Source organism: Triticum aestivum, chromosome 5D (assembly GCF_018294505.1).
Source record: "Triticum aestivum cultivar Chinese Spring chromosome 5D, IWGSC CS RefSeq v2.1, whole genome shotgun sequence".
Classification (NCBI taxonomy): domain Eukaryota; kingdom Viridiplantae; phylum Streptophyta; class Magnoliopsida; order Poales; family Poaceae; genus Triticum; species Triticum aestivum.
In genome coordinates this window covers 561,260,710-561,332,798 of record NC_057808.1, presented here as the reverse complement: position 1 = coordinate 561,332,798, position 72,089 = coordinate 561,260,710, and the positions used below count along the sequence as shown (strand labels likewise).

The 72,089-nt window shown below is 43.8% G+C and overlaps 4 protein-coding genes, 2 long non-coding RNA genes and 1 pseudogene across 6 annotated transcripts; 3 read left to right on the top strand and 4 right to left on the bottom strand.

Annotated features, from left to right (window-relative positions):
- Positions 1-3,815: 3,815 nt before the first annotated feature.
- LOC123121236 (ADP,ATP carrier protein ER-ANT1-like) lies at positions 3,816-4,694 on the bottom strand (annotated as a pseudogene).
- An 11,170-nt stretch (positions 4,695-15,864) lies between these two features.
- LOC123126246 (MEIOTIC F-BOX protein MOF-like) lies at positions 15,865-17,540 on the top strand. The gene is made up of 3 exons (XM_044546617.1): positions 15,865-16,778; positions 16,900-17,061; positions 17,167-17,540. Exons 1-3 carry the CDS (start codon positions 15,969-15,971, stop codon positions 17,392-17,394), a joined length of 1,200 nt encoding a protein of 399 aa, XP_044402552.1. The 5' UTR covers positions 15,865-15,968; the 3' UTR covers positions 17,395-17,540.
- Positions 17,541-18,369: 829 nt separating this feature from the next.
- On the bottom strand, positions 18,370-22,353 carry LOC123126247 (ABC transporter G family member 3-like). Its single transcript, XM_044546619.1, has 6 exons — positions 22,140-22,353; positions 20,389-20,420; positions 19,879-20,007; positions 19,360-19,446; positions 18,920-19,192; positions 18,370-18,633 (listed from the first exon to the last, which is right to left on the bottom strand). Exons 1-6 carry the CDS (start codon positions 22,351-22,353, stop codon positions 18,370-18,372), a joined length of 999 nt encoding a protein of 332 aa, XP_044402554.1.
- Positions 22,354-37,482: 15,129 nt separating this feature from the next.
- On the top strand, positions 37,483-38,182 carry LOC123126245 (uncharacterized). Its single transcript, XR_006461615.1, has 2 exons — positions 37,483-37,572; positions 37,683-38,182. It is a non-coding gene; the product is annotated as an uncharacterized lncRNA (long non-coding RNA).
- Positions 38,183-38,915: 733 nt separating this feature from the next.
- Positions 38,916-42,903, bottom strand: LOC123126244 (ABC transporter G family member 3-like). Its single transcript, XM_044546616.1, has 6 exons — positions 42,690-42,903; positions 40,936-40,967; positions 40,425-40,553; positions 39,906-39,992; positions 39,466-39,738; positions 38,916-39,179 (listed from the first exon to the last, which is right to left on the bottom strand). The coding sequence occupies exons 1-6, from the start codon at positions 42,901-42,903 to the stop codon at positions 38,916-38,918; spliced, it is 999 nt and encodes a 332-aa protein (XP_044402551.1).
- Positions 42,904-57,978: 15,075 nt separating this feature from the next.
- Positions 57,979-59,397, top strand: LOC123126243 (uncharacterized). The gene is made up of 3 exons (XR_006461614.1): positions 57,979-58,291; positions 58,375-58,787; positions 58,898-59,397. It is a non-coding gene; the product is annotated as an uncharacterized lncRNA (long non-coding RNA).
- A 763-nt stretch (positions 59,398-60,160) lies between these two features.
- LOC123126242 (ABC transporter G family member 3-like) lies at positions 60,161-64,146 on the bottom strand. The gene is made up of 6 exons (XM_044546615.1): positions 63,933-64,146; positions 62,180-62,211; positions 61,670-61,798; positions 61,151-61,237; positions 60,711-60,983; positions 60,161-60,424 (listed from the first exon to the last, which is right to left on the bottom strand). The coding sequence occupies exons 1-6, from the start codon at positions 64,144-64,146 to the stop codon at positions 60,161-60,163; spliced, it is 999 nt and encodes a 332-aa protein (XP_044402550.1).
- Between the last annotated feature and the right edge of the window lie 7,943 nt (positions 64,147-72,089).

Genomic DNA, 72,089 nt, shown 5'->3' with positions numbered 1-72,089 from the left:
ATCTTTAAATTAACAAAGCCATCAACCGGCCAGGAATTACAACACAACACCACACCAAGCACATCGGCCGAACGATACAAGGGAGCTCCCTAGGAAGCTTACAACTCGACGCAGAAAACTAGCTCAGAACAAGGAAGCCCAAGCTAGTACACGCCGCCGACCGCAGCAAACAAGAGCCAAGAATTGCGAGCAGCGTGAGCACAACGAGGACCTGCCGAAACAGAGTGGAGTTGTGGACATGACCGAGTCCAAGGTTGGAGGAAACCAAGCATCTTCCATCGCTCTCGCCGTAGAGGGACCCTTCCCTCTCGCCTTGGATCGAAAGGCGCCCCCGACGGTCATGAGAGACGCTCACCCTAGAGCAAGGGAGATGCCGACCTCGAGTCCTGGGATAGTCACAGAGCACAACCTCCTAGGACATGAGCACACCTCATCTGACACACCGAAGCAACCTAGGACACCTGAAAGACAGCGGGAAAGCCACCGGGAGGAGCCACTGAAGAATGAGCAGCACGGACATCAGGAGAGGCCGCAGAACGACGAGGAGCAGGAGTCGTCGGCCGCTGAAGAGAAACACCGGGCGTCCATGGCCAGGGACGTGCTGCTACTGCCGGGAAGAGGAACCCTATCCCCTACCGCCGGATCGCAGACGCCGTACCGCCGGAGCTGAGCCAAACACGCCACCGCCGAGGAGCACCGCACTTGAGGGGAGCGGGGACAGACTTCCCTACGAGCCAGGCCAACCACAGCCACCTGATAACCATAGCCGCCCAAAACTCCACCTTTGCCGCCCCTCACCCGAACGCACACTCCCCAGGCGGCGCCTCCAAGGAGGGCACGACGCGCAGCGCGCCGTCACCGCCCAATCCAAGAAGGATTTTGGGCTTTCACCCGGGAGGGGAACGGGGGTGGATAGGGTTGGGATCTCAGTTGCACCTCCAAGGAGGAAGGGCGGCGCCCAGGGGCGTCGCTGCCGCCGGGCCGGACCAGCCGACCAATGGTTTCCCACGGTCCCAAAACCGCACCACCGGGCACCCATCCACACCTTTCCGGCGACCAAAGCTGCTGGATCCGGCGGGGATGAGAGAGCTGAAGGGGAGGGGAGTCGAACCTCAGATCTGACGAGGAGGGGGATCTCCACGCCGCAGCCACCACCCGCCGCCGTCCCACCACCCGCGTGGTCGGGAACGCCGGCTAGGACCACCCACGGACGCCGCCAGCCGGGAGGGCGCCGCCGCCGCGCCAAGGGCCGCCGCCCCAGATCCGGAGTCCTCCGCCAGAAACGGAGCGAGCAGGGCCTCGCCGCCACCGTCACCGGCGACCGCGCAGGCTTGCCTGCGGCCACCTCGGGTGGCGACGAGGGGGAAGGGGGTGAGGGGTGGCGGCGCTGGGCGGAAACCCTAGTCGCCGCCCGAGTCGCCCGAGCGGACCTTTACATTTTTTTTAAAACATTTGAAAATGTCCTAAGAAAGTTTGGTGCACGGGTAGCACCAAATGGCTCGGTGCACCAGATACGTTCTCATCGTGGATGGGGGGAGAGTTGAGATTGGAGGAGGAGGCGCTGATTTAACAGTTCACGTTGATTACAGGGCACCCAAGAACGACTCCATTTCCCAACTCCTCCCTCCCCTCCCCTCCGCCGCCATTGGAGAAGGTCGCCGGGCAAAGCCCCGGGCAGCTGACGGCGGCGGCGGAGGCCCCCTTCCCTCCCGCGTTCCTTTGGGTGAGGCGGGTCACCCGGGGCGTAGGGGCCCTCCTCCCATATCTGATCCGTCGCGGCGGCGCGGCCGATCTGATCCGCCGATGGCGCAGTAGCGGCATGGTGATGGGAGGAGGCGGCGGAGCTGCGGGCTTCGTGGAAGATCTGGTGGTGCCGGCTGCTCGGTGGGCATGCTTGGTTATGGCGGCGGAGGTCGCAGTGGCCGGCGGCTTGGCCGGTCGGCGGCGACGGAACTTGGCCGGTGGCCGCGGCGAGGTTCTGTCTGGATCCCAGGTTGGCGGCCCTAGAGGGTGGTGGCTGGTGAAGCTAGGGCTTCCCGCGGCGGCATGGCGTGGTGCAGTCCCTGTCCAAGGCGGATCTGTGACGGCGATCTGCTATGGATTGGTTCGGATCAGAGACGGTGACGAGCGCGCGGGATCCTTCTCGGCGGCTCTCGCGGCTTGGCGAGGCGGGGTGGGAGCCCTCCTCCTAGGCTCCAGTGGTGGCACACTCAGGCAGTGGCCGGTGCGCCAGGGATCCCACGGTGGCACTGTTGTTGCGGTTGGTCGCCGGATCTAGGCGGCTGGATCTGGGGCTTTGAAGGCTGTCGAGACTGTGCACAGGTTGTTGGGTGGATTTCTTGGGACGCATCCGGGTGAAAACCTGGTCTTCAGTCGATGGCCGGAGCCGGTGATGATGATGCCCTTATCATCGTTTCCTTCATGAAGGCATCATCGAGATGAAGCTCCCAACTCCACTCAATACCTCCGGGGGAAACCCTAGATCAGCTGATCGGATGTTGGCGGCAATCATGTGTCGTTACCCCGTTGGGGGCGGCATTCTTGGAGGTGCACTCGGCCTCGCGAGACCAGCGGACGGCATCTTTGGTGGAGCGGTGCTTCATCCTATACATTGATGGCGACGGATCTTGACGGCGTGGCGCAGTGCAGATTCGGAGTTCGATGTGGGAGGATGGACTCGCGCAGGAGGACGACGCTTTCTGGCGTCGTGGTGACGTCGATGGCAGAGAGACCTGGCACGGTAGATGCAACAGTACAGCTCTGAAGATGGATTTGTGGCAGGTGGCTGCGGCAGCCTCATACCCGGCAGGCGTCCTGGTTGAGGAGTGCGCCGGACTGGTAGGTGCCCCATACCAGGCAGACGTCCTGGTTGGGACCTCAGGTCTTAGGTGTTTAGGTTTGGCTGCGATGTCTGTTTGGTATTAGGCCCATGCTATCAGCGCCCCTTCATCAATTGGATAGGTGTAGCGACAGTTGTTGCTTAGACGGTGGCTTTAGTCTTGCTGTTGTATGACTTTGTAAGGTCTTGTAAGAATAATTAATAAAGTGGCCGCATGCATTGCTCAGATGCAGAGGCCGGAGGTCATCCTTCTTTTCTAAAAAAACAAAGTAGCTAAGGTCGTGCTTGTTTCAGCTTTGATTAGATTCAGATCATCTATGAATTCGCTTCAGTGGCAAAGCTCAACCCGTGACTCTGTTTGTTTCAGCTTTGATTCGATTAGAATCACATTTTTAGAGGAAATCGATTAGAATCACATGTGCATTCGCTTCACTGCTAACAAAGCTTATTATTATGTGAATGAGCTTCGCCACTGAAGTACACTTTGAGGTGCTTCAAGGAAATGCACTGAAAATGTCCTGAATCTTATTTCACTGGCAAAGTTGATTCAAAATAGTTGTTTGTTTCAGCTTCCCTGAAAAGTTGAATCTGGTCCTTGAATTTCAAATGAAATAGTTGTTTGTTCCAAATTCCAGAATCAGTTTCATTGCTAAAGCTGAATCTAGTCCCTGAATGTCAAAGAAATAGGGCTTAAGTGTGCCAACTTGATTCTTAGGGCAGGAACATCATCTGATAGTTATAGTCATGCCATGACTATAGTTACCCATGCCATGGCTATGTACTGATAGCTATAGTTCTACCATGATGTTCAATGACTCCATCTTCTGTCCTTGAAACACTCGTCTCCAGACTCCAGGAATTCTTCTTTCCATCATTCATCAATAGTAAGCTTTTCTCTGCCAGTTTCCTAAGTGTAGCTTTCATCATCATATTTGGCCAACCCAACCTACACGTTCACATATCCATCGTATACACATCATTTCAATGCCCCTTTCATCTTGCTCTTGATTTTGTAATCATGCCGGACTGCAAACCATTGGAGCTGGTTGTACCCAGCAAGAACACTAGCCTGCCATTCAAGAGAGAACATTTGCAATGACACCTATGAATAAAGCGAAATAACACTTGGGTCGCAAATATCTGTAGTTTACATCATGGAAGGCACTCTTGTATTTGAATGGATGCCCTGAAGTTACCATGATTCTGCCATGGAATTTATCAAATGGTAGGCACAGGCCCCTAAGAATTTGGTTATTGTCCATCCCAAGGCGAAACTCGCCAAGAAATTTCCCTGCAAAAGAATTAAACACAAAGCAATTAAGTGTGTCAACTTGATTCTTAGCGCAGTAACCTCATCTCTGATATGACAAGAATTGATGGTGACACCAACAACAACGGCTCTACGTACTAGGAGTAGGACAGGGAGGATTCATAGTGTGTCCTAGATATCAAAATAGAGACCCCGGTACAGAGTGATACCTATGATATACACACTGAAGCCTCAGTACAATGCAGGAATACCATCAGTTTCAGGTGTCTTCTTGTACACATCCAGCAACCCCCTACGCTTGTTTGCCCGGATTCAATCCAGATGGTATAGCAGGGTCCTGCATGCTACATTGCCAGCTGGCCATTACCATTTCCCGTCTCTCTCCTTGCCATAGCCGAAAAAGCTCTTGAAGTAGCCTTTGAGTGCAAAGTTACAGCAGAAAGGTGTGACTACTGTTTGGAATAAGCCGTGCCCGTCACGGGGGCGACCACATCGGGTGCGTGTGCGTGCGCGCACCGGACGCGTCGGGTGCAGTCTGAGCTGCGTCGAGTCCGTGGTGTGGTGTCCGTGTGAGTGTCTGGGCATAGTCCGGGTGTAGTACTCCGACTTGTGTATGGAGTGTGTGTGTGCGCGAGTTAGTAGTGCAGCGGTAGCGGGGTGGCCGTGGCGTTCGGTTGGAGCTCGCCCGCGTGGAGCGCGTACGTGCGCGTCTTGTGCGTGGGCCGGAGCATGCTGAGCATGGCGAATGCAGCGCGGGAGTGAGACGTGGAGACCGAGTCGCGTGGTGGAGTTGGTGGCTCCACGCGCGAGGGCGGAAGACTCGGCAGGAGAGCGCGTACGTGCGCGTAGAGCTAGCTGGAGTTCGTTTCGTGGGCGCTGCGTCGCCCAGTGGCTATAAGTCACGATGTACTGCTCATGTGTCTAGTGTGGAGCTTGAGTTCGTGCTTCAGTAACAAGAAGCGGCTGTTCGTGCGGCCGGCGGCGTTCGTGCGCCGGGCATATCTTGTTGTCCACTGCCTTGTTCCTCCTCCTTTCTTCTACGTTCTTGCGAGAGAGAGCGCTCCGGTGAGCGATCAAGGCGAGGCTACGACAACAACAACTACGTACTCTCAGTGTAGTACACTCGAGTTTGCTAAATTTGAAAAAACGAAATAAAACAATATCCAAAAAAATCTGAAATTTGGAGACAACAAACTTTATCAAATGTTTGAGCTTGTTGCAGGATTTCAACTCAAAATAACATCCAAGGAGCTCTCAGAAGAAAAAAAAACCACTGCTCAAACAGTGCACCAAACTTTGAACAAATTTAGGGAGGGACCCATTGACACTGATTGGAGGTGCACAGTGTGGAAAGCAAAGTACTCATATCACGCAAAGGTGAATAGACTACAGAGATTCTGAAATTGTCTTAACAAATAATTAGGAAACAGTTTGTCTAATTCACATCTAGATGTTTTTTAAGGATATCACATTTAAGCTCCTACAAGTATATAATGTAGCAACAAAAAAAAACTAGGATAAAAAAATAGATTACAAACAAAGTGGATATCAGCTTAGATGTGTCCTAGACAGACCCATTGGGAAAAGATAGAACGTCTGTTTGAAGGACTCAAGTAGTACCTGCAGACTAAAAGAAACACAAGTAACGACCTAGTCAGCCGCCTCCCTAGAAAGCTAGAGTTTCTCTGCCTCCTGCCGGCGCCATCGCCAGTCCACCCCGTCTCCGGTGGCCTTATTGTCATGGGGGCGGAGTGGATCCTAGCCCTCGCCGGTGGAAGGGTTCCGTTTTTAGATCTTTCTTCGATTTTTGTTAGAGTTTGTGTCCTGATTAGGAAGGCGAGACGGCGGCGGCTCACTGAAGATGAAATAAAGGTCTCCCCGCCTAGTCCCCGTTTGAGACGGCGACGGCGACGGCGGCGGCTCATTAAAGACGGCGACGGCGGCGGCAGCGGTGACCGGCTGAGCGTGCTGCCGGACGACCTCCTCCGCGCCATCCTGTTGCGCCTCAAGGCCCTGCAGACGGTGCGGACGTGCGTGCTGTCCACGAGGTGGAGGCACCTCTGGCGCTGCGTGCCGTGCCTCGACATCGACATGGACGAGCCGGAGTTTGATTACCAATGTGAACTCAACAGCTTCATGACCAACCTTCTGCGCAGCCATGAGTTCACGCTCGTGGAGGACTTCCGGCTGCGCGGGGCCGACGTTGTCATCGGGGACCGTTTGCTCCGCCAGTGTGGTCAAGATACATGGCCTCGCCGGCTCAAAAGGTTGCATCTTTCCAGCCTGCGGTTGGAACTGAATGATCTTGCGTGCCACATGAGCAGCTCCGGCTGCCCTGCCCTGGAGGAGGTGCAACTGGAAAAATGTGTCTTCTTCACCACCAGCAACCCTAAGATCGTCTCCTCCTCACTCAAGAAATTGGTCGTCGATGGTGAATACAGGGTCTATGATGATGAGATTTTCCGGTTGATTATAGAGGCTCCTTCTCTTGTTTCTCTCCGCCTCGGCGAGGTGCTCGATCACATTGTTGATACGACCGAACCACATCACCTGCCGTCTCTTGTCGATGCGTCGATTCACCTGTATTGGATTGAAGACGACGTGACGCAACAACTGGGTATTTTTGGCGTGCTGTCTAATGTGACAACCTTGCACCTGTTGCATTCTGAGGTCACGGTATATCTTCTTCTTTATACCCCCTTTTGTTCAGTTTGCATCTCCTTTATCTGGGGCCATTTTAAAGATAACAAAATGACCATCTATCTCGGTTTCGTTTCAGTTGTTGTTCTATGAGAATCATCAGGATCTTCCTGTATTCAAGTTTGAGAACCTCAGAACCTTGTTCCTGGATGAGTGTCGTATTAGCGATGACTTCCTCGGAGTACAACAATACCTGTGGAACTTGCGTAACCTGCATAAGCTCACTTTGCGACATTGCATGGTGCTACTATTACTTCTTTCATGAATTATTACCGCATCTCAATATATTACGTAATATTGATTCCTTTGTGTTATTCAACAGGTCTCGGATTTTCAGCCTACAAAGGAGGTGATGGAACGCCGCCGGTCATATTATAAGGATCTAGTGCATTTCAAGTGCAACAACCTTAGGCTTAGTAAACTCATATACCGAGATGGTGATGATCATGTGCACCTACTTGTGAAGGGTTTGGTGGGCATGTGGAGGAATCTGCCAAACAACAAGATCGAACTCACCGCTCTCAAGAAAAAAGAACACGACCAAATTCATTAAAGTCCATTAGGCGTATAGCACTATACTTTTACCTCTCTTTACTATTACGTCTGCGTGTGCAAATATACATTACAGGGACTATGCACTATGTAAATAGCTATTGAATTGTGTCGAATAGAGGACTAATTAATTATCTGTTAAGTGAGGAATAACATACAACATTATTCCATCAGTTATTGGGTTTGTTTGTATTTGATGGCTGAGATGGTTTGGATTTCACTAACTCCTGACTTTTATATTAGTGCAGACTAGATTCTTCATTGAAACAAAAGTGTCTTTTATTGCCTCGACTATATGACTTTAGTATCTCCCCCCGGGATATATATTATCATTTTTAAAGCTCTGTTCTACGGCAATGGCGGTTGTGACCATCCCTTGTACGTGCACCATTCACCACAAACACCAAAACTGTTTGCAGCAATGCTAGATCATTATCGGCATCATCATGGTTGACGCGGTCAATCTACAAACAACGCCGGTGATCTGGGAGATGTTCACAACCATGATGACGTCCTCTAGTGCTACTTTTGCTTTACCGTGGGCGGCGATCGTGACATTTTCGGCGTACTGGCAGGCGGCGGCGATGCGACCGAATCTGTCATTGTTAGTCGAAGATTGGAAACAAAACACAAGGATAATGTCCCTTTCAACTACTAGAATGTGGTTGCTAATCAAAAGCAGGAGAATGTATTTCAGGTTCTTACCAATTCTTACTCAATATGTGGTGACCGGTAACCAACGGTGTAAATTACCTCCAAAGATTGGGTAGAGCGACTGGAAGGTGATGCCAAATTGCACGGTAAATCCGTGGAGCTTGGTAGGCTTAAATAAGGTAGCAATGTTAGTCATAATCAATTCAGATATGCAAGTTGCACAAATGCACAATAACTGTAATGTGCTGGTCCTGGACTAGAATCACTAGTAGAAAGCAGGGCTTTGGTTCGGCCAGAAAAGAGCATTAATCCCGGTTGCATTACGAACCGGGACTAATGTGAGCATTAGTCCCCGTTCGAGCGGCTAGGGCACCATACAGGCATTAGTCCCGGTTCAAATGGGACCTTTAGTCCCGGTTGGTGCCACGAACCGGGACTAAAGGGTGCGATGCCCATTAGTACCGGTTCGTGGCACCAACTGGTACTAAAGGTTAGACCTTTAGTCCCGGTTCGAGCCACCAACCGGTACTAATGGGGTTTTACCCGTTCATGGCACGAACCGGTACTAAAGGTCCCATTTTCAAACTCTACCCTCCCTGATCGCCTTTTCAGTTTTGTAAAAAGCAAAAGAAAATGATAAAAACTTCAAAAATTAAAATCCTTCCAGATGTAGTTATGTTACTATATGTACTAGTTAGGAAAATTTAAAAACTTAAATTTGGACATGTTTTGCAAAAAGTGTAGGGAAAAACTTTTGCATACGATGTCAGAAAAAAAGTATAATATATCAAAATGTTCAGCATGAAAATCCGCATCCGATTTTGACAGCCTACTGCCTATTTGCAAATTTTTAGAATCCTCAAATTCTAAAAGGAAAAAAGTTATGCTCAAATTTCTGTTTTTTTTTAATTTTTGTTAAATCTGGTCAAACTATGGTCAAACTACTTATTCAAGACGTATTAGTGTTACTAAATAATTATTCAAGAATATTAGTGTTACTAAATAATTATTTCAGTTTTTTTGAATTTTGGTCAAATCTGGTCAAACTGTGGTCAAACAATGGTCAAACTAATTATTCAATAAATATTAGTGTTACTAAATAATTATTTCAGTTTTTTTGAATTTTGGTCAAATCTGGTCAAACTGTGGTCAAACTACTTATTCAAGAAATATTAGTGTTACTAAATAATTATTGTTTTTTAGAACAATAGTTTCAAACTCAAACTGTGAAATGTGTGACTTCATGCTCAAGCTAAATTCCTGAGGGTTAATAGGATTGACATCTTACTATTGTCAGGAAAACTACAAGTGCAGACTTGGAAACGAGGAAGAATAGAACCCGGAAGTTAAGCGTGCTCAGGCTAGAGTAGTGAGAGGATGGGTGATTAGAGATTAGAGGTTAAATTGAGCAGTGATGGGGGGGTGATTAGAGATTAGAGGTTAAATTGAGCAGTGATGAGGGGTGATTAGAGATTAGAGGTTAAAATAATTCAGAAATTTGAAAATAAAAAAAAAATAAAAAAAATCAGAAAATTTCCTTTAGTACAGGTTGGTGTTACCAACCGGGACTAAAGGTGGACCTCCAGGCAGCGGCCACGTGGAGGGCCTTTAGTCCCGGTTCGTGTAAGAACCGGGACTAAAGGGGAGGCTTTAGTAATGACCCTTTAGTCCCGGTTCCAGAACCGGGACTAAAGGCCCTTTTTCTACTAGTGAATGGACTAGAGACGTGATCCTATCCTAGAACACTCATGGGGCCACGGCACTCCGCAACTAGCATCAACAAATTATATGCAGTAGCCTTGAACAAGAAGATATAAATCAAGATTGCAAAGTCAGTTAAGACAGTGCCTAGGAATAAACTACAAATATAATGTAAAAAAGTTGTGAAAAAATTAAGGACAATGCCTTGAACAACAAGATATAAATGAAGATCACAAAGTAAAATACACTAAAGTTTCTCTATGCAACTTCACTTAAAAATACATTTTTTATATATTTTTTCTCAAGCTGTGTATTGACATCAGCTTTACAACGCATGAAGAATAACTCAAATGGGAGTTCAGATGAGTGGTCAAACAATTTCTAATACCATATGAAAAATTGCAATGAATCATGTTATGAAATTAGGGCAAAATTTCTAAGTTACAAGACAATGCTCTGAAGGCCTTCCAGGGCTCTTGGCATACACAGGGAGAACTTTTTGGATGTGCACGATCATTGTGATCATTTTGAGTATTCGTGGAGCCGGAAGGTAGTCCATGTGACAAAGTTGTGCCTATTTTGGTGAACACTGCGCAAAGCTGATTCTGGTCCGAATGGTGAGACTAATTCTAATCTGGTGGGATCTGATTTTCTTGATGCCTTTATTTTGAATCAAAGCCAGAAGATCCAATTGGACCAAGCAAAGATGCAAGCAACCTCAAGTATGATTATGGTAGATGCAGTGCTGAGACGTTGTGGAATACGACAGATGGTGGTGGTCGGCAATGGACGGGATAATGATGCGGCGGCGGCATGACTAAAGTGAATATAACTCGAAACTCTAAAGTACTAAGCCCTATGACTAGAAACTCGACATGGTGATGTAGAAGTAAACTCAAAGACGAAATGCACTTAAAAGAAAGTTGTGATGGCTCTGGTTTGGATAGGATGATCTAACCCTATTTTTATTTAATTTCGGCTTTTCATGGAATGTAGATATGAAAAATAGGTGCAACATAGACTACTGAAACGGTCGGATTGGAGTGGTTATCCGACACCGATCAAGGTTAATGCTAAACTAACGGGCTCATTACGAACTATCCCCCACTCTGAATTTCAGGTGGGTGGGGCCCCTCCCTCCCCTTATATCAGTCACAGCATGCCAAGTCACAACCACTCCGTAACCCCCCTTCCCCCGTAATATCCCGTCGATGTAGCATTACTCCCAGTCAAGGAGTACCATGGTATAGGGATGAAAATGGAGTGGAGACTTTCCGTTTTTCCAGAGGAAAAAAGGAAACGGAAAGGAAATATGAAAACGGAAACGGAAATTTGCAAAACGGAAGTGGAAGAGGAATTTTGCATGCGGAAACGAAAACAAAAACAGAACGGTGATTCCGGATGAAACAAGCGTGGAAACGGAACTTTCGGTTTCCGTGAATATGGAATTTTCATTTTTACTATAGACCTATGGCTGCTTTGTAGTCCAACCACCAAACAAACACACAATTATACAATGAGTTGAATGGATCATTTGAGCCCAACTTCTAATACCACACATGTACTCAGCTTGACCTAATATCAAACTGTACAATACTACTACAATACTGCGCTTAGTTGCTAATATAATGATATTATTTTCTAGCCATGTTAACAATTCATGAAATTTGTTTGTGTATTTCTCTATTATTCTAGGGTTTTTTAAGTTTCGGTCAATGCCCACTTCTGTTTTCGTGTCCGCTTTGTATTCACTCCGTGTCCGTTTCTGGTAGTATCTGTTTCCGTATTCATTTTCGGGGTTTCTGTATTCGTTTCCGCTTCTGCAAAAATATATGAAAACAAATGTGGTAGCACTCAGTTCCATCCGTTTCCGCTCCGTTTTCAGGCTAAACTTCTATATTTTCTATAACTCGCTCTCGACATCTATCTTAAATAGTACTCCCACTTTCCCATAATGTAAGACGTTTTTGACACTTCTGGGGCAGAGGGAGTACAATTTTATATACCAAGTTTAAGAACATAAGAATACGTCTAAATATTAAGGTTTAATATGTTTATTATGTAATTCAATGTCAATTTGGATGACACACTTGCACTAAATTTAGAACATATATTCAATGAAAGTTACATTCGTAGTATTATTTTGAGACATGAACTCTTAATGTGCTATGTTTAAATTAAACGTATTCTTCTACATGAGGGAAAATAAAAGGAACAAAATTGCAAGCATGCAAAGATTCATTTGCTGAACTTCGATGGATTGCAATTGTTTCTATGTGCTTGTATCTATTATCTTGATGTTTGGGGGGGTCAATCTGGACAAAGCTTCATCTCGCGGGGCATTTCTTTGTAGGGTTTCATTTATATGTTTTGTTATACATTCTTTTTTTAGCACACTTACTTCTCCACATGACCTTATTTTTCCGGATTGATGTGTGGGATTTTGTAAGGTCATCCATAGAATTATGGTTTTTGGATTATAAACATGGGACATGACTGCGGTGGTTGGTGTCTAGAAATTTTGTCATTAATCTATCCTTTAAGAGCAATCCAACACAGGTCCCCGTCCTCGTTACATCCTTTTGTGAGTTTTGCGCATAAAACACACTCCAATACTCACCTAGCCCACCTCCCTGTTCAACGGACCTCTATGCGCCCCCACTTTTCTGTGATCCGCATATGCAGGGAGGAAATAGGGGCTCCCATCCCTACCCAAACCCCAGTGATACTCCCCGCCACGGTTAACCATACGCTTTTGACCATCTATCACCATTTGTGGCCCCTTGAGTTTTTTTGTTGATGGGGAAAATAAGAAACTACCCCCTCACACAACACCCACAACTTGATCTGGGGAAAATATAGTTGGAGTTGCTCCATGCAGAAAGTAACTACTTGTACAAAAAAAACTACTAGTACACAAAATTTAATAGAAAACATCACATAGGTAATCTGAAATTGTGTTAAAAATAACAGTGGTCCGCATTTTTCAGCTGTAGTCTTTGAATACATCAAACAAAATGTTCATTCTTTCCAACTAACCGGTTCATACGACTCGTGAAAATGGTACAAATGTTTTGGTATCAAAGTTAGTGATAAAACCGTTGCCATATATTACTAGAACATTTTAGAAAACAACACAAATGGGTTATGAATTAGTGAGGCCTACATAAAACTACAAAAGACATTTACCGTGGACATGAACTAAGAAGGAAACAAAAGAAAAGAAGAGGTGGGAAAGAAAATAAAAATAAATAAATAAACTAAATAGAGAAAAAGGAGGAAAAACATTTGAGAGAAAAGATAGTAATAATAAAGAAAGAAAAACAAGATAGAAAGGGCCCGTTCTATGCATATATAGATAGAGTACAGCCCAAGGGCTTTCTCCCGTCGGTCCATCTGCTCACTCCCGAATCCCGATCTCATCTTTCTCTGAAGCCATGGCGGCGGCGGCGGCGCAGCCACACCCAGCAGCAGATTAGTCGTCTGCTGCGTACTGCGCGCGCCAATCCAGAACAACAGAAATGCTTGGCGCCGCCGAGCCGAAGCGTCCGTGCCATGCGGACGACGGCGGCGCCGGTGATGCGGGCGATGACCGTCTGAGCGCGCTGCCGGATGATCTCCTCCGGGCCATCCTGTCGCGCCTCAAGGCCCGGCAGACGGTGCAGACGTGCGCGCTCGCCGCGCGGTGGCGGCACCTCTGGCGCGCCGTGCCGTGCCTCGACATCAACGAGCGGGACTTCACGACCAACCTCCTGCGCGGCCATGAGTTCACGCTCCTGGAGGACTTCCGGCTGCACGGGGCCACCGTTACCATCGGGGATCATTGGCTCCGCCACGAGATAGGTCGAGATGCATGGCCTCGCGGGCTCAGAAGGTTGCGTCTTTCAAACGTGGAATTGCAACTGGCAGATCTCGCGAGCCACATCAGCAGCTCCCGCTGCCCTGCTCTGGAGGAGGCGCGGCTGGAAAAATGCTGGTTCTTGCTCACCAGCAATATCAAGATCGCCTCCTCCTCGCTCAAGAAACTGGTCGTCCATGGCGAGTACATCATGGACGAATTTGAAGTTTTCAAGTTGGTTATAGACGCCCCTGCTCTTGTTTCTCTCCGCCTCGGTGAGGAGCTCCATCACATTGTTGACCCAACCGAACCACATACCGTGCCGTCTCTTGTCGATGCGTCGTTTCATCTGCGCTGGATCCAGGAGGACGTGATGACCAGTTAGGCATTCTTGGCGCGCTGTCTAATGTGACAACCTTGCACTGGTCGAATTTTGCGGTCACGGTAACATCTTCTTCTTGATATATATATATATATATATATATATATATATATATATATATATATATATATATATATATATATATACACCCACTTTTATTTATTCAGCTTGCATCTCCTTAATTAATTTATCCGGGAGAATTCAAAGATAACAAAATGACTGTCTATCTATCTATCTGGGTTTCAGTTGTTATTCAATGAGGGTCATGAGAATCTTCCTCTACTCAAGTTTAAGAACCTGAGAACCTTGTTCCTGGGTGTGTGCCGTATCAGCGATGACTTCCTCGGGCTACAGCAATACCTGTGGAACTCACCTAACCTGCAGAGGCTCACCATGCGCCATTGCAAGGTGCGACTACTACTTATTTCACGAACTATTACCATAACTACTCAACACATTGTGTGATATTGATTCCACTCGTATGCGCTGTTCAACAGGTCTTGGATTTCCAACCTACAAAGGAGGTGATGGAACGCCACCAATCATATTCTAAGGACCTGGAGCATTTCAAGTGCAAGAAGCTTAGGCTTTGTGACAGTGATCCTTCTGTCCATCTATTGGTCAAGTTTTTGGTGGGCATGTCGAGCAATCTGCCAAACAACAAGATCGAACTCACTTCGCTCAAAAAAAGGAAAAAGAAAAGCAAGGTCCAACTCACTGAATTATCGATTAGAAGAACTGTATGGCAATGCACTATGCTATCTGTTTTGCTGATTTCTGCCCAGGTTGCATGTCTAAGCATATGTATCCTCTGTCCGTTTACCTTTTTATTAGTACATCGGCAAGTGCAAATATATATTGCACGAACCATGCACTTTGTAATAAATATCTATTGAGTTGGGTCGAAATGAGGATTAATTAACTATATGTTAAGTGAGGATTGACATGAAAAATAATTTCATGAATCCTTTGCTGGATTTATTAGATTGTTGGATCGTTTGAGTGCACCGAATCGTAACTTCTGTGCAATTGTAGACTTGGTTCTTGGTTGAATTGGAAGTGTCTTCTATAGCATCGTCCATATGATTTTTTTTTCTCATTTCGGATAACATTTTCTTCGTAGTGTATGTCACTGATTTTCTGTCAAGCGAGACTGTTGTCCACCTAGTATATAGTTACAAGGTTAGAACCTTTCTTGCCTTGACTCAAAAATCCATTGTCTCTAGCTACATTCAGAAATTAGAAGCGGCAATGGATTTAATGTCAAGCTCCATCTCTAGCCTGAATGACTACATTCAGCATCATCTACAATGCCATAAACCTACTGAGATGGAAAATGCATGTTGGCACAGCCCCACACGCGCCCGAACCCCATCATGTACGACACTCGAAGGCAACACCTTCAAGACGGGATTGCTACTTGACCGTCAATGTCGCCCGACCCAACCAGGAAGAGATAACTTGTGAGAGACAACAAGGCGAAAGAAGCAATAATTAGTGCCGAATAAATGGAGAATAAAAGCACATAACCAAATCATGATTCATTTCTCTAGTTCCCAAATTAACCATGATACATACAGTATAATATGTTGCACATATGCTTCTCCAATTCTGTCCCTCACTGTTTCTCTTCTACTTTGCATGCGTCAGATATGCCTACCTAGGAAGGAATCACACATGGCAAAGTTTTTTGCAACATGGCAAATTTAATCTTATGTAACCATGCAAATTTAATTTTTGAACCCTTACCTTTTTTTTGTGCTATGACAATTACCATGGAAAATTCTTTTTTTGCCCCATGGTTAATTATTTTGGGAACATTGCACATTTTCCCGCGCGCTGTTGGGCCAACTAGTTCAATTCCACTCGGGGGGTCCAGTAATAAGTAAGCCCATTAGGAATGGTATCTCTCGTCGGTCTTTCTCCTCACCCCCGAATCTTTCTCCACAGTCATGGCGGCGGCGGCGCAGCCACACCCAGCAGATTAGTCGTCTCCCCTTCCTACGTGGCGCAGCAATCCAGAACAGCCGACATGCTTGAATCCACGGACGCCTCCGCCGAGCCGAAGCGTCCACACCATGAAGACGACGGCGGTGATGCGGGCGATGACCGGCTGAGCGCGCTGCCGGACGACCTCCTCCACGCCATTCTATCGCACCTCAAGGCGCAGCAGACGGTGCAGACGTGCGTGCTGTCCACGAGGTGGCGGCACCTCTGGCGCGCCGTGCCGTGCCTCGACATCGACCGTGCAGACGTGCGTGCTGTCCACGGTTTTGACGGCTTCACGGCCAACCTCCTGCGCCGCCATGACTTCACGAGCCTGGAAGATCTCCGGCTGCACGGGGCCACCGCTGTCGTCGGCGACCGTTGGCTCCGCGGCGACATAGGTAGAGATACATGGCCTCACGGGCTCAAAAGGTTGCATCTGTCCGGCCTGGAGTTGCAACTGAATGATCTTGCGAGCCACATCAGCAGCTCCCGCTGCCCTGCTCTGGAGGACCTGCAACTGAACATGTGCTTCCACTTGCTTACCAGCAATGCTAAGATCATCTCCTCCTCCCTCAAGAAATTGACCATCGTCGATGGCGAGCACACGGTGGAGGATCATGAAGTTTTCAAGTTGTTTATAGAGGCCCCAGCTCTTGTTTCTCTTCGTCTGGCCGGCGAGGAGTTTGAGCACATTCTTGACACCACTCAGCCACATACCATGCCGTCTCTTGTCGATGCGTCCATTCATCTGCCCTGGATTTACCAGAGTTACCAGAACATCAAAGAACAACTCTATATTCTTGTCACCATGTCTAATGTGACAACCTTGCGCTTGTCGCATTTTGCGGTCACGGTACATCTTCTTCTTGATTGGCACCCCTTCTATTTATTCGGTTTGCATTTTCCTACATCTAGAGCCATTTTTTAAATTTAAAGATAAGAAAACGAGTGCCTGTATGGTTTTTTGTTTTCAGTTGTTGTTCCTTGGGAGTCATGAGGATCTTGCTGTATTCAAGTTTGACAACCTGACAAGCTTTTCTCTTGACGGGTGCCGTATCAACGACGACTTCCTCAGGCTGCACCAATACCTGTACAACTCCCCTAACCTGCAGAAGCTCACTTTGCGCCATTGCAAGGTCTGCTACTTCTTCCATCAACAATTAATTGCCATAACTCGAAACATTCCGTAATATATTGGTATTTCATTCCTCTGCGCTGCTCAACTGGTCTTGAATTTCCAGTCTACAAAGGAGGTGATGAAACGCCGCCAATCATATTCTAAGGACCTGGCGCATTTCAACTGCAACAACCTTAGGCTTACTGAAATCATACACCGAGATGGTGATGCTTCTGTCGATCCGTTGGTCAAGTTTTTCAGGGGCATGCGGAGGAATCTGCCAAACAACAAGGTCAAACTCATTTCGCTCAAGAGGAAGAAAAACATAACCAAACTCACTATGGCCGATTAGAAGAACCGTATGGCAATACACTATGATGTCTATCATTTGCTGATTTCAGGAAACCAGGTTGCACATGTGTCATCATTTTTACCTTCTTAATAAATTCATCATGAGTCCTTGGGCTTGATTCTGTCGGATGGTTGACATTGTTTGGATTTCAGCAACTCGTAACTTTATAATAGTGTAGACTAGGTTCTTGGTTGAAGTGGAAGTGTCATGATCCCCTCGTCTATATATTTGGATTTCTTTTTCATTTGGGATGACATTTTCTCATCTTTTGCTGATCATGTATGTCATCGACACCTCTGAGATTATCCGCCGGTGAGATTGTTCTCTACCTACACAGTTAGAACCTTTCATATCTTGACTTTGTTATGCACTTCATATCTTGACTCAGTTATCTACCGTCTCCAACAACATTCATAAGCACGAACGAATTTAAGGAGAAGAGATAATCTGTTATTGCTCAATGACTACTATGCCAAGCTTCATCTCAGGCATGAATAACTACATTCAACATCATCTACAATGTCACAAATCTACTGACATGGAAATGCATGTTGGCACAACCCAGCACGCGCCGAGCCCTATCATCTAAAACACTTGAAGAAAACACCTTCGAGAGAGGATCGCTACTCGACCTTCAATGTAGTCAGATCCAACCAGGAAGATCAAACGTGTGAGAGACAACAAGACAGCAAAGGAAGCAATGCTGCGTGCCAAAAAGGAATGGACAAGAGAGTAAATGACCAAATCATGGTTCATTTCTTCAGTTCTTAAATTAACCATGATAAATACAGTATATATGTTACCCCAATTCTCTTCATGTTTCTCTTCTACTTTGGATGCGTCAGATATGCCTACCTAGGAAGCAATCACACATGTGTACATGCATATGAACAGTCACACACCCAAACACACACACACACACACACAAAAAGCCTTCTTACAACATCTCAGCACACTCGGTGGCTCAGGGCTAACTCACTTTGGAGCTGCACTGGTATGGATGCTGGGCCAGCAGGAGCGCCTGCAAAGCCTCACATGTCTCCTCACATCTAGACGAAGCAAAACATACAAGACGACCCGGTAGCCGATCGCCATCAGGAACAAAACAAGGAGATTCATCCACTTGGCACCCGTCGACGATGATATTCCATACAAGCCTCGGACAGCCTGCACGCCGGGTATCGTCCTCGTGGCCCCGACTGCAAATGATGTACTGACAAACTCGTTCTGGACCAAGCCCTGCAGCAGTATTGCTTGTTAGCACGCCTGATCCGGTAAAAGCAAGATGAGCATAGGGTTTATGTAGGTTACATAAGATGGCCATATATAACTTACCTGGACGGCATATGTCTGGAATGAAATGTAGGACATCGGATAGTTCCACACGGGCGCTGGTATTGCGTCTTTGATCCGAAAATACCCTGCCACCAGCATCATGATAACTTGAAGTAGCCACGGTTATTTAATAATGTCGGTTCATTCAATATGTGTGCCCACTTGAAAGAAGACCAAGATGGAAGCTCACATATAAGCAAATCAAGGTTAAGATGCACTTGTAAGTCTCAAGCCAGATGTACGCAACAATCATCATGAGCGCTTCGTTCGCCAATAGGCACATAAAGATGGTGATTATAAAGTACATAAGGAAGCTGAACTCATTCCTGAGGCCAATCAAGGAGTAGAAAACCAACGACGACGAAATGGACACCAGAAATAGGAAGGAGACGCTGGATAGGAAGTGGCCTAGTAGGAAAACCAATGTCCCATAATGCCGGTTTGAATCCTCATGGGAATATATCTGCATAGGAGGGAGCATTATGTTACAAACATACCTGATGTTCATATGATTTTGGTGCTTATTGTTTTCACCAACAGAATCCGCGTTGAAATTATTCTACAATTAAAACTATTAGGAAGGAAGTGGCCATAATGTTGCAATTCCATTTTAAAGAAGAAAAACCCGACCTTGATCTCATCAATATGAGCAGGCACTTTGCAAACACTCAGAAGGACAAGAAACGAAACAAACACAAATATCGCAGAAATCCTAACCTGTCAAAACAATGTGACCTTTGAGCATCATCAAATCATAAATGCAGTTAATTACTTGAGAATAAAAATATCTAGTAAATTGAAATGTAATACTGCAGTGACACTGACCACTACAGATGACAATGAATGACCAATATCGATAAATACAGGGCAAGCAGCATATACAAGGCAAGCCTGCTCCAGAAGTACTTCCATTCTCTTGACATAACTCGCAATGATCTCCAAGTGAGAATCCCAATTCTCGCTGCATCACTGCTTTGCCTTTACTTTTCAAGTAAGGACCTTCGTGCATCACACCATGTAGATAATAGTTTATTCACTATCATGGATATTGCAGTGTCCAATTTCTCAATCTAAAGTATCAGTTGTGTGTTTGTGGAATGGGTGACATAGATGGGATTTTCATTACCCTAGGGTGTAGAGCAGTAGTACCTTGTCAATCAATTTTGCAATCATGGATTCAACAGCAGCAGCTTCAGCCGATGATTTGTATGTTGCTTCTAGTGTCCGGATCGCCACAGCAGTGTCCATGCTCACTGAAGAGAAATCCCCTTGATCATCCTGTTAATAACTACAAAGATTTTTAACTCTCACAAAAAAATCAAAAGACACCTGCAGATTTTTGCACATGGCTATGATTCTGTCGAAGTCTGTATTGATTGCTCTCACGAAGTGTGGTCAGATGGACTTTGCATGATTGGACATGAAAACCCAGCATTTGAGAAGTGCTGTAACAGAACAAGACCAAGTAAGAAAACTCCAGAAGGTAACGGCGCTGGTGCCCCGGCTTTACTCCACCCGCCCCTTGGAGTAGGGCACATGTGCGTCACGATCCAGCCAGCGCACTGTGCCATCCAGGAGCACCTTCCCTTCGATGGCGTTAATGACCTCGGACATGAGCCTGCATCTCTTATATTAATCCCCGGTTACTTCTCTATTTACCTCTCCAGGGTCCAGGCTGTTAATTTTGCTTCCTGCATATGTATTTTTCATTGATATTAGATTGTTCGTGATTCCTCCATGGCTGATGACTCAATTCATAACCGGATGCATAACGTGTGCAAACAGGACACTCTCCCACCAAGTGTATAGACTTTCAAAATGGCCACCTCACACACATAACTCAATTTTATAACATATTTTGGACTTGAATTTTTTTCCATCTGTAATATACGTCACCAGAAGCCCCGCTCTATAATTTGACAACTTTTAGAGTTGGTTTGTTATTTTCGCGGCATTAACTGAATTTCGGGCAAGCAAAAAAGGCGGTAAAGTTCTGTGGCGGGCTATACAGGATGCCCGCCACTCCTGACTTCTTGATTATTATTTTTTTGCGTGGGTGACTGCATTGTGGAAGTGACGAGTATCTTTGTTGCCCGCATTGCAAACATCTTGATATGGAAAATAAAAAATTTGAGAGGGTCATCCCACTATGTTTGTACTGGGTGTATTCCATGACCGCCACTCTAAGACGAAGTAGCAGTGGCGGGTGGGTAGCAACGCCCGCTAGTGGCAGGTTTCAACACGCTAGCAAATTTTGCTAGTCCAGCTATGGCGGTCATTCGGGCGCGCCCGCCACTGCTACACCACCAGCACTGGCGGTGCGCCCTGTCACCCGCCGCTGCTGGTTTTCAAAATTAGTTGTGGCGGGTGTCCGGCTTCGCCCGGCACTAATTTGAGTTCACCTATAAGCCCTTTCCCGGTAGTGGACACTAGCTACGAGATTTGATACAACACACGGGCAACAACCACTGACAATTGCATTAAAAAAAGTAACTGCTAGCCTACTTGGAGCACTCTAGTCTCTCTGTATTGGCATTGTGACGATAACAAACTCTATCCAACAATTTACCAAGCAGTCGGTCATTAAGCAAAAAATAACCAGGATCAAGAGAGCAAACATGAGCATTCTATGCGCAAATGGTGTGTTCCCATCATAGCTAATTGCAACAATTCACAAGCACACAGTCCATATGCAACAGTAAAAATAAAATGAATAACAGAATAATCAAGAAATACAGTGACTGAATTATGAGGATAGCTTTACCAATTTCCGTGGAGAAGAAATTGCTGGGAAAATCCAGCAAATAAACAATCACACGGCTAAAAAAGTTTACACCATCTAAGCAGACAGATCCAAAACTCTCTCTACACCGCTCCAGGGAAAAATAACCAGCTGGGGAAAATCCTCTACCCATTCCTCACATCCCATGACCTAAAGATTTTTTTTTAAATATTACTCCTTTTATAAAAAAATTCAATAATGTATGACCTAGTTCGTAAATTACAATTATATAACCCCGTCGGCCTTCATTATCCTAGCAAAGAAAAGAAAAGACTAGGATTCCTTTATCAGCTTTATTCAACATTACTCGTTTACTAAGTCATTTAGGCCTTGGCAACTATTAGATGTGGCATCTTTGTTGTTTGCCTTTTATCATAATTACCATGCATTTGACAATAAGTATGAAGCAGGATCAGAAGAAGGGAAGGTAACCGCTGCCAGGTTTCAATGAAGTTTGGATATGCAGTTTCAGTTGGTGTTGTCCTCGTCTTTAGGTCATGGTGTTGTCCTCATCTTTAGTTCAAAAAGCCTAGTAGCGGCGAGCAAGGCTCTCAGGGGCGCCCGCAACTGCCTCTCTGCCACTACTAATATGCCAACAGTGGCGGGCGGCCCCTATCTGGCGACACGCCCCGCGTCGCCCCGATCTGGCTACATGGGGGAAACGCCACCGTCGATGACTCCTGAGCCCGCCTCTCCTTCCCCTCATCTTCCCGCTGCCTGAGGGGACCATCGGCAAAGCTCGCACGGGATCCTATGACGGCGGCGGCCGGGCATCTCATCTCGCGGCAGCTGCTGAGATCTGGGCAGCTCCGCGAGATCCCGACGGCATCTTCCTCGTCCATCGGTGGGGCTGCTCTTGGTCGGCAGCAAGTTGGTCGCTCGTGACCGCATGGTGTTGCGGCGCGGTCGGCGCACGTCCTCAAGCCGTGCTAGTTTGGATCTTTGCCCGTACAAGTCTGCGGACATGTGTGCTGCATGCTGCTGGACACCATGGTGGCCTACTACCATGATGCTTATGGTGGTGGTCCTCGTACTCTTTTTGCTTCATGGAAACGTCCTCCAAGATCGGTCCTCCTCAATCTAGTCACCGACGTGTTCCGAAACTGGTGCTGGAGATTTTGCCCAGGATATCTGGATCGGACAGAATCTAGTCGTGCACGTCCATATCTGCCTACGAGGTTCTGAGGGCATGGTGCGAAGCTCTATTGGTTGATGATACCTTGGGACATGTCGGCTTCTTGATTTCCATGGTGGAGAAAATGATGGAGAAGGTCATGGTGGTCGTGATAGGAGGATCAACTAGACGGACGGAGCCTTGGTGGCGATGGAGTCAGCCAGGTGTCAGATAAGTCTCGGGAGTAGCAGTGATAAGTGGGGGTGGCAGCACTGGCGGATTTCAGTTTTGGTGGTACTCCTCGAGTACCGGTGAAAACCTAAGGTCTGATCTTCATTGGTTGTGTCTGGCGATTGCCTTGCTAGAGGGATTGTTTTGAGAGTGCGGCCTTTCTCCAGGATGAAAACCCAAGATTTTGGATCGGGCAACGACGGCACTTGTGCACTGTTTCCTTCTTGGAGGCATTGTTTTTGGAGACCTTTTATGTATTTCGGTTGTTGTATTAGGTGGTGGTATGTGTGCTGCTGTTGAGAGGAGCCGACCGCTGTGGCAAGATCATTCTTTTTTTCCTTTCTTTTAATTTTCTCCTTTGGTTGTGTGCATCCTGGATGTCTTTGTGACATCTTGTTGGTGCAGAGACTGGGTGTAATTGGTATCTTCGCGATATTAATTGATTCTCCTTCAAAAAAAACAGTGGTGGGCGGCTGCACGCCAGTGGTAGCCCATCTTCACTGGTGGGCAATCACCACTGCCCGCCAGTGGTAGCCCATCTACAGTGGAGCGCTATCACCACCGCCCGTCACAGAAATTTTGTGCAGCAATGGCGGGCCCTTTCCACCGCTCGCCACGGTGTTTGGTGCCCGCCATCTATATCTATACTTATACTAATTAGGCACTTCCAAGAAATTCCCACGTTAATTAGAGAAAATTAGAAAATAGACGCCGTTGATTTAGTGGGTCCGAATTATAACTGTTCAGATCTACTCGGATAAGGTTTTTTTAAAACGTTAATTAGCGAATGTTTTAGTTTAACCTTAATCCAAAAAAGAACAAATAGAACCTAGATAAGGTTTTCTTTAAACATTAATCAGCGAAGGTTTTAGTTTAATCGTAATCCAAGAAAAGAATAAATAGAACCTAATTTTTTTGTCAAATATATTACAATTCAGATCTATCTAATTAAGCCCCTAAAAATATCTATCTAATTAAACTGTGCATAATCACGACCCGGAGGCAATATCCTCAGGTTACATCAAGTGGGTCGTGGTTGAAGGCTTAATTTCACATATCTCTCTCTTTCACGTCTCTCTCCTATCTCTATCACGTATCTATATTTATACTTACTAATACTAATTAGGCATTTCCAAGAAATTTCCACGTTAATTAGAGAAAATTAGAAAATAGATGCCATTGATTTAGTGGGTCCGAATTATAATGGTTCGGATCTACTCGGATAAGTTTTTTTTAACTTTAATTAGCGAAGGTTTTAGTTTAATCTTAATCCAAAAAAGAACAAATAGAACCTAGATAAGTTTTTTTAAATATTAATCGGCGAAGGTTTTAGTTTAATCGTAATCCGAAAAAGGAATAATTAGAACCTAATTTTTTTGTGAAATATATTACAATTTATATCTATCTAATTAAGCCCCTAAAAAAACCTAAAAAAAGATCTATCTAATTAAACTGTGCATAATCACGACTGGGAGGCAATATCATCACGTTACATCAAGTGGGTCACGGTTGAAGGCTTAATTTCACGTATCTCTCTCTTTTTCACGTCTCTCTCGTATCTCTATCACGTATTTTTCTAATTATTAGAAACACCTTCTTTTTACTGTCCTATCATATTGTTTTTGTGCTAGCTCAATCTCTCACGTTTCTCTCTCTCTCTCTCTCTCTCTCTCTTTCTCTCTCTCTCTTTCTCTCTCTCTCTCTCTTAGGTCTCTCTATTTGGGTAATCAGGCCTTGATATCTCATGCACCTATACAGGGAGGCTTCTTTCTCAAGAATCCGTCCAGACTACAATCACGTCTACGCACGGCCGCATCAAAATTGGATGTAGGCATCAGCACCTGCCGTCCAGTGCACACTCTTTTAATTCTTATTTCTTCCAACCTTTAATGGTTTTTTTTTTATGAACAGATCGCATGTGTTGCATCCCCACCCGCAAGGATTGATCAAGTGCATATTCAGGAGGTTGTGTACGTGCATGTTCAGGGCAAAACAAGTCAGTTTTCTACCTGTGCATGTTGCCGGATGAGCTAGCATGCTAGCTTCTTGCTAGATCGGATCCGAAAGGAATCAAGATAGCTTGCATCATTGCCGTTCAGAGACTGATGTTGTAGGGTAGTATGATCATAGTACTAGCCATCAATTTTCTGTATCACGTGTATTAGCAGCCAGAAGAAATGAATCCTTTTTATATGTGTCAAAGTTAGAGAAGTTTACCTGCACGTTTTATGTGTGTCATCCATTGACTAAAAGATATCACATAAAAATTATACTGTTCTATGGCTTGAGTCTTATAAGTTCATTACCATAAGTCATTTGATTTAAATTAAGTGTACATGGCAAATATTTAGGTAAATGAAAATCACATTGCTCAACTATCTGAATTGTGTTGTTTAAATATATTTTAAATAGTTACATGTAAAATAAAAATCACACCATATGCATGAGGAAATAAGCAGTGTATTAGGCGGCTCTACATCCTTCCCAAGTGAAACCGACAAACATATTATTATGATATATGTTTTACGCATGATTTCCTCTTCATGTAGTGAACTTTGAGAAATATAATGTGATATTATGTTATAAAAACATATTACTATTCTGGCTTTAGATTCTAATTTTGTGTAACTTTATGCATACCTCCATTTGTAGATCTCTATGTTTTTAAACTTATATGCTTCACGAACATCTCAATTATAGTGGTTCATATCATAAAAGCATAGTTGTTCATAATATAGATTGATGGAAAATAATACATAACCGGCCCGTGCATTCGCACGGATTGACGACTAGTTGCTATTAATTGATTTCAAATTGATGCTATTGCAGCATATTGCGCCTTGATCACATCATCAAAATGCATGGATACATAAATACTAATTTTAACATTGATCCACATACAACATATACAGACACCACATTACAATGATGTCTTACTAGTAAAAAGTAGTAGTTATAAAGAAAATGTAACAAGTGCATTATAATAAAAAACATATATATGGCACTCATCACACATAATTAATGGTTTCACGGGTTGTTTAGGAGTGAAAAGAGTGCCGGGCGATGTTCAACACGTAGTGCGTTAGTAGAAGCCGCACATACTGCATGCATTACTAGCCCATATATATGTTTACCGGGTGGTCCTCGGTGCGTCAGCTTGTGGTCAAGCAGCATTTCAAGGAGGGGGGTGTTAGGGACCTCCCCTAGCCCATACATATACTTGGGCTTGCCCTTGGATATCACACTAGCCGGGTCTGGTTGAGCATCACCGGCTACTACGAGCTACAAGTATAGGGGAGGAAGCAACGAAGAAGGAATCCGCGTAGGATCACGTCATTGGCGGCTCCCCTGGCTTCTCCTACCTTTCTTCCACCCCTCTTCCTCCTCGGTTTCTTGAACTTCTATGAGCAATTCCCCTGTATAAATTCTTGTAACCCAAATTGGTGTTCGAGAGGAGTGAATCCATGCGGTACTCTAACAATTTCATAGCCTAATAGATTTAATAGGAATCATATATACTAAAAGAGTAACTTACCTACAACACAAGTAAAGATCGTGGAATAATTCTCTTCTTTATCTTTAAAAGGGCTACGTGGGTTATCGTGGGAGTTACTTGATTTACTTATACAACCAAACACTTGGTAGAAACGATAATTATATGATGTGCATATAGGAATACTTCGAGTGTGGATTTTTAGTACCCCCATACCAGCGTACCATATATCTAAACCACTCGGTTTGCATCAAGATTCGTGTTATCCTTATATGAAAAAAATCTCTTTTTTGTTTCTTCCAAACAAGAGAACATTTGACCTTTCCAGATGAACTATACACAAGTAGGTGCAACCTGAACTTTGCCTTGGTAGATATGTGATTTTCCAAACGAGTCTTTTTCATAACCAAATGGTGGGCGTACAACATAAATGCATTGGATGCACAACATGGTAATATGTAATATGTTGAGTGAAGGGAATAGTAGCAAATTAAACACGGTATCAAATGCTAAGTCGAGGCACTCGCACGCAATACATGCATGCAGCCTGACCGGCATCGACTTATTGTACATAGAGCAGCTAATATAACAATGGCAACGCAGGCACGCTCATCGACACCCTCGAATCCATGCATGTCGATGCGTTCCTGCATGGTCGATCACTCGCAGTTGACCCTGCAGAGGTTTGCGCACTCGGGAATGCACAAGCCGGATTGGATGAGGAAGCAGTAGTTGCACAGGGTGGGAAAGATGTTGCAGAAGCTGTTGCAGAAGTAGGGGCCCTGCGCATTGCACGCCTGGGCGCATCCCGGCCCGCACTGGTCGCATGGTATCTCCTGCGCAGCCGCCGGCGCCTGCAGCTGGATCATCAGGACCAGCACGACACACATGGCAACAGTCACCTTGAGAGGCGCCATTTGTTGGGCTGGATATGGATATGATGGTTGTGTTAGATCGAACTCCTAGCTAGAGTAGATAGGTATTTATAGGCGCACAGCATCCTTCTTGGATCTGGATAACAAAGTCTGCTCCTATGAGTGAGACTAGCCATAACATACACGCTACTCTAGGCTATCTTATTACTACCTTCGTCCTAGATTATTGGCCCCCTTTGTAATTTGTGCTAAACTTTGACCAAAGATTTAACTGATAAAATGTTAGTGCATGTCAAACAAAAATTATATTGTTCCATTCGTATCTAAATATAGTTCTCAATGATATAATTTTTTATGACATGCATGAACATTTTGTTTGTTAAATTTAAGATCAAAATATGGCAAAGAATACAATAGAGACCAATAAACCAGGACGTAGGTAGTACCTCTATAGTGGGTAGTAACATAAGTGTGGTGTCGTGCAAAGCTTCATTTATTACGTTATACACTCGTATCGTCTTGGGATATGTGATGTTACGATAACTAGCTAAGTTACTCAATTCACCCATCTCCTTATTAACTCGTTGTCACATAGGCAAATTTGCTGAGTTGGAACCGATGTTACTCTTGAAGTTACTCCCACTATGGCCAGTCTAAGTCCAAAATATTCCGCGGAAAAGGTCAAGATGGCCAACACCGGTAGCTGAACGCGGAGCGCACGCCACCATCTGGAGGTTCCCGGAAATTGCCTTCTGTTAGTGACATTTTTTCGAAAATGTGATTTAAATCCCCGGCCTCTCCATCAGTCGGTGCATACATTCATATTTATTAATTATTCAACAAAGATCTGACAATAACATACATCAAGCCATCCGAAGCCACCACTTACACCAAACAACTCGACAATATGGAGTGCCCTCTCTCCCACCATTTAGAACTGAGGTCACCGCTGATCTGCCCGCATGACATATGAGGAGCCTACACTCGGTGCAGCAAATCTAATGCATGCACCACACACACACATGTTTTAGAAGACGTCACCACCATCGAACCGCTGACCCATCTCCAGAAAAGAGATCTACATCATCCTTACCAGGCCGGCCATCGATCGATGCCTCCACGGCGACGAACAACGCTGCCGCCTTGCGCTCGTCCATTCAGACGCATCTATCGCCAAGACTAGGCTGCACCATGCTGCCAAGATCAACTGTCGTCGACGCGGTACATGCGACAGCGCTTCACCTGCCAACCTCCACGCCATTGTTGCCGCTGGAGCCCCTGCCACGTAGGTTCCACCACCCATAGCAACTCTCCCCCGAACACCCAAGCCTCCCAAGATGGCGCCCCAATGAAGGGGTACTACGTGCAGGCCGTCAATGCCCAATCCAAGACGGGTTTTGGGCTCTCTTCCGGGAGGTGGTCGAGGCTGGATAGGAGGGACGTCGGCTTCGCCTACAAGGAGGGTAATGACATCGAGAGCCGTCGCCGATGTTGGGCTGAACCAGCCGACCAAAGTCTCCTCTGGTCCCCATCCGATGAAAGCACAACGTCATCGTGCTACTGATTTGGCCCGATCTTTCACGATACAATGAACTCCTCCGAAATCAGCTGATAAAATCTCCCAATTACGCTAGTAGTACACAATCCCTCGACACAAGAACCTCCCGCCCAAGTAGACGTAACCAGCACGCAACCCATCGGAAATGACAGACCTCAGGCGAAGTCGACCCTTTCGTACAAAAGAAAATTCACCATCATAATGATAAGTTAATTGTCTCATGTCCATCCATGATTTTCCCAACAATATAGAACACACATGCATATGCATAGGAAGCACATCACACACAACTAGATCACCATATCCGCATAAAGTGAAACTCCTTCGACGCGATGCATGATCTTGATAAAACTTGTCCTTCCACCAAAGCTCGTATGGTTCTGGATGTTCAATCAACGGCAAGTTCAAAGCATAACCTACTATCTCACTCACCAAATTCATACTGGAATAGCAATTCATCAACGGGGCACAACTAGTTGGTCCGACATGCACACGCATAAAGCATTGGTACCAAGGCAAGACGCGCAATGGATCCTTCTCCATCGCCATCACCATTTGCGAACTACAATCTTTCCTCATGATAAATAAAAGTATCAATTGTAATTGGAAGAAAACAATTTTACCGTGAACAACCATTGCTTTGAATACCAACTGATGAAAGCCCAACCTCGTCGTTCTACTAATTTGGCCCAATCTTTCACGATGCAATGAACTCCTCCGAATTCAGCTGATAAAATCTCTCAATTACGCGAGCAGTACACGTAACCGGAAGATGGGGCAACGATAACCAACGAATAATCCCTCGACACACGAAAGAACCTGCAATCGAACTAGACGTTACCAGCACACAAACCGTCGGAAAAGACAAACCTCGAGCGAAGTGTAACTTTCACACAGAAACGCTTCATGGTCGAAACATGACGTTTTCTAAACTCCAAAATATAACCTGCTTTTACAAAGACCGTACCAGGATTATATACACCAAGACAGCTAGCATACTCGAACTTTCCTAATAAGTTAAACAAACAAAAACATCTTTATCTCTAACTCTTGACCAACACCTAAGGAAGTAAATATGATCACAAGCTTTAACTTAGCAAGTAATCCTTACAATTTCAATACTTAAAGTAATTAAACACAATTTCCTGGCAGCCCCCATCCAACGTTTCTCAAGGACAGCAAAACCCACCATTTAGACCTGCTCACGTACACATATATCTCCTGTGGCCTTGATCGTGAGAAGTAGTAAACAATTAGGATACTTTCGGTAGTCTCAATCAAAACGTATCATGTCCATGTAGTATAGTCTTGTTGTGGACATGGCAACCAAAAGAAACAACCAAGTTGACACATGCTTTGATCAAACGGTATATGTTGGAATTATTTTCTTCCTTTTCTAATATCCAAGCATGCATTGTGTATTTTGGCAAAGAAGTAAATTGTGATTCTAATTCAACCTTCATTTTCTCTTGATCAAGACGCCTCATGTTATCGCAAACAGTGACGAGCGAAACAGCCTTAACTTAAACCAGACCAACTTCTTGTATGTAATGGTGGTCGACGGTACAAATAGATCTAGTGTTTGCCATATCATCCTCTCCTCCCTGAAACGAAACCCTCCTCGGCGTCAAGTCTATCTTCTCAGCATATGCATCCGCAGAAACTGTCGATGCCAAAAATTCAGCATGTTGAATGTCCATGCCTGCTTTGTCTTGGTCATTGAGTACCTTCACATCAATTGCTTCCTGAGCATGATCACGCCTTTGGTGATATGCCTTGTATCGCTCCAGGGTATATGAGTCAAGTAGTATAAGTCCACCCTTCCATACAAAAGAAAATTCACCATCATAATGCTAACTTAATTGTCTCAAGTCTGTCCAGGGTTTTCTCAACAGTATAGAACACACATGCATATGCATAGGAAGCACATCACACACGACTAGATCACCATATCCGCATAAAGGGAAACTACTTCGACGTGATGCATGATCTTGATCAAACTTGTCCGTCAACCAAAACTCGTATGGTTCTGAATGTTCAATCAACGGCAAGTTCAAGGCATCAACTACAGTCTTACTCACAAAATTCATACTGGAATAGCAATTAATTAACATGGCACAACTAGCTGGTCTGACACACACACACGCATAAAGCATTGGTACCAAGGCAAGGCACGCAATGGATCCTTCTCCATCGCCATCACTATTTGCGAACTACAATCATTTCTCATGATAAATAAAAATATCAGTCGTAACTGAAAGAAAACAATTTTACCGTGAACAATCTTTGGTCCGAATACCAACTGATGAAAGCACAACCTCGTCGTGCTACTGATTTGGCCCGATCTTTCACAATACAATGTACTCCTCTGAATTCAGCTGATAATATCTCCCAATTACGCGAGCAGTACATGTAACCGGAAGATGGGGTAACGATAACCAACGGACAATCCCTCGACACACAAAGAACCTCCTGCCGAAGTAGACGTAACCAGCACGCAACCCGTCGGAAACGATAGACCTCGAGCCAAGTGTAACTTCCACACTGAAAATTTATACAAAATAAATAACAGCGACACCCGAAGACGGGCGATTCATGGTCGATACACGACGCTGTCTAAACTACAAAATATAACCTGCTTTTACAAAGAGGGTAACATGACTATATATACCAGTACAGCTAGCCGACTCCAACTTGCCTAATAAGTCGACTGAACAAAAACGTCTTTATCTCTAACTCTCGACCAACACCTAAGGAAGTTAATCTGCTCACAAGCTTTAAATTAGCAAGTAATCGATCATTAAAATTTAAATACTTAAAGTAATTAAACATAATTTCCTGGAAGCCCCCATCCAATGTTTCTCAAGGACATTAAATCCCACCATTTAAACCAGCTCACGAACACATAAATCTCCTATAGCCTTGATCATGAGAAGTAGTAACCAATTAGGATTCTTCCGTTAGTCTCAATCAAAAGGTATCATGTACTTTTATATTCTTGTTGTGGACGTGGCAACCAAAAGAAACAACCTAGTTGACGCATGCCTTGCTCAAACGTGTATGTGTTGGAATTATTTTACTTCTTTTTCTATTATCGAAGCATGCATTGTGTATTTTGGCACAGCAGCAAATTATGATTCTAATTCAACCTTCATTTTCTCCTGATCAAGACGCCTCTCGTTATCGCAAACAGTGACGAGCAAAACTGCCTTAACTTGAACCAGACCAACGTCTTGTATGCAGGCCCGAGCCTGGGGGGTGCGACCTGTGCGCCTGCACAGGGCCCCCCCTTTTCCAGGGCCTCCAAATCTACTACTCATGTAATCTTTTGGGCCTCTGAAAAAAATCTAACCTATTGGGCTTGTGAGACGCTCGGCCTGGCAACTGGCAACCTGGTGCAGCCCCCCGATCTAGAACTGCCTCGTCCAGCGATAGTGGCAGTCTTTCCCTCAAAATCGAAATAAAAAAGAAAAGAACAATTAATCTATTCGATTCATCGAAAGGAGCGAAGCGCCGAGACGTCTCTTGGTCTGTTCGTGTGGCACAGACGGCCCTCGCCATGGCAGGATAGGGTTCCTCCAATCCTCCTTCCTTTCCTTGCTCAAGAATCTCCTATCCAGCAACTCCGTTCCAACTTCCTACATTGTAGATCATTTTCAAGATTCATGAGGGTAGGAGCAGGCGAGCAGCCGGGCACGAAGGCACAAGGTAGGAACGACCGCACAGCAACCGGCAGGGAGGAAAGTCCAGGCCAATCTCCCGATCTCCGAGTTTTAAAGCGTCGTCGCGCCAATAACCAGTGATCCTGTGAGCCCTTTACTTTGATTTGTGATTTTCGCCAACTATTTCGTTGTTTTAAAATCGTATAGTTAATTTTATTGTTCTTTTCATCTATTAGGTATCTAGTATTGAAGACTGTATTACAAAAAACACTAATAAATGATGAGGTTTAATGGAAGACAATACAAAAAAGCACTACTAGGGAAAAGCCTAGCAGTAGCGCGGGTTTTTGGCCTAGCAGTAGCGCGGGGAGCCGCGCTACTGCTACGGCGCTACAGCTAAAGGTTAGCAGTAGCGTCTGCACACCCGCGCTACTGTTATATCAACTTAGTAGTAGCGCTTCCAGCAAACTACGGTACTGGTAATTACTAGTAGCGCGTCTCACTGCCCGCGCTACTACTATTATTCCGTATTCTATTTCTTTATTATTTTATGTCGTATTCATACAGCTTTATACTATTTTTCATACAGTAGCAATTTAGAGATTGTTTTTACATTATAATGAGTTATTAAATCACTAGATGAAAGACCCGCGGATTAGTTTCAAGTGAATGGATCCTAAGTGACCAATTCATGGATTAACTTGAAACTAATCTGCGGTTCTTTCACCCAATGATATAATAACTCATCATCATCATCATCATATTAATATAAAAACTCTTGCATCATATCATCACCAACAACACTAGCTAATAATCATCATAGTCATTACCACCAACACTATTTAATCATCATAGTCATGGTGTAGCTATCTAATCGCCACCAACACTAGCTAATAACAATCATCATAGTGATTACCACCAACACTAGCTATTTAATCATCATAGTCATAGTGTAGCACATCATCATCTTCAAACTCATTCTAGCTAGCTACTCACTCCTGCTGCTCTCTCTCAGGTAAAATAGCATAGAACATGTGTAGCACTCCTGCTTCATCATACTAGAGCATGCAGATGAACATGTCTCCTAATTGTGGGCCGTGCTTCTGATTGCTGCCCCCTAGTACTTCTCTGCTGCAATCCTTCACAATTTTGCTCCAGTCTTTGACTATTAAGACTTGCTCGCTTCGAGAAATCTTAAATGCACTAAAGTGCAATGTATGATGTCTTGGCCGTAAGCTAACCATTGTCATGCGAACTTTATGCTCGATCCATTGAGGCACAACTATCATCAGGAGTCCCTATTGAAGAATATCATAGTAACATACTTAGAAATGAAATTTAGCCTGAAAAATAATGTTTGCAAAAGATGCACTGAGGACAAATAGTAAAAATCTTACCATCTTTCCTAAATAGATGTGACCGTAGTTCAATACGCACGCTAGTGGCCGCACGTTTTGAGTAGTAATATTTTAATGTCCAGGAATTTTTTTTTCTTGACAGTATCAAGATCCTCAAGCCATGAAACATAATGACAGTATCAAGATCCTCAAGCCATGAAACATAATGACGCTACTTCTTGTTATGACTTACTGTATCCACTTCGAAGGTCTCATCCATCTTGATGCTGAAGTGCCTACCACCAACTAGGTGAGGCCTGTCGCACGGGCCGCGCTCGTCTTCGCAGTATTCGCACTTACCGAAATCCTTTTCTTCGTCAGACATTTCCTATGTTCATAGTTGAAACATTAATTAATTGAAAATCGATCGAAGGCAACTACCAGGAAACTCAACACACACATCGCTATTAATCAATATACAACGGGTTAACTTTTGGTCTGTCGAGTCTTCCTTCCTAAACTCTCATCTCACATATATGGTGGGCACTCCCTCTCTGATATTGCGACAGTCGGTGATGGTTGCTACTCCTCCTTCCCCTAGTGCATAAAGTCAACTCAAAATGTCGTTTAATTCTCTTTCTAGCAAATCTGGGGACTCGATATTTCCTACATATTCTAGCACAAGTCATGCTTAAATTCACAGAAAAATCCGGTATGACCTTTGCTAAAAATAGGACATATCGAGCGCCCCAAATTTGTCGGAATGGAAATGAATCAACACTCCGGAAAAATACCTAAGGAAGTAAATATGATCACAAGCTTTAACTTAGCAAGTAATCCTTACAATTTCAATACTTAAAGTAATTAAACACAATTTCCTGGCAGCCCCCATCCAACGTTTCTCAAGGACAGCAAAACCCACCATTTAGACCTGCTCACCTACACATATATCTCCTGTGGCCTTGATCCTGAGAAGTAGTAAACAATTAGGATACTTTCGGTAGTCTCAATCAAAAGGTATCATGTCCATGTAGTATAGTCTTGTTGTGGACATGGCAACCAAAAGAAACAACCAAGTTGACACATGCTTTGATCAAACGGTATATGTTGGAATTATTTTCTTCCTTTCCTAATATCCAAGCATGCATTGTGTATTTTGGCAAAGAAGTAAATTGTGATTCTAATTCAACCTTCATTTTCTCCTGATCAATACGCCTCATGTTATCGCAAACAGTGACGAGCGAAACGGCCTTAACTTAAACCAGACCAACTTCTTGTATGTAATGGTGGTCGACGGTACAAATAGATCTAGTGTTTGCCATATCATCCTCTCCTCCCTGAAACGAAACCCTCCTCGGTGTCAAGTATATCGTCTCAGCATATGCATCCGCAGAAACTATCGATGCCAAAAATTCTGCATGTTGAATGTCCACGTCTGCTTTCTCTTGGTCATTGAGTACCTTCACATCAATTGCTTCCAGAGCATGATCACGTCTTTGGCGATCTTCCTTGTATCGCTCCAGGGTATATGAGTCAAGTAGTATAAGTCGACCCTTCCATACCAAAGAAAATTCATCATCATAATGATAACTTAATTGTCTCAAGTCTGTCCAGGGTTTTCCCAACAGTATAGAACTCACATGCATATGCATAGGAAGCACATCACACACGACTAGATCACCATATCCGCATAAAGGGAAACTACTTCGACGGGATGCATGATCTTGATCAAACTTGTCCATCAACCAAAACTCATATGGTTGTGAATGTTCAATCAACGGCAAGTTCAAGGCATCAACTACAGTCTTACTCACAAAATTCATACTGGAATAGCAATTAATTAACATGGCACAACTAGCTGGTCCGACACGCACACGCATAAAGCATTGGTACCAAGGCAAGGCACGCAATAGATCCTTCTCCATCGCTATCACCATTTGCAAACTACAATATTTTCTCATGATAAATAAAAATATCGATCGTAACTGAAAGAAAACAATTTTACCGTGAACAACCTTTGGTCTGAATACCAACTCAGGAAAGCACAACCTCGTCGTGCTATTGATTTGGCCCGATCTTTCACGATACAATGTACTCCTCTGAATTCGGCTGATAAAATCTCCCAATTACGCGAGCAGTACATGTAACCGGAAGATGGGGTAAGGACAACCAACGGACAATCCCTCGACACATGAAGAACCTCCCGCCAAAGTAGACGTAACCAGCACGCAACCCGTCGGAAACGATAGACCTCGAGCCACGTGTAACTTCCACACCGAAAATTTATACAAAATAAATAACAGCGACACCCGAAGACGGCCGCTCCATTTACGATACACGATGTTGTCTAAAATCCTAAATATAACCTGCTTTTACAAAGAGGGTACCATGACTATATATACCAGTACAGCTAGCCGACTCAAACTTGCCTAATAAGTTGACCAAACAAAAACTTCGTTATCTCTCACTCTCGACCAACACCAAAGGAAGTAAATCTGCTCACAACCTTTAAATTAGCAAGTAATCATTGAAATTTAAATACTTAAAGTAATTAAACATAATTTCCTGGAAGCCCCCATCCAATGTTTCTCAAGGACAGCAAATCTCACCATTTAAACCAGCGCACGAACACATAAATCTCCTATGGCCTTGATCATGAGAAGTAGTAACCAATTAGGATTCTTCCGTTAGTCTCAATCAAAAGGTATCATGTACTTGTATACTCTTGTTGTGGACGTGGCAACCAAAAGAAACAACCTAGTTGACACATGCCTTGATCAAACGTGTATGCGTAGGAATTATTTTCTTTCTTTCTCCAACATCCAAGCATGCACTGTGTATTTTGGCACAGCAGAAAATTATAATTCTAATTCAACCTTTATTTCCCCCTGATCAAGACGCCTCACATTATCGCAAACAGTGACGAGCGAAATTGCCTTAACTTGAACCAGACCAACGTCTTGTATTCAGGCCCGACCCCGGGGGGGTGTGACCTGTGCACCCGCACAGACCCCCCGTTTCTGGGGCCTCCAAATCTACTTCTCATCTAATCTTTTGGGCCTCTGGAAAAATATCTAACCTATTGGGCTTGTGAGACGCTCGGCCTGGCAACTGGCAACCTGGAGCAGCCCCCCGATCTGGAACTGCCTCGTCCAGCGATTGTGGCAATCTTCCCCTCAAAATCAAAAAGAAAAACAAAACAACGATTGATCTATTCGATTCACGGAGAGGAGCGAAGCGACGAGGCGTCTCTTCGTCTGTTCCTGTGTGGCACTGGTGGCCCTCGCCACGGCAGGTTAGGCTTCCTCCAATCCTCCTACCTTTCCTTGCTCAAGAATCTCCTATCCAGCAACTCCGTTCCAACTTCCTACGTTGTAGATCCTTTTCAAGATTCAGGAGGGTAGGAGCAGGCGAGCAGCCGAGCACGAAGGCATACGGCAGGAACGACCGAACAACAGCCGGCAGGGAGGAAAGTCCTGGCCAATCTCCCGATCTCCGAGTTTTTAAGCGTCGTCTCGTCAATAACTAGTGATCTTGTGAGCCCTTTACTTCGAATTTTGATTTTCGCCAGCTATTTCGTTCTTTTAAAGTAGTATAAGACGAGTGCATGTAGGGTTTTTTGTTTTCAGTTGCTGTTCTTTGGGAGTCATGAGGATCTTCCTATATTCAAGTTTGAGAACCTGACAAGCTTTTCTCTAGATGGGTGCCGTATCAACGACGACTTCCTCGGGCTGCGCAAATACCTGTACAACTCGCCTAACCTGCAGAAGCTCACTTTGCGACATTGCAAGGTGCTGCTGCTACTTCTTCCATCAACAACTAATTACCATAACTTGAAACATTCCGTAATATATTGGCATTCCATTCCAAAATATACTCGTAACATTGCACTGCTCAACAGGTCTCGGATTTCCAATCTACAAAGGAGGTGATGAAATGCCGCCAATCATATTCCAAGGGCATGGCGCGTTTCAAGTGCAACAACCTTAGGCTTACTGAAACCATACACCGAGATGGTGATGCTTCTGTCGATCCGTTTGTCAAGTTTTTCAGGGGCGTGCGGAGGAATCTGCCAAACAACAAGATCAAACTCATTCCGCTCAAGAAGAAGAAATAAAAGACTGAACTCGCTATAGTCGATTAGCGGAAGCGTATGGCAATACACTAGGTTTCCTATCATTTGCTGATTTCAGGAAACTAGGTTGCACATGTGTCATCATTTTTACCTTTTTAATAAATTCATCATGAGTCCTTGGCTTTAATTGTGTCGGATGGTTGAGATCGTTTGGATTTCAGCAACTCGTAACTTTTATACTAGTGTAGACTAGGTTCTTGGTTGAAGTGGAAGTGTCACGATCCCCTCGTCTATATATATGGATTTATTTTTCATTTGGGATGGCATTTTCTCATCTTTTATTGATCGTGTATGTCACCGACACCTCTGAGATCATCCTCCGGTGAGATTGTTCTCCACCTACACAGTTAGAACCTTTCATATCTTGACTTTTTTATGCACTTCATATCTTGACTCAGTTATCCACCGTCTCCAACAACATTTATAAGCACGAACAAATTTAAGGAGAAGAGACAATCTGTTATTGCTCAATGACTACTATGCCAAGCTTCATCTCAGGCATGAATAACTACATTCAACATCGTCTACAATGTCACAAATCTACTGACATGGAAATGCATGTTGGCACAACCCAGCACGCGCCGAGCCCTATCATCTACAACACTTGAAGAAAACACCTTCGAGAGAGGATCGCTACTCGACCTTCAATGTAGTCAGATCCAACCAGGAAGATCAAACGTGTGAGAGACAACAAGACAACAAAGGAAGCAATGCTGAGTACCAAAAAGGAATGGACAAGAGAGTAAATCACCAAATCATGGTTCATTTCTTCAATTCTCAAATTAACCATGATAAATACAGTATATATGTTACCCCAATTCTCCTCATGTTTCTCTTCTACTTTGGATGCGTCAGATATGCCTACCTAGGAAGCTATCACACATGTATACATGCATATGAACAGTCACACACCCAAACACACACACACACACACACACACACACACACACACACAAAGCCTTCTTACAACATCAGCACACTCGGTGGCTCAGGGCTAACTCACTTTGGAGCTGCAATGGTGTGGATGCTGGGCCAGCAGGAGCACCTGCCAAGCCTCTCATGTCTCCTCACATCTAGACGAAGCAAAACATACAAGACGACCCAGTAGCCGATCGCCATCAGGAACAAAACAAGGAGATTCATCCACTTGGCACCCGTCGACGATGATATGCCATACAAGCCTCGGACAGCCTGCACGCCGGGTATCGTCCTCGTGGCCCCGACTGCAAATGATGTACTGACATACTCGTTCTGGACCAAGCCCTGCAGCAGCATTGCTTGTTAGCACGCCTGATCCGGTAAAAGCAAGATGAGCATAGGGTTTATGTAGGTTACATAAGATGGCCATATATAACTTACCTGGACAGCATATGTCTGGAATGAAATGTAGGACATCGGATAGTTCCACACGGGCGCTGGTATTGCGTCTTGGATCCGAAAATACCCTGCCACCAGCATCATGATAACTTGAAGTAGCCACGGTTATTTAATAATGTTGGTTCATTCAATATGTGTGCCCACTTGAAAGAAGACCAAGATGGAAGCTCACATATAAGCAAATCAAGGTTAAGATGCACTTGTAAGTCTCAAGCCAGATGTACGCAACAATCATCATGAGCGCTTCGTTCGCCAATAGGCACATAAAGATGGTGATTATAAAGTACATAAGGAAGCTGAACTCATTCCTGAGGCCAATCAGGGAGTAGAAAACCAACGACGACGAAATGGACACCAGAAATAGGAAGGAGACGCTGGATAGGAAGTGGCCTAGTAGGAAAACCAATGTCCCATAATGCCGGTTTGAATCCTCATGGGAATATATCTGCATAGGAGGGAGCATTATGTTACAAACATACCTGATGTTCATATGATTTTGGTGCTTATTGTTTTCACCAACAGAATCCGCGTTGAAATTATTCTACAATTAAAACTATTAGGAAGGAAGTGGCCATAATGTTGCAATTCCATTTTAAAGAAGAAAAACCCGACCTTGATCTCATCAATATGAGCAGGCACTTCGCAAACACTCAGAAGGACAAGAAATGAAACAAACACAAATATCGCAGAAATCCTAACCTGTCAAAACAATGTGACCTTTGAGCATCATCAAATCATAAATGCAGTTAATTACTTGAGAATAAAAATATCTAGTAAATTGAAATGTAATACTGCAGTGACACTGACCACTACAGATGACAATGAATGACCAATATCGATAAATACAGGGCAAGCAGCATATACAAGGCAAGCCTGCTCCAGAAGTACTTCCATTCTCTTGACATAACTCGCAATGATCTCCAAGTGAGAATCCCAATTCTCGCTGCATCACTGCTTTGCCTTTACTTTTCAAGTAAGGACCTTCGTGCATCACACCATGTAGATAATAGTTTATTCACTATCATGGATATTGCAGTGTCCAATTTCTCAATCTAAAGTATCAGTTGTGTGTTTGTGGAATGGGTGACATAGATGGGATTTTCATTACCCTAGGGTGTAGAGCAGTAGTACCTTGTCAATCAATTTTGCAATCATGGATTCAACAGCAGCAGCTTCAGCCGATGATTTGTATGTTGCTTCTAGTGTCCGGATCGCCACAGCAGTGTCCATGCTCACTGAAGAGAAATCCCCTTGATCATCCTGTTAATAACTACAAAGCTTTTTAACTCTCACAAAAAAAATCAAAAGACACCTGCAGATTTTTGCACATGGCTATGATTCTGTCGAAGTCTGTATTGATTGGTCTCACGAAGTGTGGTCAGATGGACTTTGCATGATTGGACATGAAAACCCAGCATTTGAGAAGTGCTGTAACAGAACAAGACCAAGTAAGAAAACTCCATAAGGTAACGGCGCTGGTGCCCCGGCTTTACTCCACCCGCCCCTTGGAGTAGGGCACATGTGCGTCACGATCCAGCCAGCGCACTGTGCCATCCAGGAGCACCTTCCCTTCGATGGCGTTAATGACCTCGGACATGAGCCTGCATCTCTTATATTAATCCCCGGTTACTTCTCTATTTACCTCTCCAGGGTCCAGGCTGTTAATTTTGCTTCCTGCATATGTATTTTTCATTGATATTAGATTGTTCGTGATTCCTCCATGGCTGATGACTCAATTCATAACCGGATGCATAACGTGTGCAAACAGGACACTCTCCCACCAAGTGTATAGACTTTCAAAATGGCCACCTCACACACATAACTCAATTTTATAACATATTTTGGACTTGAATTTTTTTTCCATCTGTAATATACGTCACCAGAAGCCCCGCTCTATAATTTGACAACTTTTAGAGTTGGTTTGTTATTTTCGCGGCATTAACTGAATTTCGGGCAAGCAAAAAAGGCGGTAAAGTTCTGTGGCGGGCTATACAGGATGCCCGCCACTCCTGACTTCTTGATTATTATTTTTTTGCGTGGGTGACTGCATTGTGGAAGTGACGAGTACCTTTGTTGCCCGCATTGCAAACATCTTGATATGGAAAATAAAAAATTTGAGAGGGTCATCCCACTATGTTTGTACTGGGTGTATTCCATGACCGCCACTCTAAGACGAAGTAGCAGTGGCGGGTGGGTAGCAACGCCCGCTAGTGGCAGGTTTCAACACGCTAGCAAATTTTGCTAGTCCAGCTATGGCGGTCATTCGGGCGCGCCCGCCACTGCTACACCACCAGCACTGGCGGTGCGCCCTGTCACCCGCCGCTGCTGGTTTTCAAAATTAGTTGTGGCGGGTGTCCGGCTTCGCCCGGCACTAATTTGAGTTCACCTATAAGCCCTTTCCCGGTAGTGGACACTAGCTACGAGATTTGATACAACACACGGGCAACAACCACTGACAATTGCATTAAAAAAAGTAACTGCTAGCCTACTTGGAGCACTCTAGTCTCTCTGTATTGGCATTGTGACGATAACAAACTCTATCCAACAATTTACCAAGCAGTCGGTCATTAAGCAAAAAATAACCAGGATCAAGAGAGCAAACATGAGCATATCTATGCGCAAATGGTGTGTTCCCATCATAGCTAATTGCAACAATTCACAAGCACACAGTCCATATGCAACAGTAAAAATAAAATGAATAACAGAATAATCAAGAAATACAGTGACTGAATTATGAGGATAGCTTTACCAATTTCCGTGGAGAAGAAATTGCTGGGAAAATCCAGCAAATAAACAATCACACGGCTAAAAAAGTTTACACCATCTAAGCAGACAGATCCAAAACTCTCTCTACACCGCTCCAGGGAAAAATAACCAGCTGGGGAAAATCCTCTACCCATTCCTCACATCCCATGACCTAAAGATTTTTTTTTAAATATTACTCCTTTTATAAAAAAAATTCAATAATGTATGACCTAGTTCGTAAATTACAATTATATAACCCCGTCGGCCTTCATTATCCTAGCAAAGAAAAGAAAAGACTAGGATTCCTTTATCAGCTTTATTCAACATTACTCGTTTACTAAGTCATTTAGGCCTTGGCAACTATTAGATGTGGCATCTTTGTTGTTTGCCTTTTATCATAATTACCATGCATTTGACAATAAGTAGTAAGCAGGATCAGAAGAAGGGAAGGTAACCGCTGCCAGGTTTCAATGAAGTTTGGATATGCAGTTTCAGTTGGTGTTGTCCTCGTCTTTAGGTCATGGTGTTGTCCTCATCTTTAGTTCAAAAAGCCTAGTAGCGGCGAGCAAGGCTCTCAGGGGCGCCCGCAACTGCCTCTCTGCCACTACTAATATGCCAACAGTGGCGGGCGGCCCCTATCTGGCGACACGCCCCGCGTCGCCCCGATCTGGCTACATGGGGGAAACGCCACCGTCGATGACTCCTGAGCCCGCCTCTCCTTCCCCTCATCTTCCCGCTGCCTGAGGGGACCATCGGCAAAGCTCGCACGGGATCCTATGACGGCGGCGGCCGGGCATCTCATCTCGCGGCAGCTGCTGAGATCTGGGCAGCTCCGCGAGATCCCGACGGCATCTTCCTCGTCCATCGGTGGGGCTGCTCTTGGTCGGCAGCAAGTTGGTCGCTCGTGACCGCATGGTGTTGCGGCGCGGTCGGCGCACGTCCTCAAGCCGTGCTAGTTTGGATCTTTGCCCGTACAAGTCTGCGGACATGTGTGCTGCATGCTGCTGGACACCATGGTGGCCTACTACCATGATGCTTATGGTGGTGGTCCTCGTACTCTTTTTGCTTCATGGAAACGTCCTCCAAGATCGGTCCTCCTCAATCTAGTCACCGACGTGTTCCGAAACTGGTGCTGGAGATTTTGCCCAGGATATCTGGATCGGACAGAATCTAGTCGTGCACGTCCATATCTGCCTACGAGGTTCTGAGGGCATGGTGCGAAGCTCTATTGGTTGATGATACCTTGGGACATGTCGGCTTCTTGATTTCCATGGTGGAGAAAATGATGGAGAAGGTCATGGTGGTCGTGATAGGAGGATCAACTAGACGGACGGAGCCTTGGTGGCGATGGAGTCAGCCAGGTGTCAGATAAGTCTCGGGAGTAGCAGTGATAAGTGGGGGTGGCAGCACTGGCGGATTTCAGTTTTGGTGGTACTCCTCGAGTACCGGTGAAAACCTAAGGTCTGATCTTCATTGGTTGTGTCTGGCGATTGCCTTGCTAGAGGGATTGTTTTGAGAGTGCGGCCTTTCTCCAGGATGAAAACCCAAGATTTTGGATCGGGCAACGACGGCACTTGTGCACTGTTTCCTTCTTGGAGGCATTGTTTTTGGAGACCTTTTATGTATTTCGGTTGTTGTATTAGGTGGTGGTATGTGTGCTGCTGTTGAGAGGAGCCGACCGCTGTGGCAAGATCATTCTTTTTTTCCTTTCTTTTAATTTTCTCCTTTGGTTGTGTGCATCCTGGATGTCTTTGTGACATCTTGTTGGTGCAGAGACTGGGTGTAATTGGTATCTTCGCGATATTAATTGATTCTCCTTCAAAAAAAACAGTGGCGGGCGGCCGCACGCCAGTGGTAGCCCATCTTCACTGGTGGGCAATCACCACTGCCCGCCAGTGGTAGCCCATCTACAGTGGAGCGCTATCACCACCGCCCGTCACAGAAATTTTGTGCAGCAATGGCGGGCCCTTTCCACCGCTCGCCACGGTGTTTGGTGCCCGCCATCTATATCTATACTTATACTAATTAGGCACTTCCAAGAAATTCCCACGTTAATTAGAGAAAATTTGAAAATAGACCCCGTTGATTTAGTGGGTCCAAATTATAACTGTTCAGATCTACTCGGATAAGGTTTTTTTAAAACGTTAATTAGCGAATGTTTTAGTTTAACCTTAATCCAAAAAAGAACAAATAGAACCTAGATAAGGTTTTCTTTAAACATTAATCAGCGAAGGTTTTAGTTTAATCGTAATCCAAGAAAAGAATAAATAGAACCTAATTTTTTTGTCAAATATATTACAATTCAGATCTATCTAATTAAGCCCCTAAAAATATCTATCTAATTAAACTGTGCATAATCACGACCCGGAGGCAATATCCTCAGGTTACATCAAGTGGGTCGTGGTTGAAGGCTTAATTTCACATATCTCTCTCTTTCACGTCTCTCTCCTATCTCTATCACGTATCTATATTTATACTTACTAATACTAATTAGGCATTTCCAAGAAATTTCCACGTTAATTAGAGAAAATTAGAAAATAGATGCCATTGATTTAGTGGGTCCGAATTATAATGGTTCGGATCTACTCGGATAAGTTTTTTTAACTTTAATTAGCGAAGGTTTTAGTTTAATCTTAATCCAAAAAAGAACAAATAGAACCTAGATAAGTTTTTTTAAATATTAATCGGCGAAGGTTTTAGTTTAATCGTAATCCGAAAAAGGAATAATTAGAACCTAATTTTTTTGTGAAATATATTACAATTTAGATCTATCTAATTAAGCCCCTAAAAAAACCTAAAAAAAGATCTATCTAATTAAACTGTGCATAATCACGACTGGGAGGCAATATCATCACGTTACATCAAGTGGGTCACGGTTGAAGGCTTAATTTCACGGATCTCTCTCTTTTTCACGTCTCTCTCGTATCTCTATCACGTATTTTTCTAATTATTAGAAACACCTTCTTTTTACTGTCCTATCATATTGTTTTTGTGCTAGCTCAATCTCTCACGTTTCTCTCTCTCTCTCTCTCTCTCTCTCTCTCTCTCTCTCTCTCTCTCTCTCTCTCTCTCTCTTTCTCTCTCTCTCTCTCTTAGGTCTCTCTATTTGGGTAATCAGGCCTTGATATCTCATGCACCTATACAGGGAGGCTTCTTTCTCAAGAATCCGTCCAGACTACAATCACGTCTACGCACGGCCGCATCAAAATTGGATGTAGGCATCAGCACCTGCCGTCCAGTGCACACTCTTTTAATTCTTATTTCTTCCAACCTTTAATGGTTTTTTTTTATGAACAGATCGCATGTGTTGCATCCCCACCCGCAAGGATTGATCAAGTGCATATTCAGGAGGTTGTGTACGTGCATGTTCAGGGCAAAACAAGTCAGTTTTCTACCTGTGCATGTTGCCGGATGAGCTAGCATGCTAGCTTCTTGCTAGATCGGATCCGAAAGGAATCAAGATAGCTTGCATCATTGCCGTTCAGAGACTGATGTTGTAGGGTAGTATGATCATAGTACTAGCCATCAATTTTCTGTATCACGTGTATTAGCAGCCAGAAGAAATGAATCCTTTTTATATGTGTCAAAGTTAGACAAGTTTACCTGCACGTTTTATGTGTGTCATCCATTGACTAAAAGATATCACATAAAAATTATACTGTTCTATGGCTTGAGTCTTATAAGTTCATTACCATAAGTCATTTGATTTAAATTAAGTGTACATGGCAAATATTTAGGTAAATGAAAATCACATTGCTCAACTATCTGAATTGTGTTGTTTAAATATATTTTAAATAGTTACATGTAAAATAAAAATCACACCATATGCATGAGGAAATAAGCAGTGTATTAGGCGGCTCTACATCCTTCCCAAGTGAAACCGACAAACATATTATTATGATATATGTTTCACGCATGATTTCCTCTTCATGTAGTGAACTTTGAGAAATATAATGTGATATTATGTTATAAAAACATATTACTATTCTGGCTTTAGATTCTAATTTTGTGTAACTTTATGCATACCTCCATTTGTAGATCTCTATGTTTTTAAACTTATATGCTTCACGAACATCTCAATTATAGTGGTTCATATCATAAAAGCATAGTTGTTCATAATATAGATTGATGGAAAATAATACATAACCGGCCCGTGCGAATGCACGGATTGACGACTAGTTGCTATTAATTGATTTCAAATTGATGCTATTGCAGCATATTGCGCCTTGATCACATCATCAAAATGCATGGATACATAAATACTAATTTTAACATTGATCCACATACAACATATACAGACACCACATTACAATGATGTCTTACTAGTAAAAAGTAGTAGTTATAAAGAAAATGTAACAAGTGCATTATAATAACAAACATATATATGGCACTCATCACACATAATTAATGGTTTCACGGGTTGTTTAGGAGTGAAAAGAGTGCCGGGCGATGTTCAACACGTAGTGCGTTAGTAGAAGCCGCACATACTGCATGCATTACTAGCCCATATATATGTTTACCGGGTGGTCCTCGGTGCGTCAGCTTGTGGTCAAGCAGCATTTCAAGGAGGGGGGTGTTAGGGACCTCCCCTAGCCCATACATATACTTGGGCTTGCCCTTGGATATCACACTAGCCGGGTCTGGTTGAGCATCACCGGCTACTACGAGCTACAAGTATAGGGGAGGAAGCAACGAAGAAGGAATCCGCGTAGGATCACGTCATTGGCGGCTCCCCTGGCTTCTCCTACCTTTCTTCCACCCCTCTTCCTCCTCGGTTTCTTGAACTTCTATGAGCAATTCCCCTGTATAAATTCTTGTAACCCAAATTGGTGTTCGAGAGGAGTGAATCCATGCGGTACTCTAACAATTTCATAGCCTAATAGATTTAATAGGAATCATATATACTAAAAGAGTAACTTACCTACAACACAAGTAAAGATCGTGGAATAATTCTCTTCTTTATCTTTAAAAGGGCTACGTGGGTTATCGTGGGAGTTACTTGATTTACTTATACAACCAAACACTTGGTAGAAACGATAATTATATGATGTGCATATAGGAATACTTCGAGTGTGGATTTTTAGTACCCCCATACCAGCGTACCATATATCTAAACCATTCAGTTTGCATCAAGATTCGTGTTATCCTTATATGAAAAAAATCTCTTTTTTGTTTCTTCCAAACAAGAGAACATTTGACCTTTCCAGATGAACTATACACAAGTAGGTGCAACCTGAACTTTGCCTTGGTAGATATGTGATTTTCCAAACGAGTCTTTTTCATAACCAAATGGTGGGCGTACAACATAAATGCATTGGATGCACAACATGGTAATATGTAATATGTTGAGTGAAGGGAATAGTAGCAAATTAAACACGGTATCAAATGCTAAGTCGAGGCACTCGCACGCAATACATGCATGCAGCCTGACCGGCATCGACTTATTGTACATAGAGCAGCTAATATAACAATGGCAACGCAGGCACGCTCATCGACACCCTCGAATCCATGCATGTCGATGCGTTCCTGCATGGTCGATCACTCGCAGTTGACCCTGCAGAGGTTTGCGCACTCGGGAATGCACAAGCCGGATTGGATGAGGAAGCAGTAGTTGCACAGGGTGGGAAAGATGTTGCAGAAGCTGTTGCAGAAGTAGGGGCCCTGCGCATTGCACGCCTGGGCGCATCCCGGCCCGCACTGGTCGCATGGTATCTCCTGCGCAGCCGCCGGCGCCTGCAGCTGGATCATCAGGACCAGCACGACACACATGGCAACAGTCACCTTGAGAGGCGCCATTTGTTGGGCTGGATATGGATATGATGGTTGTGTTAGATCGAACTCCTAGCTAGAGTAGATAGGTATTTATAGGCGCACAGCATCCTTCTTGGATCTGGATAACAAAGTCTGCTCCTATGAGTGAGACTAGCCATAACATACACGCTACTCTAGGCTATCTTATTACTACCTTCGTCCTAGATTATTGGCCCCCTTTGTAATTTGTGCTAAACTTTGACCAAAGATTTAACTGATAAAATGTTAGTGCATGTCAAACAAAAATTATATTGTTCCATTCGTATCTAAACATAGTTCTCAATGATATAATTTTTTATGACATGCATGAACATTTTGTTTGTTAAATTTAAGATCAAAATATGGCAAAGAATACAATAGAGACCAATAAACCAGGACGTAGGTAGTACCTCTATAGTGGGTAGTAACATATGTGTGGTGTCGTGCAAAGCTTCATTTATTACGTTATACACTCGTATCGTCTTGGGATATGTGATGTTACGATAACTAGCTAAGTTACTCAATTCACCCATCTCCTTATTAACTCGTTGTCACATAGGCAAATTTGCTGAGTTGGAACCGATGTTACTCTTGAAGTTACTCCCACTATGGCCAGTCTAAGTCCAAAATATTCCGCGGAAAAGGTCAAGATGGCCAACACCGGTAGCTGAACGCGGAGCGCACGCCACCATCTGGAGGTTCCCGGAAATTGCCTTCTGTTAGTGACATTTTTTCGAAAATGTGATTTAAATCCCCGGCCTCTCCATCAGTCGGTGCATACATTCATATTTATTAATTATTCAACAAAGATCTGACAATAACATACATCAAGCCATCCGAAGCCACCACTTACACCAAACAACTCGACAATATGGAGTGCCCTCTCTCCCACCATTTAGAACTGAGGTCACCGCTGATCTGCCCGCATGACATATGAGGAGCCTACACTCGGTGCAGCAAATCTAATGCATGCACCACACACACACACATGTTTTAGAAGCCGTCACCACCATCGAACCGCTGACCCATCTCCAGAAAAGAGATCTACATCATCCTTACCAGGCCGGCCATCGATCGATGCCTCCACGGCGACGAACAACGCTGCCGCCTTGCGCTCGTCCATTCAGACGCATCTATCGCCAAGACTAGGCTGCACCATGCTGCCAAGATCAACTGTCATCGACGCGGTAGATGCAACAGCGCTTCACCTGCCAACCTCCACGCCATTGTTGCCGCTGGAGCCCCTGCCACGTAGGTTCCACCACCCATAGCAACTCTCCCCCGAACACCCAAGCCTCCCAAGATGGCGCCCCAATGAAGGGGTACTACGTGCAGGCCGTCAATGCCCAATCCAAGACGGGTTTTGGGCTCTCTTCCGGGAGGTGGTCGAGGCTGGATAGGAGGGACGTCGGCTTCGCCTACAAGGAGGGTAATGACATCGAGAGCCGTCGCCGATGTTGGGCTGAACCAGCCGACCAAAGTCTCCTCTGGTCCCCATCCGATGAAAGCACAACGTCATCGTGCTACTGATTTGGCCCGATCTTTCACGATACAATGAACTCCTCCGAAATCAGCTGATAAAATCTCCCAATTACGCTAGTAGTACACAATCCCTCGACACAAGAACCTCCCGCCCAAGTAGACGTAACCAGCACGCAACCCATCGGAAATGACAGACCTCAGGCGAAATCGACCCTTTCGTACAAAAGAAAATTCACCATCATAATGATAAGTTAATTGTCTCATGTCCATCCATGATTTTCCCAACAATATAGAACACACATGCATATGCATAGGAAGCACATCACACACAACTAGATCACCATATCCGCATAAAGTGAAACTCCTTCGACGCGATGCATGATCTTGATAAAACTTGTCCTTCCACCAAAGCTCGTATGGTTCTGGATGTTCAATCAACGGCAAGTTCAAAGCATAACCTACTATCTCACTCACCAAATTCATACTGGAATAGCAATTCATCAACGGGGCACAACTAGTTGGTCCGACATGCACACGCATAAAGCATTGGTACCAAGGCAAGACGCGCAATGGATCCTTCTCCATCGCCATCACCATTTGCGAACTACAATCTTTCCTCATGATAAATAAAAGTATCAATTGTAATTGGAAGAAAACAATTTTACCGTGAACAACCATTGCTTTGAATACCAACTGATGAAAGCCCAACCTCGTCGTTCTACTAATTTGGCCCAATCTTTCACGATGCAATGAACTCCTCCGAATTCAGCTGATAAAATCTCTCAATTACGCGAGCAGTACACGTAACCGGAAGATGGGGTAACGATAACCAACGAATAATCCCTCGACACCCGAAAGAACCTGCAATCGAACTAGACGTTACCAGCACACAACTTGTCGGAAAAGACAAACCTCGAGCGAAGTGTAACCTTCACACAGAAAATTTATACAAAATAAATAACAGCGGCACCCGAAGATGGCCGCTTCATGGTCGAAACATGACGTTTTCTAAACTCCAAAATATAACCTGCTTTTACAAAGACCGTACCAGGATTACATACACCAAGACAGCTAGCATACTCGAACTTTCCTAATAAGTTAAACAAACAAAAACATCTTTATCTCTAACTCTTGACCAACACCTAAGGAAGTAAATATGATCACAAGCTTTAACTTAGCAAGTAATCCTTACAATTTCAATACTTAAAGTAATTAAACACAATTTCCTGGCAGCCCCCATCCAACGTTTCTCAAGGACAGCAAAACCCACCATTTAGACCTGCTCACGTACACATATATCTCCTGTGGCCTTGATCGTGAGAAGTAGTAAACAATTAGGATACTTTCGGTAGTCTCAATCAAAACGTATCATGTCCATGTAGTATAGTCTTGTTGTGGACATGGCAACCAAAAGAAACAACCAAGTTGACACATGCTTTGATCAAACGGTATATGTTGGAATTATTTTCTTCCTTTTCTAATATCCAAGCATGCATTGTGTATTTTGGCAAAGAATTAAATTGTGATTCTAATTCAACCTTCATTTTCTCTTGATCAAGACGCCTCATGTTATCGCAAACAGTGACGAGCGAAACGGCCTTAACTTAAACCAGACCAACTTCTTCTATGTAATGGTGGTCGACGGTACAAATAGATCTAGTGTTTGCCATATCATCCTCTCCTCCCTGAAACGAAACCCTCCTCGGCGTCAAGTCTATCTTCTCAGCATATGCATCCGCAGAAACTGTCGATGCCAAAAATTCAGCATGTTGAATGTCCATGCCTGCTTTGTCTTGGTCATTGAGTACCTTCACATCAATTGCTTCCTGAGCATGATCACGCCTTTGGTGATATGCCTTGTATCGCTCCAGGGTATATGAGTCAAGTAGTATAAGTCGACCCTTCCATACAAAAGAAAATTCACCATCATAATGCTAACTTAATTGTCTCAAGTCTGTCCAGGGTTTTCTCAACAGTATAGAACACACATGCATATGCATAGGAAGCACATCACACACGACTAGATCACCATATCCGCATAAAGGGAAACTACTTCGACGTGATGCATGATCTTGATCAAACTTGTCCGTCAACCAAAACTCGTATGGTTCTGAATGTTCAATCAACGGCAAGTTCAAGGCATCAACTACAGTCTTACTCACAAAATTCATACTGGAATAGCAATTAATTAACATGGGACAACTAGCTGGTCTGACACACACACGCATAAAGCATTGGTACCAAGGCAAGGCACGCAATGGATCCTTCTCCATCGCCATCACTATTTGCGAACTACAATCATTTCTCATGATAAATAAAAATATCAGTCGTAACTGAAAGAAAACAATTTTACCGTGAACAATCTTTGGTCCGAATACCAACTGATGAAAGCACAACCTCGTCGTGCTACCGATTTGGCCCGATCTTTCACAATACAATGTACTCCTCTGAATTCAGCTGATAATATCTCCCAATTACGCGAGCAGTACATGTAACCGGAAGATGGGGTAACGATAACCAACGGACAATCCCTCGACACACAAAGAACCTCCTGCCGAAGTAGACGTAACCAGCACGCAACCCGTCGGAAACGATAGACCTCGAGCCAAGTGTAACTTCCACACCGAAAATTTATACAAAATAAATAACAGCGACACCCGAAGACGGGCGATTCATGGTCGATACAAAGAGGGTAACATGACTATATATACCAGTACAGCTAGCCGACTCCAACTTGCCTAATAAGTCGACTGAACAAAAACTTCTTTATCTCTAACTCTCGACCAACACCTAAGGAAGTTAATCTGCTCACAAGCTTTAAATTAGCAAGTAATCGATCATTAAAATTTAAATACTTAAAGTAATTAAACATAATTTCCTGGAAGCCCCCATCCAATGTTTCTCAAGGACATTAAATCCCACCATTTAAACCAGCTCACGAACACATAAATCTCCTATAGCCTTGATCATGAGAAGTAGTAACCAATTAGGATTCTTCCGTTAGTCTCAATCAAAAGGTATCATGTACTTGTATATTCTTGTTGTGGACGTGGCAACCAAAAGAAACAACCTAGTTGACGCATGCCTTGCTCAAACGTGTATGTGTTGGAATTATTTTACTTCTTTTTCTATTATTGAAGCATGCATTGTGTATTTTGGCACAGCAGCAAATTATGATTCTAATTCAACCTTCATTTTCTCCTGATCAAGACGCCTCTCGTTATCGCAAACAGTGACGAGCAAAACTGCCTTAACTTGAACCAGACCAACGTCTTGTATGCAGGCCCGAGCCTGGGGGGTGCGACCTGTGCGCCTGCACAGGGCCCCCCGTTTTCCGGGGCCTCCAAATCTACTACTCATGTAATCTTTTGGGCCTCTGAAAAAAATCTAACCTATTGGGCTTGTGAGACGCTTGGCCTGGCAACTGGCAACCTGGTGCAGCCCCCCGATCTAGAACTGCCTCGTCCAGCGATAGTGGCAGTCTTTCCCTCAAAATCGAAATCAAAAAGAAAAGAACAATTAATCTATTCGATTCATCGAAAGGAGCGAAGCGCCGAGACGTCTCTTGGTCTGTTCGTGTGGCACAGACGGCCCTCGCCATGGCAGGATAGGGTTCCTCCAATCCTCCTTCCTTTCCTTGCTCAAGAATCTCCTATCCAGCAACTCCGTTCCAACTTCCTACATTGTAGATCATTTTCAAGATTCATGAGGGTAGGAGCAGGCGAGCAGCCGAGCACGAAGGCACAAGGTAGGAACGACCGCACAGCAACCGGCAGGGAGGAAAGTCCAGGCCAATCTCCCGATCTCCGAGTTTTAAAGCGTCGTCGCGCCAATAACCAGTGATCCTGTGAGCCCTTTACTTTGATTTGTGATTTTCGCCAACTATTTCGTTCTTTTAAAATCGTATAGTTAATTTTATTGTTCTTTTCATCTATTAGGTATCTAGTATTGAAGACTGTATTACAAAAAACACTAAAAAAATGATGAGGTTTAATGGAAGACAATACAAAAAAGCACTACTAGGGAAAAGCCTAGCAGTAGCGCGGGTTTTTGGCCTAGCAGTAGCGCGGGGAGCCGCGCTACTGCTACGGCGCTACAGCTAAAGGTTAGCAGTAGCGTCTGCACACCCGCGCTGCTGTTATATCAACTTAGTAGTAGCGCTTCCAGCAAACTGCGGTACTGGTAATTACTAGTAGCGCGTCTCACTGCCCGCGCTACTACTATTATTCCGTATTCTATTTCTTTATTATTTTATGTCGTATTCATACAGCTTTATACTATTTTTCAGACAGTAGCAATTTAGAGATTTTTTTTACATTATAATGAGTTATTAAATCACTAGATGAAAGATCCGCGGATTAGTTTCAAGTGAATGGATCCTAAGTGACCAATTCATGGATTAACTTGAAACTAATCTGCGGTTCTTTCACCCAATGTTATAATAACTCATCATCATCATCATCATATTAATATAAAAACTCTTGCATCATATCATCACCAACAACACTAGCTAATAATCATCATAGTCATTACCACCAACACTATTTAATCATCATAGTCATGGTGTAGCTATCTAATCACCACCAACACTAGCTAATAACAATCATCATAGTGATTACCACCAACACTAGCTATTTAATCATCATAGTCATAGTGTAGCACATCATCATCTTCAAACTCATTCTAGCTAGCTAATCACTCCTACTGCTCTCTCTCAGGTAAAATAGCATAGAACATGTGTAGCACTCCTGCTTCATCATACTGGAGCATGCAGATGAACATGTCTCCTAATTGTGGGCCGTGCTACTGATTGCTGCCCCCTAGTACTTCTCTGCTGCAATCCTTCACAATTTTGCTCCAGTCTTTGACTATTAAGACTTGCTCGCTTCGAGAAATCTTAAATGCACTAAAGTGCAATGTATGATGTCTTGGCCGTAAGCTAACCATTGTCATGCGAACTTTATGCTCGATCCATTGAGGCACAACTATCATCAGGAGTCCCTATTGAAGAATATCATAATAACATACTTAGAAATGAAATTTAGCCTGAAAAATAATGTTTGCAAAAGATGCACTGAGGACAAATAGTAAAAATCTTACCATCTTTCCTAAATAGATGTGACCGTAGTTCAATACGCACGCTAGTGGCCGCACGTTTTGAGTAGTAATATTTTAATGTCCAGGATTTTTTTTTCTTGACAGTATCAAGATCCTCAAGCCATGAAACATAATGACTTATCTCCTCGTAGTTTAGTTCAGCCCCGGCACAGTACTAGGTCATGTCTACTAAGCGCGGGACATGTTTGCTTGAATGGAAAGCTGCCAGTAGAAATTAGTTGTCAACTAATTTTTTTAAACAATATCCAAGACATAAATATGATTGAGAAACTCCAATAATGGTAGAACTGGAGGCGTCTGCACATCGACCAAGATGTCGATATTACCTTCAACTTCATCTTCTGGACTAATATCAAAGGTGATAATAAGCATATCAGGCTTAAATGCATAAGCCTTGCATAGTGCTCTCCAATTTTTGCATTCAAAATAGGTGTAGTTATCTGCATTGTATAATTTTACGGCGAAAGAATAACCATGCCCGGTCCTTAATTGAACTCTCTTTACCTTCATAGTTTCCATTTTACTGAAACCAACCTTATCCAAGACATACATTCTTGCATGGCAGGGGATACGCTAGTAAAAATAGTAAAAAAAATTAAAATTATAAGTTGAAGCAAAAGAAGCAGAAGTCATGCTTAATTACGAAAAAATACTTCTCGTTGTGACTTACTGTATCCACTTCGAAGGTCTCATCCATCTTGATGCTGAAGTGCCTACCACCAACTAGGTGAGGCCTGTCGCACGGGCCGCGCTGGTCTTCGCAGTATTCGCACTTACCGAAATCCTTTTCTTCGTCAGACATTTCCTATGTTCATAGTTGAAACATTAATTAATTGAAAATCGATCGAAGGCAACTACCAGGAAACTCAACACACACATCGCTATTAATCAATATACAACGGGTTAACTTTAGGTCTGTCAAGTCTTCCTTCCTGAACTCTCATCTCACATATATGGTGGGCACTCCCTCTCTGATATTGCGACAGTCGGTGATGGTTGCTACTCCTCCTTCCCCTAGTGCATAAAAAAGGTATAGCACAAAGAGAAGAAGGAGAAGCTACCCCGACCACAGCAGTTGGCATTCTTCTTCTCTCATATATGGTGGAGACTCTCCCTCACCGATTTTTTGACTGTCATGTATGGAGCCCCGATAGACATAAAGTCAACTCAAAATGTCGTTTAATTCTCTTTCTAGCAAATCTGGGGGACTCGATATTTCCTACATATTCTAGCACAAGTCATGCTTAAATTCACAGAAAAATCCGGTATGACCTTTGCTAAAAATAGGACATATCGAGCGCCCCAAATTTGTCGGAATGGAAATGAATCAACACTCCGGCAAAATACCTAAGGAAGTAAATATGATCACAAGCTTTAACTTAGCAAGTAATCCTTACAATTTCAATACTTAAAGTAATTAAACACAATTTCCTGGCAGCCCCCATCCAACGTTTCTCAAGGACAGCAAAACCCACCATTTAGACCTGCTCACCTACACATATATCTCCTGTGGCCTTGATCCTGAGAAGGAGTAAACAATTAGGATACTTTCGGTAGTCTCAATCAAAAGGTATCATGTCCATGTATTATAGTCTTGTTGTGGACATGGCAACCAAAAGAAACAACCAAGTTGACACATGCTTTGATCAAACGGTATATGTTGGAATTATTTTCTTCCTTTCCTAATATCCAAGCATGCATTGTGTATTTTGGCAAAGAAGTAAATTGTGATTCTAATTCAACCTTCATTTTCTCCTGATCAATATGCCTCATGTTATCGCAAACAGTGACGAGCGAAACGGCCTTAACTTAAACCAGACCAACTTCTTGTATGTAATGGTGGTCGACGGTACAAATAGATCTAGTGTTTGCCATATCATCCTCTCCTCCCTGAAACGAAACCCTCCTCGGTGTCAAGTATATCGTCTCAGCATATGCATCCGCAGAAACTGTCGATGCCAAAAATTCTGCATGTTGAATGTCCACGTCTGCTTTCTCTTGGTCATTGAGTACCTTCACATCAATTGCTTCCAGAGCATGATCACGTCTTTGGCGATCTGCCTTGTATCGCTCCAGGGTATATGAGTCAAGTAGTATAAGTCGACCCTTCCATACCAAAGAAAATTCACCATCATAATGATAACTTAATTGTCTCAAGTCTGTCCAGGGTTTTCCCAACAGTATAGAACTCACATGCATATGCATAGGAAGCACATCACACACGACTAGATCACCATATCCGCATAAAGGGAAACTACTTCGACGGGATGCATGATCTTGATCAAACTTGTCCATCAACCAAAACTCATATGGTTTTGAATGTTCAATCAACGGCAAGTTCAAGGCATCAACTACAGTCTTACTCACAAAATTCATACTGGAATAGCAATTAATTAACATGGCACAACTAGCTGGTCCGACACGCACACGCATAAAGCATTGGTACCAAGGCAAGGCACGCAATAGATCCTTCTCCATCGCTATCACCATTTGCAAACTACAATATTTTCTCATGATAAATAAAAATATCGATCGTAACTGAAAGAAAACAATTTTACCGTGAACAACCTTTGGTCTGAATACCAACTCAGGAAAGCACAACCTCGTCGTGCTACTGATTTGGCCCGATCTTTCACGATACAATGTATTCCTCTGAATTCGGCTGATAAAATCTCCCAATTACGCGAGCAGTACATGTAACCGGAAGATGGGGTAAGGACAACCAACGGACAATCCCTCGCCACATGAAGAACCTCCCGCCAAAGTAGACGTAACCAGCACGCAACCCGTCGGAAACGATAGACCTCGAGCCACGTGTAACTTCCACACCGAAAATTTATACAAAATAAATAACAGCGACACCCGAAGACGGCCGCTCCATTGACGATACACGATGTTGTCTAAAATCCTAAATATAACCTGCTTTTACAAAGAGGGTACCATGACTATATATACCAGTACAGCTAGCCGACTCAAACTTGCCTAATAAGTTGACCAAACAAAAACTTCGTTATCTCTCACTCTCGACCAACACCAAAGGAAGTAAATCTGCTCACAACCTTTAAATTAGCAAGTAATCATTGAAATTTAAATACTTAAAGTAATTAAACATAATTTCCTGGAAGCCCCCATCCAATGTTTCTCAAGGACAGCAAATCTCACCATTTAAACCAGCTCACGAACACATAAATCTCCTATGGCCTTGATCATGAGAAGTAGTAACCAATTAGGATTCTTCCGTTAGTCTCAATCAAAAGGTATCATGTACTTGTATACTCTTGTTGTGGACGTGGCAACCAAAAGAAACAACCTAGTTGACACATGCCTTGATCAAACGTGTATGCGTAGGAATTATTTTCTTTCTTTCTCCAACATCCAAGCATGCACTGTGTATTTTGGCACAGCAGAAAATTATAATTCTAATTCAACCTTTATTTTCCCCTGATCAAGACGCCTCACGTTATCGCAAACAGTGACGAGCGAAATTGCCTTAACTTGAACCAGACCAACGTCTTGTATTCAGGCCCGACCCCGGTGGGGTGTGACCTGTGCACCCGCACAGACCCCCCGTTTCTGGGGCCTCCAAATCTACTTCTCATCTAATCTTTTGGGCCTCTGGAAAAATATCTAACCTATTGGGCTTGTGAGACGCTCGGCCTGGCAACTGGCGGCCTGGCAACTGGCAACCTGGAGCAGCCCCCCGATCTGGAACTGCCTCGTCCAGCGATTGTGGCAATCTTTCCCTCAAAATCAAAAAGAAAAACAAAACAACGATTGATCTATTCGATTCACGGAGAGGAGCGAAGCGACGAGGCGTCTCTTCGTCTGTTCCTGTGTGGCACTGGTGGCCCTCGCCACGGCAGGTTAGGCTTCCTCCAATCCTCCTACCTTTCCTTGCTCAAGAATCTCCTATCCAGCAACTCCGTTCCAACTTCCTACGTTGTAGATCCTTTTCAAGATTCAGGAGGGTAGGAGCAGGCGAGCAGCCGAGCACGAAGGCATACGGCAGGAACGACCGAACAACAGCCGGCAGGGAGGAAAGTCCTGGCCAATCTCCCGATCTCCGAGTTTTTAAGCGTCGTCTCGTCAATAACTAGTGATCCTGTGAGCCCTTTACTTCGAATTTTGATTTCCGCCAGCTATTTCGTTCTTTTAAAGTAGTATTAGACGAGTGCATGTAGGGTTTTTTGTTTTCAGTTGCTGTTCTTTGGGAGTCATGAGGATCTTCCTATATTCAAGTTTGAGAACCTGACAAGCTTTTCTCTGGATGGGTGCCGTATCAACGACGACTTCCTCGGGCTGCGCAAATACCTGTACAACTCGCCTAACCTGCAGAAGCTCACTTTGCGACATTGCAAGGTGCTGCTGCTACTTCTTCCATCAACAACTAATTACCATAACTTGAAACATTCCGTAATATATTGGCATTCCATTCCAAAATATACTCGTAACATTGCACTGCTCAACAGGTCTCGGATTTCCAATCTACAAAGGAGGTGATGAAATGCCGCCAATCATATTCCAAGGGCATGGCGCGTTTCAAGTGCAACAACCTTAGGCTTACTGAAACCATACACCGAGATGGTGATGCTTCTGTCGATCCGTTTGTCAAGTTTTTCAGGGGCGTGCGGAGGAATCTGCCAAACAACAAGATCAAACTCATTCCGCTCAAGAAGAAGAAATAAAAGACTGAACTCGCTATAGTCGATTAGCGGAAGCGTATGGCAATACACTAGGTTTCCTATCATTTGCTGATTTCAGGAAACTAGGTTGCACATGTGTCATCATTTTTACCTTTTTAATAAATTCATCATGAGTCCTTGGCTTTAATTGTGTCGGATGGTTGAGATCGTTTGGATTTCAGCAACTCGTAACTTTTATACTAGTGTAGACTAGGTTCTTGGTTGAAGTGGAAGTGTCACGATCCCCTCGTCTATATATATGGATTTATTTTTCATTTGGGATGGCATTTTCTCATCTTTTATTGATCGTGTATGTCACCGACACCTCTGAGATCATCCTCCGGTGAGATTGTTCTCCACCTACACAGTTAGAACCTTTCATATCTTGACTTTTTTATGCACTTCATATCTTGACTCAGTTATCCACCGTCTCCAACAACATTTATAAGCACGAACAAATTTAAGGAGAAGAGACAATCTGTTATTGCTCAATGACTACTATGCCAAGCTTCATCTCAGGCATGAATAACTACATTCAACATCGTCTACAATGTCACAAATCTACTGACATGGAAATGCATGTTGGCACAACCCAGCACGCGCCGAGCCCTATCATCTACAACACTTGAAGAAAACACCTTCGAGAGAGGATCGCTACTCGACCTTCAATGTAGTCAGATCCAACCAGGAAGATCAAACGTGTGAGAGACAACAAGACAACAAAGGAAGCAATGCTGAGTACCAAAAAGGAATGGACAAGAGAGTAAATCACCAAATCATGGTTCATTTCTTCAATTCTCAAATTAACCATGATAAATACAGTATATATGTTACCCCAATTCTCCTCATGTTTCTCTTCTACTTTGGATGCGTCAGATATGCCTACCTAGGAAGCTATCACACATGTATACATGCATATGAACAGTCACACACCCAAACACACACACACACACACACACACACACACACACACACACACACACACACACACACACACACACGCACAAAGCCTTCTTACAACATCAGCACACTCGGTGGCTCAGGGCTAACTCACTTTGGAGCTGCAATGGTGTGGATGCTGGGCCAGCAGGAGCACCTGCCAAGCCTCACATGTCTCCTCACATCTAGACGAAGCAAAACATACAAGACGACCCAGTAGCCGATCGCCATCAGGAACAAAACAAGGAGATTCATCCACTTGGCACCCGTCGACGATGATATGCCATACAAGCCTCGGACAGCCTGCACGCCGGGTATCGTCCTCGTGGCCCCGACTGCAAATGATGTACTGACATACTCGTTCTGGACCAAGCCCTGCAGCAGTATTGCTTGTTAGCACGCCTGATCCGGTAAAAGCAAGATGAGCATAGGGTTTATGTAGGTTACATAAGATGGCCATATATAACTTACCTGGACGGCATATGTCTGGAATGAAATGTAGGACATCGGATAGTTCCACACGGGCGCTGGTATTGCGTCTTTGATCCGAAAATACCCTGCCACCAGCATCATGATAACTTGAAGTAGCCACGGTTATTTAATAATGTCGGTTCATTCAATATGTGTGCCCACTTGAAAGAAGACCAAGATGGAAGCTCACATATAAGCAAATCAAGGTTAAGATGCACTTGTAAGTCTCAAGCCAGATGTACGCAACAATCATCATGAGCGCTTCGTTCGCCAATAGGCACATAAAGATGGTGATTATAAAGTACATAAGGAAGCTGAACTCATTCCTGAGGCCAATCAAGGAGTAGAAAACCAACGACGACGAAATGGACACCAGAAATAGGAAGGAGACGCTGGATAGGAAGTGGCCTAGTAGGAAAACCAATGTCCCATAATGCCGGTTTGAATCCTCATGGGAATATATCTGCATAGGAGGGAGCATTATGTTACAAACATACCTGATGTTCATATGATTTTGGTGCTTATTGTTTTCACCAACAGAATCCGCGTTGAAATTATTCTACAATTAAAACTATTAGGAAGGAAGTGGCCATAATGTTGCAATTCCATTTTAAAGAAGAAAAACCCGACCTTGATCTCATCAATATGAGCAGGCACTTTGCAAACACTCAGAAGGACAAGAAACGAAACAAACACAAATATCGCAGAAATCCTAACCTGTCAAAACAATGTGACCTTTGAGCATCATCAAATCATAAATGCAGTTAATTACTTGAGAATAAAAATATCTAGTAAATTGAAATGTAATACTGCAGTGACACTGACCACTACAGATGACAATGAATGACCAATATCGATAAATACAGGGCAAGCAGCATATACAAGGCAAGCCTGCTCCAGAAGTACTTCCATTCTCTTGACATAACTCGCAATGATCTCCAAGTGAGAATCCCAATTCTCGCTGCATCACTGCTTTGCCTTTACTTTTCAAGTAAGGGCCTTCGTGCATCACACCATGTAGATAATAGTTTATTCACTATCATGGATATTGCAGTGTCCAATTTCTCAATCTAAAGTATCAGTTGTGTGTTTGTGGAATGGGTGACATAGATGGGATTTTCATTACCCTAGGGTGTAGAGCAGTAGTACCTTGTCAATCAATTTTGCAATCATGGATTCAACAGCAGCAGCTTCAGCCGATGATTTGTATGTTGCTTCTAGTGTCCGGATCGCCACAGCAGTGTCCATGCTCACTGAAGAGAAATCCCCTTGATCATCCTGTTAATAACTACAAAGATTTTTAACTCTCACAAAAAAATCAAAAGACACCTGCAGATTTTTGCACATGGCTATGATTCTGTCGAAGTCTGTATTGATTGCTCTCACGAAGTGTGGTCAGATGGACTTTGCATGATTGGACATGAAAACCCAGCATTTGAGAAGTGCTGTAACAGAACAAGACCAAGTAAGAAAACTCCAGAAGGTAACGGCGCTGGTGCCCCGGCTTTACTCCACCCGCCCCTTGGAGTAGGGCACATGTGCGTCACGATCCAGCCAGCGCACTGTGCCATCCAGGAGCACCTTCCCTTCGATGGCGTTAATGACCTCGGACATGAGCCTGCATCTCTTATATTAATCCCCGGTTACTTCTCTATTTACCTCTCCAGGGTCCAGGCTGTTAATTTTGCTTCCTGCATATGTATTTTTCATTGATATTAGATTGTTCGTGATTCCTCCATGGCTGATGACTCAATTCATAACCGGATGCATAACGTGTGCAAACAGGACACTCTCCCACCAAGTGTATAGACTTTCAAAATGGCCACCTCACACACATAACTCAATTTTATAACATATTTTGGACTTGAATTTTTTTCCATCTGTAATATACGTCACCAGAAGCCCCGCTCTATAATTTGACAACTTTTAGAGTTGGTTTGTTATTTTCGCGGCATTAACTGAATTTCGGGCAAGCAAAAAAGGCGGTAAAGTTCTGTGGCGGGCTATACAGGATGCCCGCCACTCCTGACTTCTTGATTATTATTTTTTTGCGTGGGTGACTGCATTGTGGAAGTGACGAGTACCTTTGTTGCCCGCATTGCAAACATCTTGATATGGAAAATAAAAAATTTGAGAGGGTCATCCCACTATGTTTGTACTGGGTGTATTCCATGACCGCCACTCTAAGACGAAGTAGCAGTGGCGGGTGGGTAGCAACGCCCGCTAGTGGCAGGTTTCAACACGCTAGCAAATTTTGCTAGTCCAGCTATGGCGGTCATTCGGGCGCGCCCGCCACTGCTACACCACCAGCACTGGCGGTGCGCCCTGTCACCCGCCGCTGCTGGTTTTCAAAATTAGTTGTGGCGGGTGTCCGGCTTCGCCCGGCACTAATTTGAGTTCACCTATAAGCCCTTTCCCGGTAGTGGACACTAGCTACGAGATTTGATACAACACACGGGCAACAACCACTGACAATTGCATTAAAAAAAGTAACTGCTAGCCTACTTGGAGCACTCTAGTCTCTCTGTATTGGCATTGTGACGATAACAAACTCTATCCAACAATTTACCAAGCAGTCGGTCATTAAGCAAAAAATAACCAGGATCAAGAGAGCAAACATGAGCATATCTATGCGCAAATGGTGTGTTCCCATCATAGCTAATTGCAACAATTCACAAGCACACAGTCCATATGCAACAGTAAAAATAAAATGAATAACAGAATAATCAAGAAATACAGTGACTGAATTATGAGGATAGCTTTACCAATTTCCGTGGAGAAGAAATTGCTGGGAAAATCCAGCAAATAAACAATCACACGGCTAAAAAAGTTTACACCATCTAAGCAGACAGATCCAAAACTCTCTCTACACCGCTCCAGGGAAAAATAACCAGCTGGGGAAAATCCTCTACCCATTCCTCACATCCCATGACCTAAAGATTTTTTTTTAAAATATTACTCCTTTTATAAAAAAATTCAATAATGTATGACCTAGTTCGTAAATTACAATTATATAACCCCGTCGGCCTTCATTATCCTAGCAAAGAAAAGAAAAGACTAGGATTCCTTTATCAGCTTTATTCAACATTACTCGTTTACTAAGTCATTTAGGCCTTGGCAACTATTAGATGTGGCATCTTTGTTGTTTGCCTTTTATCATAATTACCATGCATTTGACAATAAGTATGAAGCAGGATCAGAAGAAGGGAAGGTAACCGCTGCCAGGTTTCAATGAAGTTTGGATATGCAGTTTCAGTTGGTGTTGTCCTCGTCTTTAGGTCATGGTGTTGTCCTCATCTTTAGTTCAAAAAGCCTAGTAGCGGCGAGCAAGGCTCTCAGGGGCGCCCGCAACTGCCTCTCTGCCACTACTAATATGCCAACAGTGGCGGGCGGCCCCTATCTGGCGACACGCCCCGCGTCGCCCCGATCTGGCTACATGGGGGAAACGCCACCGTCGATGACTCCTGAGCCCGCCTCTCCTTCCCCTCATCTTCCCGCTGCCTGAGGGGACCATCGGCAAAGCTCGCACGGGATCCTATGACGGCGGCGGCCGGGCATCTCATCTCGCGGCAGCTGCTGAGATCTGGGCAGCTCCGCGAGATCCCGACGGCATCTTCCTCGTCCATCGGTGGGGCTGCTCTTGGTCGGCAGCAAGTTGGTCGCTCGTGACCGCATGGTGTTGCGGCGCGGTCGGCGCACGTCCTCAAGCCGTGCTAGTTTGGATCTTTGCCCGTACAAGTCTGCGGACATGTGTGCTGCATGCTGCTGGACACCATGGTGGCCTACTACCATGATGCTTATGGTGGTGGTCCTCGTACTCTTTTTGCTTCATGGAAACGTCCTCCAAGATCGGTCCTCCTCAATCTAGTCACCGACGTGTTCCGAAACTGGTGCTGGAGATTTTGCCCAGGATATCTGGATCGGACAGAATCTAGTCGTGCACGTCCATATCTGCCTACGAGGTTCTGAGGGCATGGTGCGAAGCTCTATTGGTTGATGATACCTTGGGACATGTCGGCTTCTTGATTTCCATGGTGGAGAAAATGATGGAGAAGGTCATGGTGGTCGTGATAGGAGGATCAACTAGACGGACGGAGCCTTGGTGGCGATGGAGTCAGCCAGGTGTCAGATAAGTCTCGGGAGTAGCAGTGATAAGTGGGAGTGGCAGCACTGGCGGATTTCAGTTTTGGTGGTACTCCTCGAGTACCGGTGAAAACCTAAGGTCTGATCTTCATTGGTTGTGTCTGGCGATTGCCTTGCTAGAGGGATTGTTTTGAGAGTGCGGCCTTTCTCCAGGATGAAAACCCAAGATTTTGGATCGGGCAACGACGGCACTTGTGCACTGTTTCCTTCTTGGAGGCATTGTTTTTGGAGACCTTTTATGTATTTCGGTTGTTGTATTAGGTGGTGGTATGTGTGCTGCTGTTGAGAGGAGCCGACCGCTGTGGCAAGATCATTCTTTTTTTCCTTTCTTTTAATTTTCTCCTTTGGTTGTGTGCATCCTGGATGTCTTTGTGACATCTTGTTGGTGCAGAGACTGGGTGTAATTGGTATCTTCGCGATATTAATTGATTCTCCTTCAAAAAAAACAGTGGCGGGCGGCCGCACGCCAGTGGTAGCCCATCTTCACTGGTGGGCAATCACCACTGCCCGCCAGTGGTAGCCCATCTACAGTGGAGCGCTATCACCACCGCCCGTCACAGAAATTTTGTGCAGCAATGGCGGGCCCTTTCCACCGCTCGCCACGGTGTTTGGTGCCCGCCATCTATATCTATACTTATACTAATTAGGCACTTCCAAGAAATTCCCACGTTAATTAGAGAAAATTAGAAAATAGACGCCGTTGATTTAGTGGGTCCGAATTATAACTGTTCAGATCTACTCGGATAAGGTTTTTTTTAAAACGTTAATTAGCGAATGTTTTAGTTTAACCTTAATCCAAAAAAGAACAAATAGAACCTAAATAAGGTTTTCTTTAAACATTAATCAGCGAAGGTTTTAGTTTAATCGTAATCCAAGAAAAGAATAAATAGAACCTAATTTTTTTGTCAAATATATTACAATTCAGATCTATCTAATTAAGCCCCTAAAAATATCTATCTAATTAAACTGTGCATAATCACGACCCGGAGGCAATATCCTCAGGTTACATCAAGTGGGTCGTGGTTGAAGGCTTAATTTCACATATCTCTCTCTTTCACGTCTCTCTCCTATCTCTATCACGTATCTATATTTATACTTACTAATACTAATTAGGCATTTCCAAGAAATTTCCACGTTAATTAGAGAAAATTAGAAAATAGATGCCATTGATTTAGTGGGTCCGAATTATAATGGTTCGGATCTACTCGGATAAGTTTTTTTTAACTTTAATTAGCGAAGGTTTTAGTTTAATCTTAATCCAAAAAAGAACAAATAGAACCTAGATAAGTTTTTTTAAATATTAATCGGCGAAGGTTTTAGTTTAATCGTAATCCGAAAAAGGAATAATTAGAACCTAATTTTTTTGTGAAATATATTACAATTTATATCTATCTAATTAAGCCCCTAAAAAAACCTAAAAAAAGATCTATCTAATTAAACTGTGCATAATCACGACTGGGAGGCAATATCATCACGTTACATCAAGTGGGTCACGGTTGAAGGCTTAATTTCACGTATCTCTCTCTTTTTCACGTCTCTCTCGTATCTCTATCACGTATTTTTCTAATTATTAGAAACACCTTCTTTTTACTGTCCTATCATATTGTTTTTGTGCTAGCTCAATCTCTCACGTTTCTCTCTCTCTCTCTCTCTCTCTCTCTTTCTCTCTCTCTCTTTCTCTCTCTCTCTCTCTTAGGTCTCTCTATTTGGGTAATCAGGCCTTGATATCTCATGCACCTATACAGGGAGGCTTCTTTCTCAAGAATCCGTCCAGACTACAATCACGTCTACGCACGGCCGCATCAAAATTGGATGTAGGCATCAGCACCTGCCGTCCAGTGCACACTCTTTTAATTCTTATTTCTTCCAACCTTTAATGGTTTTTTTTTTATGAACAGATCGCATGTGTTGCATCCCCACCCGCAAGGATTGATCAAGTGCATATTCAGGAGGTTGTGTACGTGCATGTTCAGGGCAAAACAAGTCAGTTTTCTACCTGTGCATGTTGCCGGATGAGCTAGCATGCTAGCTTCTTGCTAGATCGGATCCGAAAGGAATCAAGATAGCTTGCATCATTGCCGTTCAGAGACTGATGTTGTAGGGTAGTATGATCATAGTACTAGCCATCAATTTTCTGTATCACGTGTATTAGCAGCCAGAAGAAATGAATCCTTTTTATATGTGTCAAAGTTAGACAAGTTTACCTGCACGTTTTATGTGTGTCATCCATTGACTAAAAGATATCACATAAAAATTATACTGTTCTATGGCTTGAGTCTTATAAGTTCATTACCATAAGTCATTTGATTTAAATTAAGTGTACATGGCAAATATTTAGGTAAATGAAAATCACATTGCTCAACTATCTGAATTGTGTTGTTTAAATATATTTTAAATAGTTACATGTAAAATAAAAATCACACCATATGCATGAGGAAATAAGCAGTGTATTAGGCGGCTCTACATCCTTCCCAAGTGAAACCGACAAACATATTATTATGATATATGTTTCACGCATGATTTCCTCTTCATGTAGTGAACTTTGAGAAATATAATGTGATATTATGTTATAAAAACATATTACTATTCTGGCTTTAGATTCTAATTTTGTGTAACTTTATGCATACCTCCATTTGTAGATCTCTATGTTTTTAAACTTATATGCTTCACGAACATCTCAATTATAGTGGTTCATATCATAAAAGCATAGTTGTTCATAATATAGATTGATGGAAAATAATACATAACCGGCCCGTGCGAATGCACGGATTGACGACTAGTTGCTATTAATTGATTTCAAATTGATGCTATTGCAGCATATTGCGCCTTGATCACATCATCAAAATGCATGGATACATAAATACTAATTTTAACATTGATCCACATACAACATATACAGACACCACATTACAATGATGTCTTACTAGTAAAAAGTAGTAGTTATAAAGAAAATGTAACAAGTGCATTATAATAACAAACATATATATGGCACTCATCACACATAATTAATGGTTTCACGGGTTGTTTAGGAGTGAAAAGAGTGCCGGGCGATGTTCAACACGTAGTGCGTTAGTAGAAGCCGCACATACTGCATGCATTACTAGCCCATATATATGTTTACCGGGTGGTCCTCGGTGCGTCAGCTTGTGGTCAAGCAGCATTTCAAGGAGGGGGGTGTTGGGGACCTCCCCTAGCCCATACATATACTTGGGCTTGCCCTTGGATATCACACTAGCCGGGTCTGGTTGAGCATCACCGGCTACTACGAGCTACAAGTATAGGGGAGGAAGCAACGAAGAAGGAATCCGCGTAGGATCACGTCATTGGCGGCTCCCCTGGCTTCTCCTACCTTTCTTCCACCCCTCTTCCTCCTCGGTTTCTTGAACTTCTATGAGCAATTCCCCTGTATAAATTCTTGTAACCCAAATTGGTGTTCGAGAGGAGTGAATCCATGCGGTACTCTAACAATTTCATAGCCTAATAGATTTAATAGGAATCATATATACTAAAAGAGTAACTTACCTACAACACAAGTAAAGATCGTGGAATAATTCTCTTCTTTATCTTTAAAAGGGCTACGTGGGTTATCGTGGGAGTTACTTGATTTACTTATACAACCAAACACTTGGTAGAAACGATAATTATATGATGTGCATATAGGAATACTTCGAGTGTGGATTTTTAGTACCCCCATACCAGCGTACCATATATCTAAACCATTCAGTTTGCATCAAGATTCGTGTTATCCTTATATGAAAAAAATCTCTTTTTTGTTTCTTCCAAACAAGAGAACATTTGACCTTTCCAGATGAACTATACACAAGTAGGTGCAACCTGAACTTTGCCTTGGTAGATATGTGATTTTTCCAAACGAGTCTTTTTCATAACCAAATGGTGGGCGTACAACATAAATGCATTGGATGCACAACATGGTAATATGTAATATGTTGAGTGAAGGGAATAGTAGCAAATTAAACACGGTATCAAATGCTAAGTCGAGGCACTCGCACGCAATACATGCATGCAGCCTGACCGGCATCGACTTATTGTACATAGAGCAGCTAATATAACAATGGCAACGCAGGCACGCTCATCGACACCCTCGAATCCATGCATGTCGATGCGTTCCTGCATGGTCGATCACTCGCAGTTGACCCTGCAGAGGTTTGCGCACTCGGGAATGCACAAGCCGGATTGGATGAGGAAGCAGTAGTTGCACAGGGTGGGAAAGATGTTGCAGAAGCTGTTGCAGAAGTAGGGGCCCTGCGCATTGCACGCCTGGGCGCATCCCGGCCCGCACTGGTCGCATGGTATCTCCTGCGCAGCCGCCGGCGCCTGCAGCTGGATCATCAGGACCAGCACGACACACATGGCAACAGTCACCTTGAGAGGCGCCATTTGTTGGGCTGGATATGGATATGATGGTTGTGTTAGATCGAACTCCTAGCTAGAGTAGATAGGTATTTATAGGCGCACAGCATCCTTCTTGGATCTGGATAACAAAGTCTGCTCCTATGAGTGAGACTAGCCATAACATACACGCTACTCTAGGCTATCTTATTACTACCTTCGTCCTAGATTATTGGCCCCCTTTGTAATTTGTGCTAAACTTTGACCAAAGATTTAACTGATAAAATGTTAGTGCATGTCAAACAAAAATTATATTGTTCCATTCGTATCTAAACATAGTTCTCAATGATATAATTTTTTATGACATGCATGAACATTTTGTTTGTTAAATTTAAGATCAAAATATGGCAAAGAATACAATAGAGACCAATAAACCAGGACGTAGGTAGTACCTCTATAGTGGGTAGTAACATATGTGTGGTGTCGTGCAAAGCTTCATTTATTACGTTATACACTCGTATCGTCTTGGGATATGTGATGTTACGATAACTAGCTAAGTTACTCAATTCACCCATCTCCTTATTAACTCGTTGTCACATAGGCAAATTTGCTGAGTTGGAACCGATGTTACTCTTGAAGTTACTCCCACTATGGCCAGTCTAAGTCCAAAATATTCCGCGGAAAAGGTCAAGATGGCCAACACCGGTAGCTGAACGCGGAGCGCACGCCACCATCTGGAGGTTCCCGGAAATTGCCTTCTGTTAGTGACATTTTTTCGAAAATGTGATTTAAATCCCCGGCCTCTCCATCAGTCGGTGCATACATTCATATTTATTAATTATTCAACAAAGATCTGACAATAACATACATCAAGCCATCCGAAGCCACCACTTACACCAAACAACTCGACAATATGGAGTGCCCTCTCTCCCACCATTTAGAACTGAGGTCACCGCTGATCTGCCCGCATGACATATGAGGAGCCTACACTCGGTGCAGCAAATCTAATGCATGCACCACACACACACACATGTTTTAGAAGCCGTCACCACCATCGAACCGCTGACCCATCTCCAGAAAAGAGATCTACATCATCCTTACCAGGCCGGCCATCGATCGATGCCTCCACGGCGACGAACAACGCTGCCGCCTTGCGCTCGTCCATTCAGACGCATCTATCGCCAAGACTAGGCTGCACCATGCTGCCAAGATCAACTGTCATCGACGCGGTAGATGCAACAGCGCTTCACCTGCCAACCTCCACGCCATTGTTGCCGCTGGAGCCCCTGCCACGTAGGTTCCACCACCCATAGCAACTCTCCCCCGAACACCCAAGCCTCCCAAGATGGCGCCCCAATGAAGGGGTACTACGTGCAGGCCGTCAATGCCCAATCCAAGACGGGTTTTGGGCTCTCTTCCGGGAGGTGGTCGAGGCTGGATAGGAGGGACGTCGGCTTCGCCTACAAGGAGGGTAATGACATCGAGAGCCGTCGCCGATGTTGGGCTGAACCAGCCGACCAAAGTCTCCTCTGGTCCCCATCCGATGAAAGCACAACGTCATCGTGCTACTGATTTGGCCCGATCTTTCACGATACAATGAACTCCTCCGAAATCAGCTGATAAAATCTCCCAATTACGCTAGTAGTACACAATCCCTCGACACAAGAACCTCCCGCCCAAGTAGACGTAACCAGCACGCAACCCATCGGAAATGACAGACCTCAGGCGAAATCGACCCTTTCGTACAAAAGAAAATTCACCATCATAATGATAAGTTAATTGTCTCATGTCCATCCATGATTTTCCCAACAATATAGAACACACATGCATATGCATAGGAAGCACATCACACACAACTAGATCACCATATCCGCATAAAGTGAAATTCCTTCGACGCGATGCATGATCTTGATAAAACTTGTCCTTCCACCAAAGCTCGTATGGTTCTGGATGTTCAATCAACGGCAAGTTCAAAGCATAACCTACTATCTCACTCACCAAATTCATACTGGAATAGCAATTCATCAACGGGGCACAACTAGTTGGTCCGACATGCACACGCATAAAGCATTGGTACCAAGGCAAGACGCGCAATGGATCCTTCTCCATCGCCATCACCATTTGCGAACTACAATCTTTCCTCATGATAAATAAAAGTATCAATTGTAATTGGAAGAAAACAATTTTACCGTGAACAACCATTGCTTTGAATACCAACTGATGAAAGCCCAACCTCGTCGTTCTACTAATTTGGCCCAATCTTTCACGATGCAATGAACTCCTCCGAATTCAGCTGATAAAATCTCTCAATTACGCGAGCAGTACACGTAACCGGAAGATGGGGTAACGATAACCAACGAATAATCCCTCGACACCCGAAAGAACCTGCAATCGAACTAGACGTTACCAGCACACAACTTGTCGGAAAAGACAAACCTCGAGCGAAGTGTAACCTTCACACAGAAAATTTATACAAATAAATAACAGCGGCACCCGAAGATGGCCGCTTCATGGTCGAAACATGACGTTTTCTAAACTCCAAAATATAACCTGCTTTTACAAAGACCGTACCAGGATTACATACACCAAGACAGCTAGCATACTCGAACTTTCCTAATAAGTTAAACAAACAAAAACATCTTTATCTCTAACTCTTGACCAACACCTAAGGAAGTAAATATGATCACAAGCTTTAACTTAGCAAGTAATCCTTACAATTTCAATACTTAAAGTAATTAAACACAATTTCCTGGCAGCCCCCATCCAACGTTTCTCAAGGACAGCAAAACCCACCATTTAGACCTGCTCACGTACACATATATCTCCTGTGGCCTTGATCGTGAGAAGTAGTAAACAATTAGGATACTTTCGGTAGTCTCAATCAAAACGTATCATGTCCATGTAGTATAGTCTTGTTGTGGACATGGCAACCAAAAGAAACAACCAAGTTGACACATGCTTTGATCAAACGGTATATGTTGGAATTATTTTCTTCCTTTTCTAATATCCAAGCATGCATTGTGTATTTTGGCAAAGAATTAAATTGTGATTCTAATTCAACCTTCATTTTCTCTTG

Bases quoted from the DNA above. Each gene is read 5' to 3' on its own strand.
- LOC123126242 (XM_044546615.1), bottom strand. From the start codon at position 64,146: ATGGACGAGGAAGATGCCGTCGGGATCTCGCGGAGCTGCCCAGATCTC. The intron at 61,238-61,669 runs GTACTACTGCTC...TTGTTTTGACAG, and splicing joins TTGCAAAATTGATTGACAAG to GTTAGGATTTCTGCGATATT. The intron at 60,425-60,710 runs GTGAGCTTCCAT...ATACTGCTGCAG, and splicing joins TAACCTTGATTTGCTTATAT to GGCTTGGTCCAGAACGAGTA.
- LOC123126246 (XM_044546617.1), top strand. From the start codon at position 15,969: ATGCTTGAATCCACGGACGCCTCCGCCGAGCCGAAGCGTCCACACCAT. The intron at 16,779-16,899 runs GTACATCTTCTT...TTTTGTTTTCAG, and splicing joins TGTCGCATTTTGCGGTCACG to TTGTTGTTCCTTGGGAGTCA. The intron at 17,062-17,166 runs GTCTGCTACTTC...TTGAATTTCCAG, and splicing joins TCACTTTGCGCCATTGCAAG to TCTACAAAGGAGGTGATGAA.
- LOC123126244 (XM_044546616.1), bottom strand. From the start codon at position 42,903: ATGGACGAGGAAGATGCCGTCGGGATCTCGCGGAGCTGCCCAGATCTC. The intron at 39,993-40,424 runs GTACTACTGCTC...TTGTTTTGACAG, and splicing joins TTGCAAAATTGATTGACAAG to GTTAGGATTTCTGCGATATT. The intron at 39,739-39,905 runs GTCGGGTTTTTC...CCTCCTATGCAG, and splicing joins CTCATATTGATGAGATCAAG to ATATATTCCCATGAGGATTC.
- LOC123126247 (XM_044546619.1), bottom strand. From the start codon at position 22,353: ATGGACGAGGAAGATGCCGTCGGGATCTCGCGGAGCTGCCCAGATCTC. The intron at 20,421-22,139 runs GCGTGTCGCCAG...ATACATATGCAG, and splicing joins CCAGATCGGGGCGACGCGGG to GAAGCAAAATTAACAGCCTG. The intron at 18,634-18,919 runs GTGAGCTTCCAT...ATACTGCTGCAG, and splicing joins TAACCTTGATTTGCTTATAT to GGCTTGGTCCAGAACGAGTT.